General features: G+C 40.9%; 1 pseudogene; it reads left to right on the top strand.

Annotated features, from left to right (window-relative positions):
* The first annotated feature begins 28148 nt into the window (after positions 1–28148).
* Positions 28149–52293, top strand: LOC128664445 (sulfate transporter-like; annotated as a pseudogene).
* Positions 52294–72089: the final 19796 nt, after the last annotated feature.

The following is a 72089-nucleotide window of genomic DNA, read 5'->3' as shown; positions in this document are numbered from 1 at the left end:
CTTGGTCGGTCCTCCTACTTCAAATTTGAGGCACTGCGTGTGCAATCTACTGTGCCACCAGATATGAGTGGTGTGTGTTAAGTAGTACTATTCTGATCAGTTTAATCCCTGTTACGTCCCCTATCAGGGGACGTGTATATGGCATGGATATGTATATGGCAAGGCCAAAACACAAGTGGCTGTCAGATAACAGTCCGGCCACGAGATAGATAGATTTGATAGATAGATACATAGATTAGATAGATAGATCAATAGATGCAACAGATACATTTGATAGATACGATAGATAGATAGATTTGATAGATAAATAGATAGATTTGATAGATAGATAATTTCCCAGACAGAGAATTACAAGACGTGCGCTCTGTGACCCATGGTAAGGTTCCCAGAGGCAGTTACGGCGCCATGGGACGTGTATATGGCATGGATTTTAGGAACCGGGAGATGGAAAAAGATGCTTGGTCGGTCCTCCTGCTTCAAATTTGGGGCAATGCGCATGCAATCTACTGTGCCACTAGATATGAGTGGTGTGTTAAGTAGTACTATTCTGATTAGTTTAATCCCTGTTACGTCCCCTGTCAGGGGACGTGTATATGGCATGGATTTTAGGAAATGGGAGATGGAAAAAGATGCTTGGTCGGTCCTCCTACTTCAAATTTGAGGCACTGCGAGTGCAATCTACTGTGCCACCAGATATGAGTGGTGTGGTTTTTGAAGCCACAGTGCAGCACCAGAGGCCAGAAAAATTTGGCATGTACACATGCCTGAAAAATTAGGTATTGTTGCAGCCAGTGCTGTAGCAGCGGCCAGAAAAATTGATGTTTGTTTCCCAGGCAGAAAGTGCCCTAAAACATTGCGGCTTGAACCCTAGTTGGTGGAGGATAAGTCACGCAAATAATCCGGCATTCGAAGATAAAATACAGCAGCCTGTGGACCATTTTTAGCCCAAGGCAGCTCATGTCATCAGGCCTTTTTTACTTGAATGTATTGCCCAATGTCAGTCCCTTCGGGATCCATCCCTCATTCATCTTAATAAAAGTGAGGTAATCTAGACTTTTTGACCTAGGCGACTTCTCTTCTCAGTGACAATACCTCCTGCTGCACTGAAGGTCCTTTCTGACAGGACACTTGAAGCGGGGCAGGCAAGAAGTTCTATCACAAATTGGGATAGCTCAGGCCACAGGTCAAGCCTGCTCACCCAGTAGTCAAGGGGTTGATCGCTCCTCAGAGTGTCGAGATCTGCAGTTAAGGCGAGGTAGTCTGCTACCTGTCGGTCGAGTCGTTCTCTGAGGCTGGACCCCGAAGGGCTGTGGCGATGCATAGGACTTAAAAAGCTCTGCATGTCCTCCATCAACAACACGTCTGTAAAGTGTCCTGTTCTTGCTGGCGTGGTCGTAGGAGTCGGAGGATTACTTTCACCTCTTCCCCTGTTAGATTCCCATTGTGCTGTGACATCACCCTTATACGCTGTGTAAAGCATACTTTTTAATTTATTTTGGAACTGCTGCATCCTTTCCGACTTGCGGTAATTCGGTAACATTTCAGGCACTTTATGCTTATACTGGGGGTCTAGTAGCGTGGACACCCAGTACAGGTCGTTCTCCTTCAGTTTTTTTATACGAGGGTCCCTCAACAGGCACGACAGCATGAAAAACCCATTTGCACAAGGTTGGATGCCGAGCTACTCATGTCCCGTTCCTCGTCCTCAGTGATCTCACTGAAGGTATCTTCTTCCCCCTAGCCATGTACAACACCACGGGTACCAGATAGGTGACAACGAGCACCCTGGGATGCCTGTTGTGGTTGGTCTTCCTCCTCCTCTTCAAAGCCACATTCTTCCTCTGACTCCTCTTCCTCACAATCCTCTTCCAGAGTTGCCGCTGGTCCAGCAAGCGATGCTGATAAGGCTGTTTCTGGTGGTGATGGTGACCACAACTCTTCCTCTTCCTCTTCACGCTCATCTACGGCCTGATCCAGCACTCTTCGCAGGGCACGCTCCAGGAAGAAAACAAATGGTATGATGTCGCTGATGGTGCCTTCGGTGCGACTAACTAGGTTTGTCACCTCCTCAAAAGGACACATGAGCCTACAGGCATTGCGCATGAGCGTCCAGTATTGTGGCAAAAAAATTCCAAGCTCCGCAGAGGCTGTCCTAGCACCCCGGTCATACAAATACTTGTTAACGGCTTTTTATTGTTGGAGCAGGCGTTCGAACATGAGTGTTGAATTCCAACATGTCGGGCTGTTGCAAATCAAGCGCCTCACTGGCATGTTGTTTCGCCACTGGATATCTGAAAAGTGCGACATGGCCGCGTAGGAATGCCTGAAATGGCCACACACCTTCCTGGCCTGCTTCAGGACGTCCTGTAAGCCTGGGTACTTATGCACAAAGCGTTGTACGATCAGATTACACATATGTGCCATGCACGGCACATGTGTCAACTTGCCCAATTTCAATGCCGCCACCAAATTACTTCCGTTGTCAGAAACCACTTTGCCGATCTCCAGTTGGTGCGGAGTCAGCCACTGATCCACCTGTGCGTTAAGGGCGGACAGGAGTGCTGGTCCGGTGTGACTCTCTGCTTTCAGGCAAGTCAACCCCAAGATGGCGTGACACTGCTGTATCCGGGATGTGGAATAGTACCTGGGGAGCTGGGGGGGTGCCGTTGATGTGGAGCAAGATGCAGCAGCAGAAGAGGACTCAGGCGAGGAGGTTATGGAAGAGGATGGAGTAGGAGGAGTAGAGGAGGTGGCAGCAGGCCTGCCTGCAAGTCGTGGTGGTGTCACCAACTCCTCTGCATAGCCACACATTCCATGCTTGTCAGCCGTCAGCAGGTTTACCCAATGCACAGTGTAGGTGATATACCTGCCCGGACCATGCTTTGCAGACCAGCTATCAGTGGTCAGATGGACCCTTGCCCCAACACTGTGTGCCAGACATGCCATTACTTCCTTCCGCACAATCGAGTACAGGTTGGGGATTGCCTTTTGTGAATAGAAATTTCGTCCGGGCACCTTCCACTGCGGTGTCCCAATAGCTACAAAGTTTTGGAATGCCTCAGACTCCACCAGCTTGTATGGTAAAAGCTGGCGGGCTAAGAGTTCAGACAAGCCAGCTGTCAGACGCCGGGCAAGGGGATGACTTTGTGACATTGGCTTCTTATGCTCAGACATGTCCTTGACAGACACCTGACTGTGGGCAGATGAGCAGGAAATGCTCCTGAAGAGAGACAGAGTGGCGGATGGTTGAGAGGGGGCAAGGAGGACAGCAGTGGTTGACGTGGCTGAAGATGCTGGACCAGGAGGAGGATGGCGGCTTTGAGTTTGTGTGCTGCTTGTACTCATGTGTTGATCCCATAGGCGTTTGTGATGTGCAATCATGTGCCTTCGCAAAGCAGTTGTACCTAGGTGGGTGTTGGACTTCCCACGACTCAGTTTCTTTTGGCACAGGTTGCAAATGGCATCGCTATTGTCAGAGGCAGACACACAAAAAAATGCTACACTGCTGAGCTCTGCGATGACGGCATTCTGGTGGTGGCAACAGCATGCATTGATTGGTGTGCTGTCTGTCTGACCCCGGGTGCCGATGCATGCTGTCTGACTGTGCCACTAGCTCCTTGCGACCACCTCCCCCTGCTTCAAACTCGTCTCCTCCTCCTCCTCTCTGTCTCCCCATCTGAACTTTCCCCCTGTTCTTCTTCTCTTCTAGCGGGCACCCACGTGAAATCCACGGACGCATCGTCATCATCAACTGCTTCACTTGTATCTGACAAATCAATAAAGGAAGCAGCAGCGGGTACAACATCATCATCATCACACCGTACGTCCATGTCTGTAATGCTGCCTGACTGAGACATATCACTGTTATCTACATCCTCTGTCAATGATGCTTGCGCATCACTCATTTCTTCCAACTGATGTGTAAGTAACTCCTCTGACAGATCAAGTGAAGCGGCTGTGGTGCTAGTGTTGGTGGTGGCGGCAGGTGGGTGAGTGGTAACTTGAGAGGTGCTGCCCGAAGATAAGCTGGAGGAGGATGGTGCGTCAAGGTTCGGAGCGGAAGCTATAGAAGATTGGGTGTCCTGTGTTAAAAAGTCAACTATGTCCTCAGAACTTTTCGAGTTCATGGGACGTGGCCTCTGAATACTGGGCATTATTCTAGGGCCAAAGGGAATCACAGAACCACGACCACGACGGCACCTGCGGGGTGGCCTGCCTCTGCCTGTCATTTTTTTTAAATGTACACTTACACTACTATTAAACAAGATATGAGTGGTGCCACTGGACAAGTGGGCACAGTATACGCTGTGAGCCTGACACAAAAAAGAAGACTGATGTTTCACAGTCAAAAAAGTTTTTATTTTTTTAAATGTACACTTACACTAATATTAAACAAGATGTGAGTGGTGGCACTGGGCAAGTGGGCACAGTATACGCTGTGAGCCTGACACAAAAAAGCAGACTGATGTTTCACAGTCCTAAAAGTTTTTTTTTTTTAAATGTACACTTACACTACTATTAAACAAGATATGAGTGGTGGCACTGGGCAAGTGGGCACAGTATATGCTGTGAGCCTGACACAAAAAAGCAGACTGATGTTTCACAGTCCAAAAAGTTTTTTTTGTTTTAAATGTACACTTACACTACTATTAAACAAGATATGAGTGGTGGCACTGGGCAAGTGGGCACAGTATACGCTGTGAGCCTGACACAAAAAAGCAGACTGATGTTTCACAGTCAAAAAAGTTTTGTTTTTTTTAAATGTACACTTACACTACTATTAAACAAGATATGAGTGGTGGCACTGGGCAAGTGTGCACAGTATAAGCTGTAATCCGAACACAAAAAAGCAGACTGATGTTTCACAGTCCAAAAATTTTATTTTGTTTTAAATGTACACTTACACTACTATTAAACAAGATATGAGTGGTGGCACTGGGCAAGTGGGCACAGTATACGCTGTGAGACTGACACAAAAAAGCAGACTGATGTTTCACAGTCCAAAAAGTTTTTTTTTTTAAATGTACCCTTACACTACTATTAAACAAGATATGAGTGGTGGCACTAGGGCAAGTGGGCACAGCATTCGCTGTGAGCCTGGCACACACTCTGGCAGGCAGGCAACTTCAATTAGATTACACAAGCAGACTGATGTTTCACAGTCAAAAAGTTTGTTTTTTTCAAATTTACACTACTGTTACACCAGATATGAGTGGTGGCACTGGGCAACTGGGCACAGTATATGCTGTGAGCCTGGCACACATGCTGGTAGGCAGGCAACTGCAATTAGATTACACTAGCAGACTGATGTTTCACAGTGAAAAAAGTTTTTTTTAAAAAAATTACACTACTGTTACACCAGATATGAGTGGTGGCACTGGGCAAGTGGGCACAGTATACCCTGTGAGCCTGGAACACATGCTGGCAGGCAGGCAACTGCAATTAGATTACACAAGCAGACTGTTTCACAGTCAAAAAAGTTTTTTTTTTTTAAATTTACACTACTGTTACACCAGATATGAGTGGTGGCACTGGGCAAGTGGGCCTGGCACACACGCTGGCAGGCAGGCAACTGCAATTAGATTATACTAGCAGACTGATGTTTCACAGTCAAAAAAGTTTTTTTTTTTAATTTACACTACTGTTATACCAGATATAAGTGGTGACACTGGGTAAGTGGGCCTGGCACACATGCTGGCAGGCAGGCAACTGCAATTAGATTACACTAGCAGACTGATGTTTCACACTCAAAAAAGTTTTTTTTTTAAATTTACACTACTGTTACAACAGATATGAATGGTGGCACTGGGCAAGTGGGCCTGGCACACACGCTGGCAGGCAGGCAGGCAACTGCAATTAGATTACACAAGCAGACTGATGTTTCACAGTCAAAAAAGTTTTTTTTTTTAAATTTACACTACTGTTACACCAGATATGAGTGATGGCACTGGGCAAGTGGGCACAGTATACGCTGTGAGCCTGGCACACACGCTGGCAGGCAGGCAGGCAACTGCAATTAGATTACACTAGCAGACTGATGTTTCACACTCAAAAAAGTTTTTTTTTTTAAATTTATACTACTGTTACAACAGTTATGAATGGTGGCACTGGGCAAGTGGGCCTGGCACACACGCTGGCAGGCAGGCAACTGCAATTAGATTACACAAGCAGACTAATGTTTCACAGTCAACAAAGTTTTTTTTAAAAAAATTTACACTACTGTTACACCAGATATGAGTGGTGGCACTGGGCAAGTGGGCACTGTATACGCTGTGAGCCTGGCACACACGCTGGAAGGCAGGCAACTGCAATTAGATTACATTAGCAGACTGATGTTTCACAGTCAAAAAAGTTTTTTTTTTAATTTACACTACTGTTACAACAGATATGAGTGGTGGCACTGGGCAAGTGGGCCTGGCACACATGCTGGCAGGCAGGCAACTGCAATTAGATTACACTAGCAGATTGATGTTTCACAGCCAAAATTTTTTTTTTTTTAAATTTACACTACTGTTACACCAGATATGAGTGGTGGCACTGGGCAAGTGGGCACAGTATACGCTGTGAGTCTGGCACACACGCTGGCAGGCAACTGCAATTAGATTACACTAGCAGACTGATGTTTCACAGTCAAAAAAGTTTTTTTTTTTTAAATTACACTACTGTTACACCAGATATGAGTGGTGGCACTGGGCAAGTGGGCCTGGCACACACGCTGGCAGGCAGGCAGGCAACTGCAATTAGATTACACAAGCAGACTGATGTTTCACAGTCAAAAAAGTTTTTTTTTTTTAAATTTACACTACTGTTACACCAGATATGAGTGGTGGCACTGGGCAAGTGGGCCTGGCACACACGCTGGCAGGCAGGCAACTGCAATTAGATTATACTAGCAGACTGATGTTTCACAGTCAAAAAAGTTTTTTTTTTTAATTTACACTACTGTTATACCAGATATAAGTGGTGACACTGGGTAAGTGGGCCTGGCACACATGCTGGCAGGCAGGCAACTGCAATTAGATTACACTAGCAGACTGATGTTTCACACTCAAAAAAGTTTTTTTTTTAAATTTACACTACTGTTACAACAGATATGAATGGTGGCACTGGGCAAGTGGGCCTGGCACACACGCTGGCAGGCAGGCAGGCAACTGCAATTAGATTACACAAGCAGACTGATGTTTCACAGTCAAAAAAGTTTTTTTTTTTTAAATTACACTACTGTTACACCAGATATGAGTGGTGGCACTGGGCAAGTGGGCCTGGCACACACGCTGGCAGGCAGGCAGGCAACTGCAATTAGATTACACTAGCAGACTGATGTTTCACAGTCAAAAAAGTTTTTTTTTTTTTAATTTACACTACTGTTACACCAGATATGAGTGGTGGCACTGGGCAAGTGGGCCTGGCACACACGCTGGCAGGCAGGCAACTGCAATTACATTACACTAGCAGACTGATGTTTCACACTCAAAAAAGTTTTTTTTCTCTTGTAAGGTGTATCCAGTCCACGGATCATTTATTACTTGTGGGATATTCTCATTCCCAACAGGAAGTTGCAAGAGGAAACCCACAGCAGAGCTGCAATATAGCTCCTCCCCTAACTGTCATAGCCAGTCATTCTCTTGCAACTCTCAACAAGCAAGGAGGTCGTAAGAGAGAGTGGTTAAATATAGCTAGTTTATTTTCTTCAATCAAAAGTTTGTTATTTTTAAATAGTACCGGAGTTGTGCTATTTTATCTCAGGCAGTAAATAGAAGAAGAATCTGCCTGAGGTTTCTATGATCTTAGCAGGTTGTAACTAAGATCCATTGCTGTTCTCACATATGTCTGAGGGGATTACACAGATGAGGTAAAACTTCAGCAAGAGAATGGCGTGCAGTTTATTATGCTATCAGGTATGTGCAGTTATAATTTTTTCTAGAGATGGAAAACACTAGAAAATGCTGCTGATACCGGATTAATGTAAGTTAAGCCTGAATACAGTGATTTAATAACGACTGGTATCATGCTTACTCCCAGGGGTAATACCCTTATGATATTTACAATATAAAACGTTTGCTGGCATGTTTAATCGTTTTTATATATACTTTGGTGATAAAACTTTATTGGGGCCTAGTTTTTTCCACATGGCTGGCTTAAATTTTGCCTAGAAACAGTTTCCTGATGCTTTCCACTGTGTTACTATGAGTGGGAGGGGCCTATTTTAACGTTTTTTTGTGCAGTTAAAATTACAAACTAAGACATCCAGATTCCCTCAAAGGCCCTCTGAATGCTATAGGACATCTCTAAAGGGCCCAAAGGCTTTCCAAAGTCATTTATTGGGGAAGGTAGGGCTACAGCTTGCTGTGGCAGTTGGTTGTGACTGTTAAAAAACGTCTATTTCGTTTTTTTGATCCGTTTTTTTAACTAAGGGGTTAATCATCCATTTGCAAGTGGGTGCAATGCTCTGCTAGTCTATTACATACACTGTAAAAATTTCGTTTGATTTACTGCATTTTTTCACTGTTTTTCACTGTTTTTCAAATTCTGACAAAATTTGTTTCTCTAAAAGGCACAGTACCATTTTTTATATTTGCTTGTTAACTTGATTTAAAGTGTTTTCCAAGCTTGGTAGTCTCATTGCTAGTCTGTATAAACATGTCTGACATAGAAGAAACTCCTTGTTCATTATGTTTAAAATCCATGGTGGAACCCCCTCTTAGAATGTGTACCAAATGTACTGATTTCATTTTAGGCAATAAAGATCATTTTATGTCTTTTAAAAAATGTTATCACCAGAGGAATCTGACGAGGGGGAAGTTATGCCGACTAACTTTCCCCACGTGTCAGACCCTTTGACTCCCGCTTAAGGGACTCACGCTCAAATGGCGCCAAGTACATCTAGGGTGCCCATAGCGTTTACTTTACAAGACATGGCGGCAGTCATGGATAATACACTGTCAGCGGTATTAGCCAGACTACCTGAACTTAGAGGTAAGCGAGATAGCTCTGGGGTGAGACAAAATGCAGAGCATACTGACGCTTTAAGAACCATGTCTGATACTGCCTCACAATATGCAGAAGCTGAGGAAAGAGAGCTTCAGTCAGTGGGTGATGTTAATGACTCAGGAAGATACCTGATTCTAATTTTTCTATATTTAAATTTAAGCTTGTACACCTCCGCGTGTTGCTTAGGGAGGTTTTAGCTGCTCTGAATGACTGTGATTCCATTGCAGTGCCAGAGAAATTGTGTAGACTGGATAAATACTTGCAGTGCCGGTGTGTACTGATGTTTTTCCAATACCTAAAAGGTTTACAAAAATTATTAATAAGGAATGGGATAGACCAGGTGTGCCGTTCTCTTCCCCTCCTATTTTTAGAAAAATGTTTCCAATAGACGCCACCACACGGGACTTATGGCAGACAGTCCCTAAGGTGGAGGGAGCAGTTTCTACTCTAGCAAAGCATACTACTATCCCTGTTGAGGACAGTTGTGCTTTTATAGATCCAATGGATAAAAAATTAGAAGGTTACCTTAAGAAAATATTTATTCAACAAGGTTTTATCCTACAGCCCCTTGCATGCATTGCCCCTGTCACTGCTGCTGCGGCGTACTGGTTTGAGTCTCTGGAAGAGGCTTTACAGGTAGTGACTCCATTGGATGACATACTTGGCAAACTTAGAGCACTGATGCCATTGTTCATTTGACTAAACTAACGGCTAAGAATTCTGGTATTGCTATACAGGCGCGCAGAGCGCTATGGCTTAAATCATGGTCAGCTGACGTGACTTCAAAATCTAAGCTACTTAACACTCCCTTCAAGGGGCAGACCCTTTTCGGGCCTGGTTTGAAGGAGATTATTGCTGTTATCACTGGAGGAAAAGGTCATGCCCTTCCTCAGGACAGGTCCAAATCTAGGGCCAAACAGTCTAATTTTCAAGGCAGGTGTGGCATCAACTTCCTCTAATAATAAACAAGAGGGAACTTTTGCTCAATCTAAGACGGTCTGGAGAAAAAAAACCAGACCTGGAAAAAAGGTAAGCAGGTCAAAAAAATGCCTGCTGCTGCCTCTAAGACAGCATGAAGGAACGGCCCCCTATCGGGTAACGGATCTAGTAGGGGGCAGACTTTCACTCTTCGCCCAGGTGTGGGCAAGAGATGTTCAGGATCCCTGGGCGTTGGAAATTATATCCCAGGGATATCTTCTGGACTTCAAAGCTTCCCCCCCAAAAGGGAGATTTCACCTTTCCCAATTATCTGCACACCAGATAAAGAGGGAGGCATTCTTACACTGTGTACGAGACCTCCTAGTTATGGGAGTGAACAGGAACAGGGTTTTTACTCAAATCTGTTTGTGGTTCTCAAAAAAGAGGGAACCTTCAGACCAATTTTGGATCTAAAGATCTTAAACAAATTCCTCAAAGTTCCATCGTTCAAGATGGAAACTATTCGTACCATCCTACCACTGATCCAGGAGGGTCAATATATGACTACAGTGGATCTAAAGGATGCTTATCTTCACATTCCAATACACAAAGATCATCATCGGTTTCTCAGGTTTGCCTTTCAAGACAGGCATTACCAGTTGCAGCTCTTCCCTTTGGATTAGCTACAGCCCCAAAAATCTTTACAAAGGTTCTAGGGTCGCTTATGGCGGTCCAAAGGCCACGGAACATAGCAGTAGCTCCTTATTTAGATGACATCCTGATACAGGCGTCAAACTTCCAAATTGCCAAGTCTCATACGGACGTAGTACTGGCATTTATGAGGTCGCATGGGTGGAAAGTGAACGAGGAAAAGAGTTCTCTATCCCCACTCACAAGAGTTTCCTTTCTAGGGACTCTGATAGATTCTATAGAAATGAAAATTCACCTGACGGAGTCCAGTTTATCAAAGCTTCTAAATTCCTGCCGGGTTCTTCATTCCATTCCGCGCCCTTCGGTGGCTCAGTGTATGGAAGTAATCAGCTTAATGGTAGCGGCAATGGACATAGTGCCGTTTGCACGCTTACATCTCAGACCGCTGCAACTATGCATGCTCAGTCAGTGGAGCGGGGATTACACAGATTTGTCCCCTCAACTGAATCTGGACCAAGAGACCAGGGATTCTTTTCCCTGGTAGCTATCTCGGGTCCATCTGTCCAAAGGTATGACCTTTCGCAGGCCAGATTGGACAATTGTAACAACAAATGCCAGCCTTCTAGGTTGGGGTGCAGTCTGGAACTCCCTGAAGGCTCAGGGATCGTGGACTCAGGAGGAGTCTCTCCTTCCAATAAATATTCTGGAACTAAGAGCGATATTCAAGGCTCTTCAGGCTTGGCCTCAGTTAGCAACTCTGAGGTACATCAGATTTCAGTCGGACAACATCACGACTGTAGCTTACATCAACTATCAAGGGGGAACAAGAAGTTCCTTAGAGATGTTAGAAGTTCAAAAATAATTCGCTGGGCAGAGATTCACTCTTGCCACCTATCAGCTATCCATATCCCAGGTGTAGAGCACTGGGAGGCGGATTTTCTAAGTCGTCAGACTTTTCATCCGGGAGAGTGGGAACTCCATCCGGAGGTATTTGCACAACTGATTCATCGTTGGGGCAAACCAGAACTGGATCTCATGGCGTCTCGCCAGAACGCCAAGCTTCCATGTTACGGATCCAGGTCCAGGGATCCCAAGGCGACACTGATAGATGCTCTTGCAGCGCCCTGGTCTTTCAACCTGGCTTATGTGTTTCCACCGTTTCCTCTGCTCCCTCGACTGATTGCCAAGATCAAGCAGGAGAGAGCATTGGTGATTCTGATAGCACCTGCGTGGCCACGCAGGACCTGGTATGCAGATCTAGTGGACATGTCATCCTTTCCACCATGGTCTCTGCCTCTGAGACAGGACCTTCTACTTCAGGGTCCTTCCAACCATCCAAATCTAATTTCTCTGCGGCTGACTGCCTAGAGATTGAACGCTTGATTTTATCAAAGCGTGGCTTCTCCGAGTCAGTTATTGATACCTTAATACAGGCACGAAAGCCTGTCACCAGGAAAATTTACCATACGGTATGGCGTAGATATCTTTATTGGTGTGAATCCAAGAGTTACTCATGGAGTAAGGTCAGGATTCCTAGGATATTATCTTTTCTCCAAGAACGTTTGGAAAAAGGATTGTCAGCTAGTTAAGCATCTGGCAGATGTTCCAGACGTTCAGGCATTTTGTCAGGCTTTAGTTAGAATCAAGCCTGTGTTTAAACCGGTTGCTCCACCATGAAGCTTAAACTTGGTTCTTAAGGTTCTTCAAGAAGTTTTGTTTGAACCTCTTCATTCCATAGATATCAAACTTTTATCTTGGAAAGTCCTTTTTTTGGTAGCTATTTCCTCGGCTCGTAGAGTCTCCGAGTTATCTGCCTTACAATGTGATTCTCCTTATCTGATTTTTCATACGGATAAGGTAGTCCTGCATACCAAATCTGGGTTTTTACCTAAGGTGGTATCTAACAAGAATATCAATCAAGAGATTGTTGTTCCATCCTTGTGTTTCACAATCTGGACATGGTCCGTGCTTTAAAGTTTTTACTTACAAGCTACTAAAGATTTTCGTCAAACATCTGCTTGGTTTGTTGTCTTCTCTGGACAGAGGAGAGATCAAAAGGCTTCGGCAACCTCTCCTTTTTGGCTAAGAAGCTTAATCCGCTTAGCCTATGAGACTGCTGGACAGCAGCCTCCTGAAAGGATTACAGCTCAATCCACTAGAGCTGTGGCTTCCACTTGGGCCTTTAAAAATGAGGCTTCTTTTGAACAGATTTGCAAGGCGGCGACTTGGTCTTCGCTTCATACTTTTTCAAAATTTTGCAAATTTGATACTTTTGCTTCTTCGGAGGCTATATTTGGGAGAAAGGTTTTACAGGCAGTGTTTCCTTCCATTTAAGTTCCTGCCTTGTCCCTCCCTTCATCCATGTACTTTAGCTTTGGTATTGGTATCCCACAAGTAATGGATGATCTGTGGACTGGATACACCTTACAAGAGAAAACACAATTTATGCTTACCTGATAAATTTATTTCTCTTGTGGTGTATCCAGTCCACGGCCCGCCCTGTCATTTTAAGGCAGGTAATTTTTAAATTTAAACTACATTAACCACTGCACCCTATGGTTCCTCCTTTCTCGGCTTGTTTTCGGTCGAATGACTGGCTATGACAGTTAGGGGAGGAGCTATATTGCAGCTCTGCTGTGGGTTTCCTCTTGCAACTTCCTGTTGGGAATGAGAATATCCCACAAGTAATGGATGATCCGTGGACTGGACACACCACAAGAGAAATAAATTTATCAGGTAAGCATAAATTGTGTTTTTTAATTTACACTACTATTACACCAGATATGAGTGGTGGCACTGGGCAAGTGGGCAAAGTATATGCTGTGAGCCTGGCACACACACTGGCAGGCAGGCAACTGCAATTAGATTACACTAGCAGACTGATGTTTCACACTCAAAAAAGTATTTTTTTTTAAATTTACACTATTGTTACAACAGATATGAGTGGTGGCACTGGGCAAGTGGGCCTGGCACACACGCTGGCAGGCAGGCAACTGCAATTAGATTACACAAGCAGACTGATGTTTCACAGTCAAAAAAGTTTTTTTTTTTTTAAATTTACACTACTGTTACACCAGATATGAGTGGTGGCACTGGGCAAGTGGGCACAGTATACGCTGTGAGCTTGGCACACACGCTGTCAGGCAGGCAACTGCAATTAGATTACACTAGCAGACTGATGTTTCACAGTCAAAAAAGTTTTTTTATAAATTAACACTACTGTTACAACAGATATGAGTGGTGGCACTGGGCAAGTGAGCCTGGCACACACGCTGGCAGGCAGGCAACTGCAATTAGATTACACAAGCAGACTGATGTTTCACACTCAATTTTTTTTTTTTTAATTTACACTAATGTTACAACAGATATGAGTGGTGGCACTGGGCAAGTGGGCCTGGCACACACGCTGGCAGGCAGGCAACTGCAATTAGATTACACAAGCAGACTGATGTTTCAGAGTCAAAAAAGTTTTTTTTTTTAAATTTACACTACTGTTACACCAGATATGAGTGGTGGCACTGGGCAAGTGGGCACAGTATACACTGTGAGCCTGGTACACACACTGGCAGGCAGGCAACTGCAATTAGATTACACTAGCAGACTGATGTTTCACAGTCAAAAAAGTTTTTTTTTTAAATTTACACTACTGTTACAACAGATATGAGTGGTGGCACTGGGCAAGTGGGCCTGGCACACATGCTGGCAGGCAGGCAACTGCAATTAGATTACACTAGCAGACTGATGTTTCACAGTCAAAAAAGTTTTTTTAAAAATTTACACTACTGTTACACCAGATATGAGTGGTGGCACTGGGCAAGTGGGCCTGGCACACACGCTGGCAGGCAGGCAACTGCAATTAGATTACACTAGCAGACTGATGTTTCACAGTCAAAAAAGTTTTTTTTTTTTTTAAATTTACACTACTGTTACAACAGATATGAGTGGTGGCACTGGGCAAGTGGGCCTTACAGGCAGGCAACTGCAATTAGATTACACAGGAAAAAAAAAAACAGACTGATGTTCTAGCCCTAAAAAGGGCTTTTTGGGGTTCTGTCCTTACACCAGAGATCAGATGAGTCCTTCAGGACTGTAGTGAACACTGAATAAACTAGCCTAGCTATCAATTTCCCTATTAAATCAGCAGCAGCTACACTGTCCCTCCTCTCACTAAGAAATCAGCTTCCGAATGAATCTAAAATGGCTGCTGTCCAGGAGCTGGGAGGGTCTAGGAGGGAGGGTCTGCTGCTGATTGGCTGGAATGTGTCTGCAGACTGTGAGATACAGGGTCAAAGTTTACTCAATGATGACGAATAGGGGCGGATCGAACATCGCATATGTTCACCCGCCGTTGTGAACGCGAACAAGCTATGTTTGCCGGGAACTATTCGCCGGCGAACAATTCGAGACATCATTACTAGTAACCCCTAAACCTAACTTTAGATAAAAATTACAATTTCACTATCTTAAATTAAATTAAAACTTACTTGTCAAATTAAAAAAAACTAAGTTTAAACTAACAATTAAACTAATATAATTATTAAACTAAAATTAAACTAACTACCAATTAAATTAAACTAAACTACACATTAAAAAAATCCTAACACTACTCTAAAAATGACAAACTATCTAAATACAAAAAATAAAAAAGATTAAATTACAAAAAATAACAAACACTAAAGTACGAAAAATAACAAACGGAATTATCAAAAATAAAAAAAGAATTACACCTAATCTAATAGCTCTATCAAAATAAAAAAAACACCCAAAAATAAAAAAAACCTAGCCTACAATATACTACCAATAGCCCTTAAAATGGCCTTTTGTAGGGCATTGTCCTAAGTTTGTAAAAAAAAAATTACAAAGAACCCCCAACAGTAAAACCCACCACCCAACCAACCCTCCAAAATAAAAAAAACTAACTCTAACAAAGGGCATTTGGATTGGCATTGCCCTTAAAATGGCATTTAGCTTGTTTAGGAATAGCCCAAACCCTAATCTAAAATAAAAACCCACCCAAAAAAAAACCCTTAAAAAAACTAACACTAACCCCTGAAGATCCATTTACTGTTTTTGAAGTCCCGATTGAACAATCTTCATCCAGGCTGTGAGAAGTCTTCATCTAGGCGACCTCTTCAATCTTCAACCCGGCGGCGAAGTCCTCATCCAAGTGGCGAGAAGTCTCCATCCAGTCGGCCTCTTCAATCTTCATCCAGGTGGCATCTTCTATCTTGATCCCGGCGGTGCAGAGCGGGTCCATCCTGAAGACATCCGGAGTGGAGCATCCTCATCATATGGTTGCCGCCGTACACTGAATCTTCAATGCAAGGTACGCAATCAAAGATGGCATCCCTTGCATTCCTATTGGCCGAAAAATTTGAATCAGCCAATAGGAATTAGAGCTGCTAAAATCCTATTGGCTGTTCAAATCAGCCAATAGGATTTAAGCAGCTCTCATTCTATTGGATAACTTAGGGCAATGCCCTACAAAAGGCCCTTTTAAGGTCTCCCCAAAAGGCCCTTTTAAGAGCCCTTGGTAGTTTGGGGGGTGGGGGGTTGTATACTGTAAGAGTTGTTTGTTTTTTTTGTAGCAAAAGAGCTGTTTAACTTAGGGCAATGCCCTACAAAAGGCCATTTTAACGGCTCACAAAAGGCCATTTTAAGGTCCCTTGGTAGTTTATTCTAGATTAGGCTTTTTTATTTTGGGGTGTTTTTTTTTTTTACAAAGGGTACTAGAATAGGAATAATTTTTATTTTTTTGGATAATTTTTTTTGGAATGGTAGGTTTTTTATTTTTTGTTTTAGGTTTTATTTCACAGGTAATTTTGTATTTATTTTAACTAGGTAGTTATTAAATAGTTAATAACTATTTACTAACTAGTCTACCTAGTTAAAATAAATATAAACTTACCTGTGAAATAAAAATAAAACCTAAGCTAGCTACAATATAACTATTAGTTATATTGTAGCTAGCGTAGGTTTTATTTCACAGTTAAGTTTATTTTTAGTTTTAAATAGGAAATATTTAGTTAATAATTGTGAGTTTAATTTAGATCTATTTTAATTATGTTAAAGTTAGGGGGTGTTAGGGTTAGAGATACGTTAGGGTTAGGTTTAGGGTTAGGTTAAGGGGTAGGGGTTAAAAGTTTAATTTAGGTTGTTGCGATGTGGGCTGGTGTTTTAGGGGTTAATAGGTTTATTTAGTTGTAGTGATGTAGGAGGCCAGAGATTTAGGGGTTAATAACTTTATTTAGTTTGGGCAATGTCGGGGAGCGACGGAATAGGGGTTAAAAACTTTAATATAATGCCGGCGATGTTGGGGTGTGGCGGAATAGGGGTTAATAACTTTAGTATAGTGGCGGCGATATCGGTAGCGGCAGATTAGGGTTTTATACATTTATTTAGGTGGCGGCGATATCGGGAGCAGCGTATTAGGTTTTAATAACTGTAGGAAGGCGTCTGCGATGTCGTGGGGAGCAGATTAGGGGTTTTTAGACTTTGGGTTTATGTTAGGTTTAAACGTTAGGTTTTTTTCCCCATAGACATCAATGGAGCTGTGTTATGGAGCTTTTCTTTCCGCGATCGCAGGTGTTAGAGTTTTTTCTGACCTGCTCTCTCCATTGATGTCTATGGGGAAAGTGTGCACGAGGAAAAGGGCTATAATGTATATATACATATAAATGCGTATGTATGTATATACAGGTACAAATCAAAGAATGTGCCGTGGACAGGCAAAACAAATTATAGCTTTTGGTAAAGCCCATCATTCTACTGTTTTCAGAAAAAGAAATGAGGCTTTTAAAGAAAAGAATAAAGTCCCTACAGTCAAACATGGTGGAGATTCACTGATGTTTTGGGTTTGCTTTGCTGCTTCAGGCACTGGATGTCTTGACTGCGTGCATGGCATTATGAAATCTGAAGATTACCAAAGAATTCTGTGGTGCAATGTAGGGCCCAGTGTCAGAAAGTTGACCCGAAGCACACGTCAAAAAGCACCCAGAAATGGTTTAATACAAAGCGCTGCAGAGTACTGAACTGGCCAGCAATGAGTCCAGATCTCAATCCCATAGAGCACCTGTGGAGAGATCTTAAAAACAGAAGTTGGGAAAAGGAACCCTTCCAATCTGAGAGACCTGGAGCAGTTGGCAAAAGAAGAGTGGTCCACAATTCCAGTAGAGGGGTTTAAGAAGCTCATTTATGGTTACAGGAAGTGATTGATTTTAGTTATTTTTTCCAAGTGCTGTACTACCAAATATTAAATTGAGGGTAGCAATAATTTTTTTAAAGTGGAATGTGTCAGATTTGGCTTTTTTTCTCCACTTTTTTGTGTTATACCAATACAAATAAAAGATATAAACAAGAGAAAGCCTAAACATTTGTGATTGCAACAACTTTCTGGGTGAAGTGGTGCATTATCTGACAGGAATGCAGGGGTGCCAATATTTTTGGCTATGGGGCATATTTATCAAGCTCCGTATGGAGCTTGATGCCCCGTGTTTCACAAAGGCCGCTGCTCCATAACCTGTCCGCCTGCTCTGAGCAGGCGGACAGACATCGCCAGAAATCAACCCGATCGAGTACAATCGGGTTGATTGACACCCCCCTGCTGGCAGCCCATTGGCCGCGAGTCAGCAGGGGGCGGCGTTGCACCAGCAGCTCTTGTGAGCTACTGGTACAATGCTGAATATGGCGAGCGTATTGCTCGCCGTATTCAGCGAGGTCTGGCGGACCTGATCCGCAGTGTCGGATCAGGTCCACCAGACCTTGATAACTTGGGACCTATGACTGTATATAGATATACCGTATATATATATATATATATATATATATATATATATATATATATATATATATATATATATAAAATCTCAAAACACACTAACAGCACTAATTGAGTTGATACAAAATTATATATAAGTCAGTGCGACAAAAAAATTGTGTCTAAAATATTTTGTTTTTGTTATATTGTTGTGATCATACTATGCACAATAAAAAAACAGTGAAGTTTACAAAAACACTATAAAGTAGTATTAATTGTTGCAGTGAAAACAGACTAAAGCATAATCCACACCAAACAATATAGGTGTGTTTACAATCATGCAGCCTTTGAAGAGACAGAGTAAAAAACTAACTGGATAAGCTAAAAGTTAGATACCTACAAAATACCTACAAAACTAACGACATGTTTCTGGGTCACACCCCTTCTTCAGGTGTAGTGAATAAGGTGCGTGACCCAGAAACACGTTGTAAGTTTTGCGGGTATTGTCTGGCCTGACAAGTGAGCTGCGGCTTGCTACTATTTGTTTTTTATTTATTTTAAATTGTACTTTTTTTAGACACTTTTAGTTGGCATTTTTTGGATTCCAATGCTGCCTTATATACTATAACGCATGGGATAATGAAATATCTAACTTTTAGCTTATCCAGTTTGTTTTTCCCTCTGTCTATTCAAAGGCTGCATTATAAACTCACCTATATTATTTGTTGTGGATTATGCTTTAGTCTGTTTTCATTGCATCAATTGATACTGCTTTATAGTGTTTTTTGTAAATGTCACAGTTTTTATTGTGCATAGTATGACCACAACAATATAACAAAATAAAATATTATTTTAGACACACTGTTTTTGTTGCACTGATTTATATATAATTTTGTATCAACTCAATTAGCGCTGTTAGTGTGTTTTGAGATTTCATTTGTTTCTTGAATAACAGAAGCTTATTATCACATTTACAAAATTACATATCAAGAGTATACACTCGTATACAATCACGTGGCACGCTCATATTTTTGATCATATATATATATATATATATATATATATATATATATATATATATACAGTATATATATATATATGTGTTACGGGTAAAGTCAGTAATCCGGTTAATCCTTGGATTACCTGGGTAAATCTAACATTACCCAAGCGGCTTTGGGTATATATATCTATCTATGGGGAGAAGAAGTTATTACGGTCACGATATCCAAAGTTCTGAAGTTAGCGCAAGTTGAATTTCACATATGAGCAAACAATTTACTTAATTGCTTAATTGCTCACCACCTGTAATGTAGCCCACAGTATATAGTAGCAGAGAGGTACACAATAGATATGTGCAGAACAAAAAGAATCCTTACAGACAAATTGTTCATCACTAAAGTAAATTATATAAATTATTAAAATTATTAAATTACTTAATTTCCTCCAATAATTATTCATGAGGTACTTTGGGATTTGTTCCGAATGAAAACATATTCAGGGCAGTAGAGAAGCAGCTTTAAAGCAGCTTAATCTTAAATAAAGTTAAAGTAGAAGCTAGTTCTACTGCTACAAGCTAGCAGCTGGATAAAAAAGATTATTATTAATTTTTTTTTCAGTGGGGTCAGGATAATCAAAAACAAAAGTGAAGTTGATATACTTATTGACTGACACAAAATGCAATCAACTAACAAGGACATTACTTGGGTTGCTATTGAATAATGTAAATTTAAAGCCTTTTTCATCTGCAGAAAATATTTTCCCACCTGAAGAAAAGCCTTTCTCACCTATAGAGGAAAAGTTTTTACTGCATGAATGATTCAACTAAATGTTTTGTCTCATGTATACATTTGTTTGTTTTGTTGTTTTTTTTTTTTTTTCCATAAGCTTTATTGAACATAAAATCATTGCATACAAAGTAGAATTAAAACAGTTACATATGCAACAGTGTGGTAACAGTGATTCCATATACATGATACATTTTTTCGACATTTATGAGTTGTGGGTATATTTATCGTTCAATAGACAAATTTAGATTGCATAGGTAAGTTATTTAAACTAGATAAGAAAGAAATTAATGCAATTAAGTGAATGAGAAAATATAATGAACAATTCAAATGGATGTATAAAATATATATTCATACATACATGGTTCCTGCAGAAGCGTAAATTGTTGTCTCAGTGATTATCGGGCTCTGAAATTGACCTTCTGTTCAAGTTAAGGTAATAGAAGAAGACGTCCGGTCTGTCAGCTAAGGGTGGTCAGTGAATATGAGTTTAAGAAGTGGATGTTCGGGTGGTGGTTTTGAGTGTGGGGGGTGTCTGATTAAGGTATTCCTCCCACAAAAAGTATATCGAGTGATAGTCGGCTATTCGTTTGTTACGAGTGAAGCAATATTTTTCTAGTTGGAGAGACTGAGTGGTTGTTTCTCTCCAGACCTGGATAGATGGAAGTGTATTACTTTTCCAGTTTTTGGGAATTAGTCGTTTTGCTGAGTTTGTCATGATAGTCAGTAAAGCTAGTCGAAGTTTACAAGTTATTTTGGTAAATTTATTAAAGATGAAAAACCAGATGTCAAGTTTGAGACTTAGAGATAGAACTTTTTCGAATTCGACTCTGATAGCTTCCCAATATGTTTGGGCTGTTGGGCACGTCCACCAGATGTGTGTGGGGGTGCCAATGTTTTGGCAACCTCTCCAACACTCCGGCCAGTGTGTAGGGAAAATGGTGTGAAGCCGGTGGGGTGTGAAGTACCATCTATATAGTAACTTAACATTCATTTCCATTACATATATGGATGAGGAAGATTTTGTCATGCAGGAGAAGATTTTTTGCCATTCCTTAGGGGTTTGTGTAATGCCAATCTCTGTTTCCCATTTTTGTGTGTACGAGGGGAGGGACGTGCTGTTCGGCTGCATAAGTAATCGGTATGTAAAAGATAGAAAGCCCCTGTGTAGGGTATCATAAATGCAGCTGCTTTCGAAAGCCGTATGGGAGCGAAAAAGTAGTTGCTTATGCGGATGTTTGGTAAGGAAGTCTGTTAGTTGATGGTATTTAAGCCATTCTATATGTATTTTGTCCAGGATGGTGGCGAGTTCGGTTAAGGGTTTGATTTTCCCGTTTTGAGTGACTGTAAGGCAGGGAGAGGAGTTTATAATGTGAGGTGTTTGAGTTGTGTGGGTGGGGAACGGTATTGGAGAATCTGAGTTTTCACAAAGGGGTGTTAGTGGGGAGGGTATAGTTGAGATATGGTTATATTGTTTTATGGACGTGTCCCATAATTTTAATGTTTCTCTAGTGATTGTTGGTAGATAAGTAGGTAAGTTTCTTTTAGAGGGATGTAGCCAGCATTTGCTGCCCAGATGTGAAGTATGTGACAACGAGTGTTCTAGAAGAACCCATTCTTTGTGAACTGAATGTCTGCACCAGTGTATTATTCTGGTGTAGAATCTAGCTAGTCTATATTGGGTAAGATTTGGGATCCCGAGGCCGCCCAACTCTTTGGAGCGATAGAGAGTGGCAGTAGCTATCCGAGGTCTTTTGTGTTGCCATATATAGGAGATTAAGGATTTTTGAAGGTTGTGTATCACGGATTTGGGGATTGGGATCGGTAGTGTTTGGAAGAGGTATAGTAATTTGGGGAGAAGAATAATTTTGACCGAATTAATTCTGCCCAACCAGGAGATTGGTTTATTTTTCCAGGAGCGCAGTGTATTTTGGATTGAGTCGGTTATGGCTTTATAATTGGTGTCCAGTGTAACTTGTGTATGGTGGGAAATATATACACCAAGGTATTTTATAGCGCGCGGTTGTATGCGAAAGTGTGCGAGTGCTTGTATTGCAGTGATTTCCCCCGCCTGCAGTCCAAGTGGGAGCAGTTCTGATTTGGTAATATTTATTTTGAAGTTTGAAAATTTGCCGTATAGGTGTAGTGTTTGAATGAGGGGGGGGAGTGAGTTATGGGGTCGTGTCAATGTGAGAAAGAGGTCATCAGCGTATAAGGTAGCTTTATATTCCTGATGAGCAATTGTGAACCCCTGTATGTCTGTATTGTGTCGAATATATGATGCTAGGACTTCTATTGCAAGGATAAATAATATAGGGGAAAGGGGGCATCCCTGTCTCGTTCCGTTTGTGATTGAAAATGGTTGGGACAAGGTATCGTTCAGCTTTATTTTGGCTTGGGGGTTGTTATAAAGGGAGAATATTTTTCCAGTGAAGTTTGGGTCGAAGCCGAATTGTGTAAGTGTCTCCTTCAGAAATTGCCAGTTCAGCCTATCAAAGGCTTTCTCCGCGTCCATAGAAATGAACACAGAGGGGATGTGGTTGTGAACTGCGTGTTCCATTAATAATAGAATCTTGGTCATATTATCTTTAGCTTCTCTAAGAGGAGTGAAGCCGGCCTGATTAATATGTACAATTGTTGGGAGTATTAAGTTAATGCAGGTGGCCAATATTTTGGCATAAAGTTTGATGTCTATGTTAAGTAGGGAGATTGGGCGAAAGTTAGTGGGCGTTGTAGGGGGTTTACCTGGCTTTGGGATCACTACTACTTGTGCTTCTAGCATTGATTGGGGGAACGGGTTAGTGTCTGTTACCTCGTTGAATAATTGAGTGAGATAAGGGGAGAGGTGCGAAGAGAAGGTGTGATAGTACTTTCCAGTGAAACCATCCGGCCCTGGGCTTTTCCCGTTGTTGAGTGATTTTATGGCCGTGAGGAGTTCCGTTTGGGTAATGGGTTTGTTAAGGGTGTTAAGTTGATCAGTTGTGATAGTGGGCAGATGTGCATTGGAGATATAAGAAATCAGATCTGGGGTAGGGTCTTGAGAAGGTGCATTTCTATGAATATTATATAGGGTGGAATAGTAGTCATGGAAGGATTGTAGAATTTCTTTAGTAGTTTTTAGGGTGTGGGGACAATTTGGTGTTTGTATTTCGTTAATATAAGATTTCAATCTCTTTTTTTTCAAAGCTCTAGCTTATAACTTGCCCGATCTGTTGCTTTTGTAATAAAACATGCTGTTAGTTTTTGCGCGAAGCGTCTGGTATTCTATTTGTAGGAAACCGTCCAATGCTTGTTTAGCGTTTTGTAAGTCAGTCAGTATATCAGGGTTTGTAGGGGATTGTTTATGGGCCAAATCCAGTCTGGCAAAGGTGTCTAATAGCTCGTTATATTGTTGTCGGTGCATTTTTTGGAAATGAGCCTTTAATTTAATTAATTCGCCCCTGAGCACGCATTTATGTGCTTCCCATATTGTATATTTGTTGGCCGTTGAGGGGATATTCAATCTAAAATATTCTTCAATGGTGCTAGTGAGATTCTTAATTGTGTCTGGATTGTTAAGAAGGGAGTTATCTAATTTCCATGTATATGATGATAGTGGGGTATTTGTCCATGATATGTTTAGTTTTACTGCTGAATGGTCTGACCATGATGTGGGGGAAATAACGCATCTGTTGACTAAAGCTAGGGCTGGTTGATTTGTGAAGATGTAGTCTATACGACTATATGTTCTGTTAGGATGGGAGAAAAAGGTGTAGTCCCGGGTGTCCTGGTGGATAAAACGCCAGGTGTCATGAAGGTTAAGGTTTCTCAAACCTGTCCATAGTACATTAGTGACCTTTTTTGGTATCGTTATTGTGGGATTGGAGCTGTCCTTAGTGGGGTGAATGGGGACATTAAAATCTCCCGCTACAAAGATAGGTCCTTTTGCGATATCTACTATGCGGTTAAATATTTGTTTAAAGAAAGGGGCTTGCTTTGCATTTGGGGGGTAAATATTTATCAGGGTGATAGGTCTACCATAAAGTAGACCCACTAGGCCTATAAATCGGCCTTCAGTGTCTCTAGAGGTTTGGATATGTGTGAAGGGAAGAGACTTATGCAGTAAAATACTGACTCCACCTCTTTTTGAGGTGTTGGAGCTCTGATAGTGAGTGGTGAATGATTTCCCAAGATATTTGGGTTCCTTGCTTTTCTTAAAATGAGTCTCTTGTAGGAATAAGATGTCTACCTGTCTTTTTGAAAGGTCTAAAAGGGCTTTAGATCGTTTGTGGGGTGAGCTGAGTCCCTTAGCATTTTGTGTGAGAAGGGTCAGTTTACGAGTTTCATCGTTCTTAATTTTGGGCGACATGATATGTTTGCTGGGGTATGTTGTTTGGTTGTGTGTATGAGGTCATAAAGGGCCCATTACATATATGTATCTTACAAATGGGTGGGTACACCTCTGCAGGAGAAAGACATTCATTTGACAGGTAATAACGTAAACAGTATCTCATTACAAACATTATAACATTGTAAACCATGAAAAACATTAACATATTAACAAAAAACAAAAAGTCTCTCTGCCTATCATAGGTCATAACTGAGAGTAAATTGGGGGCAGTACCATAAAGTGCCCTATAAAGTTGACATATTTTAAATGATATTGAGTAGGAATCCTGAAATGGGGAAGATGAGGGAGGTAGGTAGGTTGGAGGGGTGGGTAGGGAGGAGAAAGAATGGGTGGGAAGGGGAAAGAGGATGAGTTAGGCATGGTAGGAGAGGGGTTATCTAAATCTGTCTTTGCTCAAATTCTGATAATTGCAGAAGGTTCTAAATTGCTGAGTTGCAAGAAGACACGACTAATTAATGACGACCTGTACTTGCCTGTCCCGAGGGGGCAACATTCACCAAAGTGGCAATCTATTTGTTCAGTATTACTGAGTTAGATGTAAAAGAGTTCACGGAGGTGAATTTTCAGAGGAGGTCAAGCTGGTAGTGGGTTGCCTTATTGTGGTGGTTTCTTTTGACTTGGCTTTCTTAGAAAGGGCTGTATGCCAGGACTCATTTGGATTGAATCGTCTCTTGGAGATTTGCGAGTTCTGTGGCTCAGGTAGAGTTTCCGTTGGTGGTTCAAGTCCAAGTGCTGTACAAAAGGTTTGAGTGTCCTCTGGAGTTTTGCAGGTCACACGGGTGTTATTGCTTATGGTCCAAAGATGTGTTGGAAAACCCCATCTGTAAGGGATTCTCTTATTTCTTAACATGGTAGTAAGTGGTGAAAATTCCTTTCTGCGTTGTAAGGTGCGGGTTGATAAGTCCTGGAAGAACTGTAAGACATTACCTCTAAATCTTACAGGCTGAAGTTTGCGGGATTGTCGTAAGAGCATTTCTTTTTCTTGAAAGTTCTTTAAACGGATCACAATATCCCGTGGAGGAGCTGAGTCAGGGGGTTTTGGTCTCAAAGTTCTATGGGCTCTGACCCATAGGATATCCTCAGTGTAGGAAGATTCTTTCAGATGTCGAAATAGATCCTGCAAATAAACCGGGAAATCCCTGGGTAAGACTGACTCTGGTACTCCTCTGATACGCATGTTTTTGCGCCTGCTTCGATTCTCGAGGTCGTCGAGCTTATCTTGGAGCGAAAGTATGATCTCTTGTTGAGAGATTACTTGGTCAGTTAGTTGCTGTACATCTTCTTTAATGGTTTCTTGGTTACTTTCAAGAGATTCAACTTGGAAACCTAAGGTGTGGATGTCCTGTTTTAATTCAGCCAGTTCATCTCTAATACAGGAACGGACTATGTCCGCAATGTCCTTTTTCGATGGTAAATTTTGTAAAAATGAAGGAGAGAGCTGGCTTTCAGCCGGTAAAGTTCTGTTTGGTTGAGATTCCTGTGACAGGGTTTGAGGAGTTTTGTCACCAGTTTTAAGGGAGGCAGGAGAGGTATTCGTTGTGTCTGAACTATGTAAAAAAGAGGACATAAGGCTTGATTTCCCTGTGATAGACTTTGACATTTTGTCGTGTTTGACATTGCGTTTAGTCGTCATGTTGGGCCAGGGATACACGTGACGTGACTCTTGGGTTTCTTGTGACAAAATTGTCTTATGGCGAGTAATACTTATGAGATATATAGAGGTGTAAGATCTAGCCCCCAGAACAGGCAAAAGAATCTTATAATCACTGGCAGTAAATAAAAGATGCACAGCGGTGGTATTTTACAGATGGAGGAGTTAAGGTCTGCACTTGAATCACAGCAACAAATTATGGAAAGAATGGTTGTATCTCCAGGCTGGGTTTAAAAGCCAAGCAGTGAATGTTACTGAGGATTTATGTTTCAAAAGAGCTGCAGTGTCAGTAGTTAAAGGCAGCAAAACTGTTATTTATTTCCTCTGATGGACATAAAGATATTTGAAGTATTAGAGCTGCAGATCCTGTTTCATTAATTAGGCATGGAAATTAGATTAGATAGTGCAGCTGGTCTGTATCTGGAGCTGTTCCTGTAGTAGGCCTAATCCCTGGGATCAAGTGTGGCAGAAGCTTGCACAGGCCATGCAGTTGCTGATTATTTGTTGTGGCCAGGTTACAGTTGGGGAGTGTACCTGTCTCTGTGTGGATGTGCTAGTATAGTAGGGTATATGAAAATGTTTCTCTAGTGATCCTGAAGAAAGTGGAGTTCCGGTGTAGGCCCAATCCCGTGGGTGTTATTTTTCAGTCCTTGGGCCCTTCATTTTAGATTCTGGGCCTTCCTGGGAGCTTAGTTGTGGCCCCTGATGACCAGCAAGGGGAAATAGTTGTGGCTTGATGGTAGATGCGGCCTGAATTCGGCCCGGAGTGCTGGGTATCTCTGGTTCAGGGGGAGATGAAAGGATTATCCCCCTAAGTTGTTGCGACAGGCTCTAAAGGTGCTGGGGAGTGTTGTAGGAGAGTTTAGGAGCAAGGATGATGAGGATTCCTAATGATATAAGGGCCTTTACAGCGGAGCTCCGGAGTTATGCTGCCATCTCTGCAGCTGCCGGCTCCGCCCCCGTTTGTTTTGTTGTTAAAGGACTATTTCTTTATTTTTTTATGGATGAATGACTATGGAAGATTCAGAGTTTTTTTGTACGCTTGTCTGAATCCAAATGCACAATTACCTAGATACATGTTTTTAACCAGCTAAAACAGAGGTGTCCAAATACAGAACCCAGGGATCACAGACAGGACAAATATGACAAAGGTTTTCTTATTTAACAAAAGTGAATAACTAGTTTGATTTGATTTGATTAGAACACATGTAGATAGATAATTATGTTTTGGCCCAAAAAATCTCCTAGATATTTTATTTAGTCTCCATGAATTATAGCAACTTAATTCATGTATGTTTGTATGGACAAAGAATTATTTTAAAATTAAAAATTCAAGTTGTTATTTTAAACCAACAGGGGATATTCTGGTCAAAATTTAAATGCACATAAATGAATAACATCTTTAAATAAAAACATATTTGCAATTTACATGTTTTGGCATAAATTCTTCTAGTAAAAGTTATCACTGTTTAAGTGTTAGCATTTTTATCTGCAAGTGCATGTGAAACATAGCTAGATATTCTCTTTGCACCAGTATTTTGAATACTGCAGCTGCTCAAAGTGCCAGTGGGGCTTGTATCATGTCAGAAATTAACAAAATTAGTCATTTCCAGATGGCTCTCTGAGCAAGTGTTGTGTTTAAAATGTTGGTGCATTGTGCATAGGTAAATACACCTTTGAACCAGCTATAAATCTTATAAGAAGCATTTTTTGTTAATATATGTATATTACAAAAATTAACAGTTAAATGCATCCATGTGGATTCCAATTTCCCTTTAAGGACCCAAGATGCAAACATTAGAGGCACTCCCTGCCTTAGTAACAGTGGATAATTGATGGTTAATGTAAAGACATACACTTTGACGTCGACTCTATAGTGACTGTGTAACGTCTCTTTAAATTGCATTTTAAAAGTGAATCTATTCAACAACATGAGATAAAATATTTATTTTAATACAAAAGCTTCCTCTATCTAGTGAAATTTAAAAAAATATATATTTATTTATTTTCCAGATCCTCATGGATGTGTTCCAGTTAGGATTTATTTCCATATATTTATCAGAACCTTTGCTTAGTGGCGTTGTTACTGGATCATCCCTGACAATTTTAACTTCTCAAATGAAATATCGACTAGGCTTAAAGATTCCTCATAATGATGGTATTGGGTCACTGTATAATGTATAAACATTCAAAGAGATTAATGATAGATTCAAAAGCAAAATTAAGATCCCCTTTCCAGTAAAGTTGGTCATTATTATAGTTGCTACATTGGTTTCATATTATTTTGATTTCAATGGAAAATATCAGTCCCCAATCTGCGGAGATATTCCCATTGGGTTCCTGCCCCCCCAAACACCAGACTGGAGCTTGATTCCAAGGTTAGCTACTGATGCTATTCCAATTGCAATTATTGGATTTGCAATGACTGTGTCCCTTGCAGAATTGTTTGCCAGAAAACATGGATATGAAGTCGGTGCCAATTAGGAGATGATAGCTATTGGCTTGTGCAACCTTATCCAATTTTTTTTTCATTCTTTTGCTAGTTGTGCTGCTTTGGCTAAATAACTTCTAAAAGAATCAACCGAGGCAGGTACTCAACTCAATGGCATAGTCAGTTCTATTGTCTTACTGCTTGTTCTAGTATCCATTGCATCTCTGTTTTATTCGCTGCAAAGTTGCATATTAGGAGTTATCACTATAACCAGCCTTTCGAGCACTCTTAAAAAATTTGCAGACACTCCAAGGATGTGGCGGGATAGCAATCTTGATACTATTATCTGGTGGGTAAGCATGCTGGCATCTTCCTTGATCACAACAGAAATTGGTCTTCTGGTAGCAGTTTGCTTTTCTATACTTTGCATTATCTTCCGCACACAGAGGCCAAGGGCAACTCTCCTAGGCAAAGTCAGTGGCACTGAAATATATGAAGACCAATTCACATATAAAGAGCTTAACATTATACCAAATGCAAATATATTTCGCTTTGACACTTTTCTCTATAATGCAAACAAACATTATTTTAAGAAAACTTAGTTTAATAAGACAGGCATTAACCCTTCATTAGTATTGGCATTACAGAAAAAGGCTAAGAAGAAGAAGGCTAAGGCTGGACAAACAAAGTGTAAGTTCCTTACCAATTTAAATTTGATGAAACCAGTAAACATTCATTTAGAAATCTCTGAACCACAGATTGGCATTCACTCACTTATCATTGATTATGGTGCAATGCAGTTCATAGATACAGTGGGCCTTGCTGTGCTTGAGGAGGTCGCCAATGACTACAGACAGATAGGAGTGCAAGTTTTCTTGGCCAATTGCAATCCATCTGTGCGCTGCATGCTCCAAAATGGAGGCTACTGCAAAACTAGTGATGATAATGAAGTAGTATTTCATAGTGTTCATGATGCAGTAAGATTTGCTATGAGAGAGTACCAAGAGAAACACATAGTAATGTAGCAGATTGAGCCTGGTTTATCCTTGGATCCTAGTCAAGCTCTTGAGAATGGAGAAGAAGTTAATTCAAAGGTAAACAGTGTTGATGATTTTCATAGTTGTGAATAATAGCAATTAGGTGTTTAAACAAAGCACAAGTGGCAAGCTTTTTTACTGAAAACATTTTACTTCCTGGTTATGCTTACTAAATCTCAATAGGCAGTAATCTCAATGTGCTTACTTTAGAATGTACTACTGTTGTGATTAGTATTTTTAACACTATCCTGACTTAACTGTACATTTAACTTATGATTATGAACAAATTATTAAAGGGACATTATAGTCAAAATTAAATTTTCATGATTCAGATTCAGAATTGTAATCAATTTTCCAATGTACTTGTATATATGTACACTTTAAGAGACACTAATTCCTAATGAGCATGTAGAAGAGATCATATGTATGCCTAATTTATATATGAGTCTTTAATTGGCTGATGACTGTCACATGATACAGTGGGCAGAGAAATGGAAACAATCTTTAAAATGTGTATTTTCATTGTGCAGTTACAGATTGAGCAATTCTATATTTTATTTAATGATTCAGATAGCATATAATTGTAAACAACTTTATAATGTCATTCTATTATCACATTTTCTTTGTCCTCTTGGTATATTTTGTTGAAAAGCAAGGATGTTGGCTCAGAGGCATGCATTTCTAGCTATGTAGTGCTCCAGAAATCTACCTAGGTATCTCTTCAACAAGGAATACCATGGGGATTAAGTAAATTTGATAATAGAAGTAGATTAAAAACTTTTTTTTAAATTGTATACTCTGTCTGAATCACAAAATAGTTTTTTGGGGTCTCATATCCCTTTAATGGACCTTTAAAATAGTTTTAGTTTTTTATAATTAAATGATCTCTGTCTTGTAATTATGTAACCAAACCTCTATCCTCTGCTTCCATCTTTACTGCATATCATACCCCTTTCCTACACTCCCACAAATCCGTATTAACAGGGAAATGGGCTAAGACATTTTTGCTAAAAAAAAATCCATGATGTGAAGACAAAATGGGAAATTTTATAAACTGTAGTTCAGGTTTATTTTTAAATTGTTAAATACAGATCCAACAACTGAAACCTTCAGTATATTCTGTTATTTATTCTGGGAAATAAACTAATATGCTACCAGTTACAATGTTTTAGGTCGTAGACAGAAATACCAAGGGGCTGAAGGATCATAATGCAGCTAAGAAAACAATAATAGATGTTCAAATATGGAGCACATCTCCTAAATACTATAGTATTGTTATAAAAGTTTGTCTTTTTCTGTTAGTCTCATCTTTTCCCACATTCCCTAAATCCTGTAGGGCTGTATAATTTATACTTACAGATATTTTGTTATATTTTGCATATGTAACAAAAATATAATTTTTTGAACAATATGGGTTGCAGAGTCCTTCTGTAAATAACAGCAGATGCTTTATATTTGTTACTCATTTGTTTTATTGTTGATGCTGTCATTAAATAAAAAAAAATAATAAAGTCACATATGGATATTTTAGTTTATTTATTTCTCTAAACAATACTTAGCATATTTCTTTAATATTAAAAATAAATCTTCACAGGAGTGATTTATTTATTTTGCTAATTATATTAATATTTTGATTTTTTTTTACTGCTAACAAATCATTGTACTTATGGGATAGTTTCTAGAAATTAAATTACTTTTGTGCTGTTTTTTTTATAACCCATATTTTAATTTGCATATAAGGGTTATGTTAAACAAAATGTTCTAAACAAAACAGGAATCTCAAAAATAATCAATCATAAGTGCATAATGTTTAGGAACTCACGGCTAGATTTAGAGTTTTGACGGTAACGAGCCGCGTAGCTAACGCTGTTTTTTTTCTGGCCGCACCTTTAAAATAACTCTGGTATTGAGAGTCCACAGAATGGCTGCGTTAGGCTCCAAAAAGGAGCGTACAGGCATATTTAACGCCACTGCAACTCTCGATACCAGAGTTGTTTACGGACGCGGCCAGCCTCAAAAACGTGCTCGTGCACGATTCCCCCATAGAAAACAATGGGGCTGTTTGAGCTGGAAAAAAAACCTAACACCTGCAAAAAAGCCGCGTTCAGCTCCTAACGCAGCCCCATTGTTGTCTATGGGGAAACACTTCCTACGTCTGCACCTAACACTCTAACATGTACCCCGAGTCTAAACACCCCTAACCTTACACTTATTAACCCCTATTCTGCCGCCCCCGCTATCGCTGACCCCTGCATATTATTTTTAACCCCTAATCTGCCGCTCCGTAAACCGCCGCTACTTACATTATCCTTATGTACCCCTAATCTGCTGCCCCTAACACCGCTGACCCCTATATTATATTTATTAACCCCTAATCTGCCCCCCACAACGTCGCCTCCACCTGCCTACACTTATTCACCCCTAATCTGCCGAGCGGACCGCACCGCTATTATAATAAAGTTATTAACCCCTAATCCGCCTCACTAACCCTATAATAAATAGTATTAACCCCTAATCTGCCCTCCCTAACATCGCCAACACCTAACTTCAAACATTAACCCCTAATCTGCCGACTGGAGCTCACCGCTATTCTAATAAATGTATTAACCCCTAAAGCTAAGTCTAACCCTAACACTAACACCCCCCTAAGTTAAATATAATTTAAATCTAACAAAATAAATTAACTCTAATTAAATAAATTATTCCTATTTAAAGCTAAATACTTACCTGTAAAATAAATCCTAATATAGCTACAATATAAATTATATTTATATTATAGCTATTTTAGGATTTATATTTATTTTACAGGTAACTTTGTATTTATTTTAACCAGGTACAATAGCTAAAATAGTTAAAATAATTACAAAATTACCTGTAAAATAAATCCTAACCTAAGTTACAATTAAACCTAACACTACACTATCAATAAATTAATTAAATAAAATACCTACAATTACCTACAATTAAACCTAACACTACACTATCAATAAATTAATTAAATACAATATCTACAAATAAATACAATGAAATAAACTAACTAAAGTACAAAAAATAAAAAAGAACTAAGTTACAAAAAATAAAAAAATATTTACAAACATCAGAAAAATATTACAACAATTTTAAACTAATTACACCTACTCTAAGCCCCCTAATAAAATAACAAAGCCCCCCAAAATAAAACAATGCCCTACCCTATTCTAAATTACTAAAGTTCAAAGCTCTTTTACCTTACCAGCCCTGAACAGGGCCCTTTGCGGGGCATGCCCCAAAGAATTCAGCTCTTTTGCCTGTAAAAAAAACACATACAATACCCCCCCCAACATTACAACCCACCACCCACATACCCCTAATCTAACCCAAACCCCCCTTAAATAAACCTAACACTAAGCCCCTGAAGATCTTCCTACCTTATCTTCACCATACCAGGTTCACTGATCGATCCAGAAGAGCTCCTCCAATGTCCTGATCCAAGCCCAAGCGGGGGGCTGAAGAGGTCCATGATCCGGCTGAAGTCATCATCCAAGCGGGAGCTGAAGAGGTCCATGATCCGGCTGAAGTCTTCATCCAAGCGGGAGCTGAAGAGCTCCATGATCCGGCTGAAGTCTTCTATCAACGGCATCTTCAATCTTCTTTCTTCGGGAGCCATCATCTTCCAGCCGACGCGGAACATCCTCTTCTCCCGACGCCTACTCGCCGAATGATGGTTCCTTTAAATGACGTCATCCAAGATGGCGTCCCTCGAATTCCGATTGGCTGATAGGATTCTATCAGCCAATCGGAATTAAGGTAGGAATATTCTGATTGGCTGATGGAATCAGCCAATCAGAATCAAGTTCAATCCGATTGGCTGATCCAATCAGCCAATCAGATTGAGCTTGCATTCTATTGGCTGTTCCGATCAGCCAATCAGAATATTCCTACCTTCAGCCGGATCATGGACCTTTTCAGCCTCCCGCTTGGGCTTGGATCAGGACATCGGAGGAGCTCTTCTGGCTCGATCGGTGAACCTGGTATGGTGAAAATAAGGTAGGAAGATCTTCAGGGGCTTAGTGTTAGGTTTATTTAAGGGGGGTTTGGGTTAGATTAGGGGTATGTGGGTGGTGGGTTGTAATGTTGGGGGGGGGTATTGTATGTGTTTTTTTTACAGGCAAAAGAGCTGAATTCTTTGGGGCATGCCCCGCAAAGGGCCCTGTTCAGGGCTGGTAAGGTAAAAGAGCTTTGAACTTTAGTAATTTAGAATAGGGTAGGGCATTGCTTTATTTTGGGGGTCTTTGTTATTTTATTAGGGGGCTTAGAGTAGGTATAATTAGTTTAAAATTGTTGTAATATTTTTCTGATGTTTGTAAATATTTTTTTATTTTTTGTACTTTAGTTAGTTTATTTCATTGTATTTATTTGTAGATATTCTATTTAATTAATTTATTGATAGTGTAGTGTTAGGTTTAATTGTAGGTAATTGTAGGTATTTTATTTAATTAATTTATTGATAGTGTAGTGTTAGGTTTAATTGTAACTTAGGTTAGGATTTATTTTACAGGTAATTTTGTAATTATTTTAACTATTTTAGCTATTGTACCTGGTTAAAAAAATACAAAGTTACCTGTAAAATAAATATAAATCCTAAAATAGCTATAATATAAATATAATTTATATTGTAGTTATATTAGGATTTATTTTACAGGTAAGTATTTAGCTTTAAATAGAAATAATTTATTTAATAAGAGTTAATTTATTTTGTTAGATTTAAATTATATTTAACTTAGGGGGGTGTTAGTGTTAGACTTAGCTTTAGGGGTTAATACATTTATTAGAATAGCGGTGAGCTCCAGTCGGCAGATTAGGGGTTAATGTTTGAAGTTAGGTGTCGGCGATGTTAGGGAGGGCAGATTAGGGGTTAATACTATTTATTATAGGGTTAGTGAGGCGGATTAGGGGTTAATAACTTTATTATAATAGCGGTGCGGTCCGCTCGGCAGATTAGGGGTTAATAAGTGTAGGCAGGTGGAGGCGACGTTGTGGGGGGCAGATTTGGGGTTAATAAATATAATATAGGGGTCGGCGGTGTTAGGGGCAGCAGATTAGGGGTACATAAGGATAACGTAAGTAGCGGCGCTTTGCTGTCGGCAGATTAGGGGTTAATTATTTAGGTAGCTGGCGGCGACGTTGGGGGGGCAGGTTAGGGGTTAATAAATATAATATAGGGGTCGGCGGTGTTAGGGGCAGCAGATTAGGGGTACATAAGTATAACGTAGGTGGCGGTCGGCAGATTAGGGGTTAAAAAAATTTAATCGAGTGGCGGCGATGTGGGGGGACCTCGGTTTAGGGGTACATAGGTAGTTTATGGGTGTTAGTGTACTTTAGAGCACAGTAGTTAAGAGCTTTATAAACCGGCGTTAGCCCAGAAAGCTCTTAACTACTGACTTTTTTCTGCGGCTGGAGTTTTGTCGTTAGAATTCTAACGCTCACTTCAGCCACGACTCTAAATACCGGAGTTAGGATGATCCCATTGAAAAGATAGGATACGCAATTTACGTAAGGGGATCTGCGGTATGGAAAAGTCGCGGCTGAAAAGTGAGCTTTAGACCCTTTCCTGACTGACTCCAAATACCGGCGGTAGCCTAAAACCAGCGTTAGGAGCCTCCGCCAAACTCCAAACCTCAGAGTGCTGTAATATATATCCCTTTCTTAGTTCTATAAGTACATAGCAATAGTTATTGCTCTACTCCATTGGCAGAGTGAGTCACATGTTAACAATGTCATTGGAACATTGGAAGTGCTGGAGAGCACATCATATTGGAACTGTGTCTATATAAATGTATATACAGTGTATATATACACTCACACATATACACACACCCACACCTAGGAATCCCCAAATCTGGAATTCCGAAACCCAAACTTTTTCAAAATAAAATTATTACAAATCATCTTTTTTGTCAGTACAATTAAGTCGCAATCTTCTCTCCCTGTGTCTTTTGTTTGTATTTTGTGTTCTAAAAGGCAAATCCTATTTAAAACAATTATTACTTTTATAATTACAGTACTGCACTATATTTCTGATGGTCTCATGAATAAAAAAAAAGTGTTTAAAATGATATATAAGCTGTACTATATAATTTCAATATTGTCTAAATGATATAAGATGTAAACGTGTACACTAAACCATGATTTTAATTGGAGCAATATGTTGAGATAGCCAGCAATGGTAGTCACTTTATAAGGACTGGACCACTAGAATATATATTTAATTCAACTCTAAGATTTTTTACAAGTAATTAAAAAGTCCATATACAACAGGTATAGTATGAAAATATTTCTTGTAAATTATACATTTTATTGTATGATCTTTGAGGTTGATCTGATAATAATTTGAGTCAAATCTGTAGTGAGATACAACTGATATATTTCATTCAAACTCCTTGATTGGAATATAGAAATATGGCTTTGGTGAACAGCATATACATCCTAAATATTTGCTTGCAAATAACATGTGATCATTTTCTGGATAAAAGGAGAAATATATTGCAGGTTTACTATAACATTATTGGGATGCTTAAAAAGTGTTTCATGCAAACCAGAAGACCCATTTGGAGTACTTGAATTCATGATTGAAACAGATATTTCTCGCAAAATCAGGGATATAGCATGGTTGCCAAAGGATAATATCAGCAAATTAGCTATATATATTTATGGTTTTGTTTTTTATTTGTTATGAATATGTAAATATATCAAATGACTATTTTTAACTGCTCAGTCACATAATTATTTTTATGTCATTAATTATTTAGAATGTCAATACATTCTGGAACGATAAACAGTATTCAATGTTATAAAAAATAAATTATAAAACATTCAGCTGAATGAAACCAGTAAAACAGGTTATTTACAGATACCAGGTCAGGGTGACATGAATACATTTTTATCTAAGCAGTGGTGAATTTAGTTGTTGCACTGCCATGGGCACTAGTAATTAAATGCCCCTCAAACCCAAAGTTTTAGCTCAAATTTCAACTGGAAACCATGGACACCTGGAAGGGTCTTGCATCCCCACTAGACAACCAGGGACAACTGGAAACCATGGACACCTGGAAGGGTCTTGCACCCCCACTAGACAATTTGGGATAACTGGAAACCATGGACACCTGGAAGGGGCTTGCTCCCCCACTAGACAACCAGGGACAACTGGAAACCATGAACACCTAGAAGGGGCTTAGACCCCCACTAGACAACCAGGGACAACTGTAAACCATAGACTCCTGGAAGGGGCTTGCACCCCCACTAGACAACCAGGTAGTGTTAATTAGTGATGTCGCAAACTTAAAATTTTCCATTTGCGAACGGCGGACTCGAACTTCCGCAACTGTTCGCGAACGGGTGAACCAGGCGAACCGCCATTGACTTCAATAGGCAGGCGAATTTAAAACCCACAGGGACTCTTTATGGCCACAATAGTGATGGAAAAGTTGTTTCAAGGGGACTAACACCTGGACTGTGGCATGCCAGAGGGGGATCCATGGCAAAACTCCCACGGAAAATTACATAGTTGATGCAGAGTCTGGTTTTAATCCATAAAGGGCATAAATCACATAACATTCCTAAATTGTTTGGAACAACGTGCTTTAAAACATCAGGTATGATGTTGTATTGATCAGGTAGTGTAAGGGTTACGCCTGATTTACAGTGACAGACCAAACTCCCCGTTTAACGCACCGCAAACAACCACAAACAGTCCATTTGCACAACCATGAGATCTATATATTTGATAGATAGATACATAGATTACATAGATCAATAGATGCAATATACATTTGATAGATACCAATTACATAGATCAAAAGATGCAATATACATTTTATAGATACGAATTACATAGATCAAAAGATGCAATTTACATTTGATAGATACGAATTACATAGATCAAAAGATGCAATATACATTTGATAGATACGAATTACATGGATCAAAAGATGCAATATACATTTGATAGATACGAATTACATCAATAGATGCAATATACATTTGATAGATACGAATTACATGTATCAAAAGATGCAATATACATTTGATAGATATGAATTACATAGATCAATAGTTGCAATATACATTTGATAGATACGAATTCCATAGATCAATACATGCAATATACATTTGATAGATACAAATTGCATAGATCAATAGATGCAATATACATTTGATAGATACGAATTCCATAGATCAATAGATGCAATATACATTTGATAGATACGAATTGCATAGACTATCAATATATGCAATAAACATTTGATAGATACGATTGATAGTTAGATAGATTTGATAGATAAATAGCTAATTTGAAAGATATATAATTTCCCAGACAGAGAATTACAAAGACGTGCGTTTGGGACCCATAGTAAGGTTACTTCCTTTAGCACAATCAAGTATACCAGTTGCAGAGGTTCTGACCCTGCATTCTGGCTGCACCTCTCCCTGCAAGAGAGATCTGTTACAGAGTCTGCGGGCCTCTATGCAAAGAGCTGGCCAGCCTGAAAGGAGCAGCAAGGCAGATCAAAAGATGCAATATACATTTGATCGATACGAATTACAGAGATCAATAGATGCAATATATATTTGATTGATAGTTATATAATTTCCCAGACAGAGTATAACAATAAAACATGCTGTCTGGGACCCATGGTGTGTTAAGCACTAAGTAGTACTATTCTTAGCAGTTTAATACCTGTTACTCCCCCTATCGAGGAAGGTCTATATGGCCTTGATTTTCGGAACAGGGAGATGGAAGAAGATGCTTGGTCTGTCCTCCTACTTAAAATTTGGCCGAAACGCAAGTTGCTGTCACAAAACAGTCCGGCCACGAGATCGATAGATTTGATAGATAGATCCATAGATTACATAGATCAATAGATGCAATATAGATTTGATAGTTACGAATAACATAGATCAAAAGATGCAATATACATTTGATCGATACGAATTACAGGGATCAAAAGATGTAATATACATTTGATAGGTACGAATTACATAGATCAAAAGATGCAATATACATTTGATAGGTACGAATTACATCAATAGATGCAATATACATTTGATAGATACAAATTACATAGATCTAAAGATGCAATATACATTTTAAAGATACGAATTACAGAGATCAATAGATGCAATATATATTTGATTGATACGATTGATAGTTATATAATTTCCCAGGCAGAGTATAACAATAAAACATGCAGTCTGGGACCCATGGTAAGGTTACTTCCTTTTGCACAATTGAGTACAGGTTGGGGTCCAGGATTGCCTTTTTGTGCTGTCTGATTCTTTCAGGTATACCAGTTTTGAGGTTCTGACCCTGCATTCTGTTACAGAGTCTGTGGGCCTGTATGCAAAGAGCTGGCCTGCCTGAAAGGAGCAGCAAGGCAGAGGGATCGATTCCTGCCTATAAGAAACCAGAGGGCACGCTACCTGCTGGAAGTGTGCAGTGAGGCAGAGGGATCTATTCCTGCCTAGAAGCAGACAGGCAGAGGGGACGCTACCTGCCTGGGAGCCCACTGAGACCAGCCCAGCTGGGGAAGATACAGCCGCTGGCTTGACCCTGGTCTCAGCCACGATAGCCCTGGTCCCACTATTTGTAGGCATAGGGAGCTATTCCTGCCAAGAAGCAGCCTGGCAGGGGGATTTATTCCTGCCTAGAAGCAGACAGGCAGAGGGGACGATACCTGCCAATAAAGAGCTGCAGGGCAGAGAGGACGCTACCTGACTGGGAGTCTACTGAGACCAGCCCAGCTGGGGGAGATACACCCGCTGGCTTGACCCCGGTCTCAGCAACTATATCTCTGGTCCCACTATCCGGTGGCCACCCCTGGGTTTGGACAGAGGAAGGGAGACCCCCTAGTGGAGTACTGCTACATCCGGGAGATGGAAAAAGATGTTTGGACACCCAGTACAGGTCGTTCTCCTTCAGCCTTTTTATACTTGGGTCCCCAACCCTCAACAGGCACAACAGTATGAAATACCACATATGCCATCTTTTGCACAATAGAGTACAGGTATGGCATCGATTTTAGGAACCCGGAGATAATTTTTAGGAACCGGGAGATGGAAAAAGATGCTTGGACACCCAGTACAGGTCGTTCTCAATCAGCCTTTTTATACTTGGGTCCCCGACCCTCAACAGGCACAACAGCATGAAATACCACATATGCCATCCTTTTGCACAATAGAGTACAGGTATGGCATTGATTTTAGGAACCCGGAGATAATTTTTAGGAACCGGGAGATGGAAAAAGATGCTTGGACACCCAGTACAGGTCGTTCTCCTTCAGCCTTTTTATACAAGGGTCCTCGACCCTCAACAGAAACAACAGCATGAAACACCACATATGCCATCCTTTTGCACAATCGAGTGCAGGTATGGCATCGATTTTAGGAACCTGGAGATAATTTTTAGGAACAAGGAGATGGAAAAAGATGCTTGGACACCCAGTACAGGTCGATCTCCTTCAGCCTTTTTATACGAGGGTCGCCGACCCTCAACAAGCACAACAGCATGAAATACCACATATGCCATCCTTTTGCACAATAGAGTACAGGTATGGCATCGATTTTAGGAACCCGGAGATAATTTTTAGGAACTGGGAGATGGAAAAAGATGCTTGGACACCCAGTACAAGTCATTCTCCTTCAGCCTTTTTATACGAGGGTCCCCGTCCCTCAACAGAAACAGCATGAAACACCACATATGCCATCATTTTGCACAATCGAGTACAGGTATGGCATCGATTTTAGGAACCTGGAGATAATTTTTAGGAACCGGGAGATGGAAAAAGATGCTTGGACACCCAGTACAGGTCGTTCTCCTTCAGCCTTTTTATACGAGGGTTGCCGACCCTCAACAGAAACAGCATGAAACACCAGATATGCCATCCTTTTGCACAATCGAGTACAGGTATGGCATCGATTTTAGGAACCCGGAGATAATTTTTAGGAACCGGGAGATGGAAAAAGATGCTTGGACACCCAGTACAGGTCATTCTCCTTCAGCCTTTTTATACTTGGGTCTCCGACCCTCAACAGGCACAACAGCATGAAATACCACATATGCCATCCTTTTGAACAATCCAGTACAGGTATGGCATCGATTTTAGGAACCCAGAGATAATTTTTAGGAACCGGGAGATAGAAAAAAATGCTTGGACACCCAGTACAGGTCGTTCTCCTTCAGCCTTTTTATACGAGGGTCCCCGACCCTCAACAGGCACAACAGCATGAAATACCACATATGCCATCCTTTTGCACAATAGAGTACAGGTATGGCATCGATTTTAGGAACCCGGAGATAATTTTTAGGACCCGGGAGATGGAAAAAGATGCTTGGACACCCAGTACAGATCGTTCTCCTTCAGCCTTTTTATACTTGGGTCCCCGACCCTCAACAGGCACAACAGCATGAAATACCACATATGCCATCCTTTTGAACAATCCAGTACAGGTATGGCATCGATTTTAGGAACCCGTAGATAATTTTTAGGAACCGGGAGATGGAAAAAGAGGCTTGGACACCCAGTACAGGTCGTTCTCCTTCAGCCTTTTTATACGAGGGTCCCCGACCCTCAACAGAAACAACAGCATGAAACACCACATATGCCATCCTTTTGAACAATCCAGTACAGGTATGGCTTCGATTTTAGGAACCCGGAGAAAATTTTTAGGAACCGGGAGATAGAAAAAAATGCTTGGACACCCAGTACAGGTCGTTCTCCTTCAACCTTTTTATGCGAGGGTCCCCGACCCTCAACAGGCACAACAGCATGAAATACCACATATGCCATCCTTTTGCACAATAGAGTACAGGTATGGCATCGATTTTAGGAACCAGGAGATATTTTTTAGGAACCGGGAGATGGAAAAAGATGCTTGGACACCCAGTACAGGTCGTTCTCCTTCAGCCTTTTTATACGAGGGTCCCCAACCCTCAACAGAAACAACAGCATGAAACACCACATATGCCATCCTTTTGAACAATCCAGTACAGGTATGACATCGATTTTAGGAACCCGGAGATAATTTTTAGGACCCGGGAGATGGAAAAAGATGCTTGGACACCCAGTACAGTTCGTTCTCCTTCAGCCTTTTTATACGAGGGTTGCCGACCCTCAGCAGAAACAGCATGAAACACCAGATATGCCATCCTTTTGCACAATCGAGTACAGGTATGGCATCGATTTTAGGAACCCGGAGATAATTTTTAGGAACCGGGAGATGAAAAAAGATGCTTGGACACCCAGTACAGGTCATTCTCCTTCAGCCTTTTTATACTTGGGTCCCCGACCCTCAACAGGCACAACAGCATGAAATACCACATATGCCATCCTTTTGAACAATCCAGTACAGGTATGGCTTGGATTTTAGGAACCCGGAGAAAATTTTTAGGAACCGGGAGATAGAAAAAAATGCTTGGACACCCAGTACAGGTCGTTCTCCTTCAACCTTTTTATGCGAGGGTCCCCGACCCTCAACAGGCACAACAGCATGAAATACCACATATGCCATCCTTTTGCACAATAGAGTACAGGTATGGCATCGATTTTAGGAACCCGGAGATAATTTTTAGGAACCGGGAGATGGAAAAAGATGCTTGGACACCCAGTACAGGTCATTCTCCTTCAGCCTTTTTATACGAGGGTCCCCGACCCTCAACAGAAACAGCATGAAACACCACATATGCCATCCTTTTGCACAATCGAGTACAGGTATGGCATCGATTTTAGGAACCCAGAGATAATTTTTAGGAACCGGGAGATGGAAGAAGATGCTTGGACACCCAGTACAGGTCGTTCTCATTCAGCCTTTTTATACTTGGGTCCCCGACCCTCAACAGGCACAACAGCATGAAATACCACATATGCCATCCTTTTGAACAATCCAGTACAGGTATGGCATCGATTTTAGGAACCCGTAGATAATTTTTAGGAACCGGGAGATGGAAAAAGAGGCTTGGACACCCAGTACAGGTCGTTCTCCTTCAGCCTTTTTATACGAGGGTCCCCGACCCTCAACAGAAACAACAGCATGAAACACCACATATGCCATCCTTTTGCACAATCGAGTACAGGTATGGCATCGATTTTAGGAACCAGGAGATAATTTTTAGGAACCGGGAGATGGAAAAAGATGCTTGGACACCCAGTACAGGTTGTTCTCCTTCAGCCTTTTTATACGAGGGTCCCCAACCCTCAACAGAAACAACAGCATGAAACACCACATATGCCATCCTTTTGAACAATCCAATACAGGTATGACATTGATTTTAGGAACCCGGAGATAATTTTTAGGACCCGGGAGATGGAAAAAGATGCTTGGACACCCAGTACAGTTCGTTCTCCTTCAGCCTTTTTATACGAGGGTCCCCGCCCCTCAACAGGCGCAACAGCATGAAACACCACATATGACATCCTTTTGCACAATAGAGTACAGGTATGACATCGATTTTAGGAACCTGGAGATAATTTTTAGGAACCGGGAGATGGAAAAAGATGCTTGGTCGGTCATCCTACTTCAAATGTGGGGCACTGCGCGTGCAATGTACTGTGCCACCATATATGAGTGGTATGTGAATTAGTACTATTCTTAACAGTTTAATCACTGTTATGTGCCTTTTTTTTGTTTGGGTTTTGTAGCCACAGTGCAGCAGCAGAGGCCAGAAAAATTAGGCATGTAAAACTTCCTGAAAAATTAGGTATTGCTGCAGCCGCTGCTGTAGCAGCAGCCAGAAAAATTGATGTTTGTTTGACAGTTAGAAAAAGTGCCCTAAAACATTGCGGCTTGAACCCTAGTTGTTGGCGGGTAAGTCACACAAGTCATCCGCCATTCGAAGATAAAATACAGCAGCATGTGTACCATTTGTAGCCCAAGGCAGCTCATCTCATCAGGCCTTTTTTACTCTAATGTATCGAACAATGTCAGTCCCTTCGGGATCCATCCCTCATTCATTTTAATAAAGGTGAGATAATCAAGACTTTTTTGACCTAGGCGACTTCTCTTCTCAGTGACAATACCTCCTGCTGCACTGAAGGTCCTTTCTGACAGGACACTTGAAGCGGGGCAGGCCAGAAGTTTGATTGCAAATTGGGATAGCTCAGGCCACAGGTCAAGCCTGCATACCCAGTAGTCAAGGGGTCCATGAAGGTCCTTTCTGACAGGACACTTGAAGCAGGGCAGGCCAGAAGTTCGATTGCAAATTGGGATAGCTCAGGCCACAGGTCAAACCTGCATACCCAGTAGTCAAGGGGTCCATCGCTCCTCAGAGTGTCAAGATCCGACAGTTAATGCGAGGTAGTCTGCTACCTGTCGGTTGAGTCTTTCTTTGAGACTGGATCCCGAAGGGCTGTGACGATGCATAGGAGTTAAAAAGGTCCGCATGTCCTCCATCAACCCCATTTGCACAAGGTTGGATGCCGAGCTAATCATGTCCCGTTCCTCGTCCTCACTGATCTCACTGAAGGTATCTTCTTCCCCCCACCCACGTACAACACCACGGGTACCAGATAGGTGACAAAAACGAGCACCCTGGGATGCCTGTTGTGCTTGGTCTTCCTCCTCCTCCTCCTCCTCCTCCTCAAAGCCTCATTCCTCCTCTGACTCCTCTTCCTCACAATCCTCTTCTTGCGTTGCTGCTGGTCCAGCAAGCGATGCTGATAAGGCAGTTTCTGGTGGTGATGGAGACCACAACTCTTCCTCTTCCTCTTCATGCTCATCTACGGCCTGATCCAGCACTCTTCGCAGGGCACGCTCCAGGAAAACAAATGGAATGATGTCGCTGATGGTGCCTTCGGTGCGACTGACTAGGTTTGTCACCTCCTCAAAAGGACGCATAAGCCTACAGGCAATGTGCATGAGCGTCCAGTAACGTGACAAAAAAATCCCCAGCTCCCCAGAGGCTGTCCTAGCACCCCGGTCATACAAATACTCGTTAACAGCTTTTTCTTGTTGTAGCAGGCGGTCGAACATTAGGAGTGTTGAATTCCACCGTGTCGGGCTGTTGCAAATCAAGCGCCTTACTGGCAGGTTGTTTCGCCACTGGATATCGGACAAGTGCGCCATGGCCGTGTAGGAACGCCTGAAATGGCCACACACCTTCCTGGCCTGCTTCAGGACATCCTGTAAGCCTGGGTACTTATGCACAAAGCGTTGTACAATCAGATTACACACATGTGCCATGCACGGCACATGTGTCAACTTGCCCAATTTCAATGCCGCCACCAAATTACTTCCATTGTCAGAAGCAACTTTGCCAATCTCCAGTTGGTGCAGAGTCAGCCACTGATCCACCTGTGCGTTCAGGGCAGACAGGAGTGCTGGTGCGGTGTGACTCTCGGCTTTCAGGCAAGTCAACCCCAAGACGGTGTGACACTGCCATATCCGGGATGTTGAATAGTATCTGGGGAGCTGGGGGGTTGCCGTTGATGTGGAGCAAGATGCAGCAGCAGAAGAGGACTCAGCCGAGGAAGAAGTTATGGAAGAGGATGGAGTAGGAGGAGTAGAGGAGGTAGCAGCAGGCCTGCCTGCAAGTCATGGCGGTGTCACCAACTCCTCTGCAGAGCCACGCATCCCATGCTTGTCAGCCATCAGCAGGTTTACCCAATGCGCAGTGTAGGTGATCTACCTGCCCTGACCATGCTTTGCAGACCAGCTATCAGTGGTCAGATGGACCCTTGCCCCAACGCTGTGTGCCAGACATGCCATTACTTCCTTTCGCACAATCGAGTACAGGTTGGGGATTGCCTTTTGTGAAAAGAAATTTCGGCCGGGTACCTTCCACTGTGGTGTCCCAATAGACACAAATTTTTTGAACGCCTCAGACTCCACCAGCTTGTATGGTAAAAGCTGGCGGGCTAAGAGTTCAGACAAGCCAGCTGTCAGACGCCGGGCAAGGGGGTGACTTTGGGAAATTGGCTTCTTACACTCAAACATGTCCTTGACAGACACCTGACTGTGGGCAGATGACCAGGAACTGCTACGTAAGAGAGACTGAGTGGCGGATGGTTGAGAGGGGGCAAGGAGGACAGCAGTGGTTGATGTGGCTGAAGATGCTGGACCAGGAGGAGGATGGCGGCTTTGAGTTTGTGTGCTGCTTCTACTCATGTGTTCATCCCATCAGCGTTTGTGATGTGAGACCATGTGCCTTCGCAAAGCAGTTGTACCTAGGTGGGTGTTTTACTTCCCACGACTCAGTTTCTTTTGGCACAGGTTGCAAATGGCATCACTGTTGTCAGAGGCAGACACAAAAAAAAATCCACTCTGCTGAGCTCTGCGATGATGGCATTCTGGTGGTGGCAACAGCATGCGTTGATTGGCGTGCTGTCTGGCTGACCCCGGGTGCCGATGCATGCTGTCTGACTGTGCCACTAGCTCCTTGCGATGACCTCCCCCTGCTTCCAACTTGTCTCCTCCTCCTCCTCCTCTCTGTCTCCCCATCTGAACTTTCCCCCCCTCTTCTTCTTCTCTTCTAGCAGGCACCCACGTGACATCCACGGACGCATCATCATCAACCGCTTCACTTGTATCTCACAAATCAACAAAGGAAGCAGCAGCGGGTACAACATCACCATCATCATCACACCGTACGTCCATGTCTGTAACGCTGCCTGACTGAGACATATCACTGTTATATAAATCCTCTGTCAATGATGGTTGCGCATCACTCATTTCTTCCAACTGATGTGTCAATAACTCCTGTGACAGATCAAGTGAAGCGGCTGTGGTGCTAGTGTTGTTGGTGGCGGCAGGCGGGCGAGTGGCACTGGTCACTTCAGAGGTGCCCGCAGCTAAGCTGGAGGTGGATGGTGCGTCAAGGTTAGGAGCGGAAGCTGTAGAAGATTGGGTGTCCTGTGTTAGCCATTCAACTAGGTCCTCCTCAGAACTTTTCGCGTTCATGGCACGTGGCCTCTGAACACTGTGCATAGTTGTAGGGTCTAAGGGAATCACAGCACCACGACCACAACGGCACCTGCGGGGTGGCCTGCCTTACACTACTATTAAACAAAATATGAGTGGTGCCACTGGGCAAGTGGGCAAAGTATACGCTGTGAGCCTGACACAAAAAAGCAGACTGATGTTTCACAATCCAAAAAGTTATTTTTTTTTAAATGTACACTTACACTAATATTAAACAAGATATGAGTGGTGGCACTGGGCAAGTGGGCACAGTATACGCTATGAGCCGGGCACAAAAAAGCAGACTGATGTTTCACAGTCAAAAATGTTTATTTTTTAAATATTTAAACTACTGTTACAACAAATATGAGTGGTGACACTAACTTGGCAAGTGGGCCTGGCACACACGCTGGCAGGCAGGCAAATGCAATAAGATTACAATAGCAGACTGATGTTTCACAGTCCAAAATTTTTTTAATTTAAATATTTACACTACTGTTACAACAAATCTGATTGGTGGCACTAGTTGGCAAGTGGGCCTGGCACACACACTGGCAGGCAGGCAACTGCAATTAGATTACACTAGCTAACTGATGTTTCACAGTCAAAAAAGTTTTTTTAAAAAATATTTACACTACTGTTACAACAAATATGAGTGGTGCCACTAACTTGGCAAGTGGGCCTGGCACACATGCTGGCAGGCAGTCAACTTCAATTAGATTACAATAGCAGACTGATGTTTCACAGTCAAAAAAGTTTTTTTATTAAATATTTACACTACTGTAGATTAGGGGTTAATAAATATAATATAGGGGTCGGCGGTGTTAGGGGCAGCAGATTAGGGGTACATAAGGATAATGTAAGTAGCGGCGGTTTACGGAGCGGCAGATTAGGGGTTAAAAATAATATGCAGGGGTCAGCGATAGCGGGGGCGGCAGATTAGGGGTTAATAAGTGTAAGGCTAGGGGTGTTTAGACTCGGGGTACATGTTAGAGTGTTAGGTGCAGACGTAGGAAGTGTTTCCCCATAGCAAACAATGGGGCTGCGTTAGGAGCTGAACGCGGCTTTTTTACAGGTGTTAGGTTTTTTTTCAGCTCAAACAGCCCCATTGTTTCCTATGGGGGAATCGTGCACGAGCACGTTTTTGAGGCTGGCCGCTTGCGTAAGCAACTCTGGTATCGAGAGTTGAAGCTGCGTTAAAAATGCTCTACGCTCCTTTTTTGGAGCCTAACGCAGCCTTTTTTGTGGACTCTCAATACCAGAGTTATTTTTATGGTGCGGCCAGAAAAAAGCCGGCGTTAGCTACGCGGGTCGTTACCGACAAAACTCTAAATCTAGGCCAAAATGACAAAAAAAAAAAAAAAATGACTGAAGTTATAACCCTAAAAAGGGCTTTTTGGGCTGAAGTTCTATCCCTAAAAAGGGCTTTTTGGGGTGCTGTCCTTACAGCAGAGATTAGATGAGTCCTTCAGGACTGTAGTGGACACTGAATACACTAGCCTAGCTATCTATTTCCCTATAAAATCACCAGCAGCAGCACTAAACCTCCTCTCACTAAGAATGCAGGATCGTAATTGTAAGGAAAGTGGTTGCAGTAATTGCTCATATGACACTTGCTTCAACTTGTGTGACTTTGCCTTTAAATGGTTAGAACAGGTGAGGGGAGCTATTGTATGTCTAAAGATATGTAGAATATGTATAAACTACTGAATTTGTAGATTAAGACTGAGTAACTATGTAAAGTGTATAATAAATACTTGTGCTTAATGCAAAACTATGCTATAGGGTAAGTTGTGAGTTGAAGAAACAATGAGAGAATATAACCCAGAACAATGCAAAAAATAAGTACGTTTTTAATATAATATTGAGAATAACAAGAATTAATATTTGAAACTTAAAACATATAAAATGACAACATTGTTTAAGATTTGATACAATAGTAAATCATATGAGCTCAAATGGAGATTAATTAGAATTAAAAAGATCTATCTTTTTTTATAAAAGGTTACTTTGTTATAAAATATCTCTGATGCGTTAAAATTAGTGTATCACACTGCAGTGGATTTATTGCTAAAAGTCTGTGATAGCAAGATTTAAAGATCGGCTTTTATAATAGTAGTGTCACTTATTAGCCGTCTTATTTGGTAAATTTAGAGACCACTTAGCTTATATGGGTAGATGGTATCCTAAGTAAAAACAATGAATAAAAAGTACCTTTGAGTGTTGTGTCATACACTTCGGCTTTTTAGCGAGTAACAAACCGTGTTAAGAATGGACAGAATTTTGTATCTGCCCTCCTGTTTTTTTGCGTATTGGGATAAGCTAAAGTTAAAGCTGATAAACCAATGGTGGTGTTGAAGCGGTTAAGCCTCTCCACTTGTTGTTTGTAGTAATCCTTATGGAATGAAGGGATGATCCAGAGGGGTATATACAATACCAAACGATGTTGGAGTTCTATTAGTAATAGCTGTAGATCTGAAGTGATGATGTTATCCGTTCGTAGTGTTCCTTTTGAAGCTATAAAGTGAAGGAATGATCCGGAGGGGTATCTGCAATACCAATGATGTAGGGGTGCTATTAGTAATAGCTGTGGATCTGATAATAGGATGTTATCTGTTCAACCTTCATAAGGTGATGAGATCCCAGTGATGTAGTTCAGTGTAGAATACGTTCTTTTCCAGGTCTGTTGTTTTACAGTTCCAAAGTTGGGGTAATCTGTGTGAACTTGTGTGCAACTGAAAGCCGTTGCAAAATTTATAGCTGAAAGCTGTTACGAAAGTCTGTAGCTGAATGCCGTAGCATAAACGGGGTAATCTGTGTGTCTTAGTTTAAATCATAGACACCGTTTGTAACTGTTAGCCGTTGCTGTCTTTATTACCAGCTTGCAAAACTGGTAATGTTGCTATTGGCATACAAATGTTCTGGTAGGACTTTCTTAAAAACTGTTTGTACTGGCTCAGGTAATTAATACTGTGTAATCCAAACACAGTATAGAGTTAGAGTGTGGGCAGCTCATTATAGTTATATAGTTATAGCCCTAAAAAGGGCTTTTTGGGGTGCTGTCCTTACAGAAAAGATTAGATGAGTCCTTCAGGACTGTAGTGGACACTGAATACACTAGCCTAGCTATCTATTTCCCTATAAAATCACCAGCAGTAGCACTAAACCTGCTCTCACTAAGAATGCAGGATCGTAATTGTAAGGAAAGTGGTTGCAGTAATTGCTCATATGACACTTGCTTCAACTTTTGTGACTTTGCCTTTAAGAGAGTGTGCCTTTAACAGAGTAAAATACATTAATTAATTTCAAGTAGATGACACTGAATTTCACTAAGTCATGCTACAAGTGGTAAACAACCGATGGATACTAATGATAAGAAGTCAAAACTCAGACAGAACGAGGGTGTGGCTTTGGCGGGGGTCACTTACTGACACAAAAAGAACATGTTGATAACACATTAGTATAGGGGTTAATGCTTAGCTATTATTGTTAAAGGATTAATTATTATTAATTGCAAAAGGCTAAGTAATAAAGCCATTATGGTGTTCAGCTATTAATTATATCTATTGAAAGATTGTTAAAACTATTATTGATGTATTTGACAGAAGTGACTGCATAAGACCACGTAATCAGATGTATAATGTTAGGCAGAAAAACATGAAAGATGATGACATTTGAGTTTAGGAACACATCAGAGATAGTACCTGGGCATGCCCTGATAAGCTTGGGTGAGGCTAAGGCAGACTGGCCAGATGCCTTGGGTCACAGCCAACCTCAGAGGGAGCGGCCTTAGGGTCTGTGGATTTGCGCCAGAACTGTTACGTAAGTGAACAGTATAAAGAAGGGTACCTGTGGGCAATCTGATCAGTGAGTGTGTGTGGTTCTATTTTTGAGACCTGTGACCTGTAGATGGATGCATCTTCAGTGTTGTTTTCCCGTTGATCACCTTTCTCCTGATCCAAAATTGCCCAGATGTCCCCTCCCATTGCGCCCCAGCGGCATGGATAGGATGATGCAACCCAAGATCATAGTGATGTATTATTTGTTTGTTTGAAACTAGCTAGAATTGTTTTAGTGGTAATATAACATAAGATTGTTATCAGTTGTTGCGCAGGCAACTAAACTGTAACTGAAGGCTACATAGATAAGTGTATAAGTGTTGTAATTGCATAAAGTGTTATAAGCATGAACAGTGGGTTGTGGTATTTCGTTTCTATAATTATATTGCAGAATAAAACCATTATTGTTATCATGAGATTGCAAAAAACCTGTGTGATGTGTCAGTTGTTTCCTTGTTGAAAAGTGATATATGATAAGATCATATCCTGACAAAAGAACCTCATAACATTATTGGCGTAGTCGGTGGCAGGATACATAGTTGTTTATCACTTGAGCAAAGAAAACTGACAATTTCTCAATTTCTGACTGAATGTTTTATGTGTATGAGCGGAGCTGATAGACGCAGCTCCGGAGCAAAAGTGAAACCCCTTTGTAGATAAAATAATAAGCCTGAAAAATATATAGTTGTATCTTGCACGGTCAGGAGTATAAATATATATATATTTCTGGATTAGTTAGAATTGAATTGTTAATTCCTCAAATGAGCCATGAAAGCTGTGTAAATAAACAGATATTTCATGGACATAATCACAATTGTCACCTTGGAATGAAATTAATTGGTATTGCACAGGTATATACATATTAACATATATTGTTATTGTTACTGTGAATTTATTGATTGATGTCAGCAATAATTGAAGGTATTAGGAAAATGTTTAGGAAGAAAGCACAAACGGTTTTCCCCTCATGGCCACAAAACATTGTGGCTTAAGATGGGACCCCGTATCAAGAGTTAGCAGGGGAAGTCTTGTCTGGGACTGACCTCCCAGATAACGCTGAATTTTTTGACAAAATAGAAACTTGTGAAGTGTTGAATAAATTGCAGAATGTAAAGGTTAAAACAAATTCAGACACAGAAAGGTTACATAAGAAATTATGGGTGCTATTACAGGCATACATAAAGACACACGAGCAGTTAGAGGAAGCTGTAGAGCAGACGGTGTGCCTGCAGAGTCTGAATAAATTGCTATTGAAAAAGTGCGCATGTTATGAAGATGCAGCTCAGAAGGAAGATGTAGTTAATATAGCTGAGGCTGAGATTAAAACTAAAGATACGTGGAAGTTATGTCAACAGCATGTGGGCAAAAAAGTGAATGTACAGAAGATGAAACCCTCTGATCCGGTAATCGGTGCCAGAGTGACTGTTTCTGCCCCCATGCTAGTTGATATACAAAGGCAGAAAGCAAATGAAAAGAAAGATGCTAAAGATATCCTGCAGCTAATCTGTAATCAGCTGGAGAGCATTCAAGAGAACAGTAAGTTGACCATTAAAAAGAAGTTACATTCAGTGTTACAGAGCAGGGCCAGATGGGACCCTGGGGAGTGGGATGAAACTTTGCAGAAATGGAAGGTCCATTTGGGAAAAGCAGTAAATGTACTGAATGACAGATCTATCACTGACAGTGAAATCTCACTGTCCAGAATGATAGGCATACAGGAGTACATTGAGCATCATGCTCAACATGCTGTGGTAACGTGTTGGGAAACTAGCCCTGAGGAGAAAATGTCCCTAGTTGATTTCCAAACGAAGTCCACTGGAAAAGGATACCAATACCTGGATGGGACAAAAAGGGCCAGTGCCCCTGAAGCCCCAGGGCCAGAGTTTGACTTGCTTTCGTTGGAGGACCTGGAGTAATATTTCCAGGGCCCATACGAAACAGGCCAAGCTCCCAGTATCAGTATGGTCTATTTTAAGCGGGCTTTGATTGATACGGGAGTGGAGGCCACACTGATACAGGGAAATCCACGGGCATTCAAGGGGGAAAAGACAATAATTACCGGGCTGGGAGGGAAAACTATAGAGACAACAAAAGCATGGGTAGATTTAAAAATAGGGCATCTTCCTAAACGGCGATGTTCTGTTTTAATTGTGCCCATCCCAGAGTACATAATTGGCATTGATGTACTAAAGGGAGATGACAATGTGGTAATTGTGGTAAAGCAAGGGAGCAATGATTGGCTGCATGTGCCTGTGGGCAAGTGCTATTTATGGAATTAATTTGAAGTATGTTTCCTTCCTAGATTCTTGTTGGCATGGCTGTTATTGTAACCGGTGCTCTGTTGGGACTCCTTTTGGTCGCATGCGTAAGCCAAGCACTGATGAGCCAGAGGATGAAACGTGAGGTGTCCAGTGCCAGCTATCACACCTTCTATGAGGGAAGCATGACCGTTCCGAATTGCACAACATGGGCATCCTGCTCCATCCCTTTTACCTTTGATGACGACGTAACCTGTTTGACCAAAAATGAATATGGAAGCTGGATGTTCCTTACCAAGCGGGAAAGGGTGGTATTTGAACTATCAGAAGAAGAGACAATTACCTGTGACATCCCTTCCTCCACTGTACATTGTGTAACTAAAGATTTTTGTTCTGCCACAGTGACCAGGGAAGACTGTAAGGACTCTAAGGAGGATGAGAGCTGGACAATTGTTTTACAAGATGAGAACTTAATATTTGAATTACAAGAAGGGGTTGGGTTAATTTGTGAAAATCCCAGTACGCCTTGTACTTCCCCAAAACTAACAGTGGGGATTCAGGAACGCATTTTAGGTTGTAAAACATCCACTGATACACAGGTTCGTGCTGTAATGTTAAACATATCATACACTGATGGGGAACCAGAGGGACTGACATATGTGTGTAAATATACAGGAAAAGAGTCATCTGAACCTCTTTTAATGTATATCAGGAGACCTGTAATGAATGGGAAATTATTAAACAACCGACACAAGGGAAAAAGGGACCATGCACAGCGCCACTTAGGCTCCCTGCATGCCTCCTCATGGGAACTTGATAATACCTTTGTAAAAACTGCCAAAGATGTGTTTAATGTGACAAATTTTCAGGGACCATGTTGGGTATGTGGGTTTGTGCCTCACGGTCAAACTAGGGGTTACCCTTATTTAGGTGTCGCTTTAACCATGAGTATGCTTGCCGACATGATTGGGAATAAGACTGTGTGGAATTTTACAGGTCTTAACACACCAGGTAGGGATGACTTGCTGAGTAAGTTGCATCTTGCTAATAATGTGACTACAGGTGCTATTATGTTTCAAAATCTGGATGGAGATATATATAGTACTAACAACCTAACCCAGCTACCTGACATGATAATGTTAATGTATAACATAGGACGACTAGTTAAAAATAGGACAGGTGTATTCAACATTAAACTGAAATTTTATGACTTCTCATACCTGACATATGCTCATGAGAAATGGAAGACTAAGTTTGGTGAGCCCAGAGACCTTATTAAAGACTGGTACCAGCTTAATAGGGAAACACTAGCAGGTAACACACGGACTAAGGATGGGAGGAAGCGACTGAATATGATATGTCCTCCTTTTGTTAAACTGCCAGTGGGATATTATTGGTTGTGTGGGAGGTGGGCAGTAAAGATAATACCTTGCACCCATTATGGCCCATGCTTTTTAGGATATATATTCCCTGCTTTTAACATAACCACCACGCTTCCACCACCTATATTGCATAGAACACGAAGATACCTTGAGTTGGACAAAATACACACTGGAGTTAAAATTAGTGAAGGTATGCGCCTGCTTGCAACATTTGTCCCTCATTATGGGGCTGCTACAGCCCTCACTAGATTAAACACGCTAGCCGATTTAGTAGATGAAGCTTTTAATGTAACTGGAGATGCAATAAAGCTTTTAGCATTAGAGCAGGAACAAATTAGGATGGTGGCATTACAGAATAGAATGGCTCTAGACTACCTCCTAGCTGCAGAAGGAGGAGTTTGCCAGAGAATTCACCAGCAATGCTGTGTGTACATAGAAGACAATGCAGGTAAAATCAAACATGACCTACACAGACTAGAAGAAGTGCAAAAGCACATACGTGAGGTACATGATGATTCATTTAGCAAATGGCTTAAAGACTTTGACTGGACTTTTGGAATGGGGGGATGGCTTGGAAGCTTAGGCAAAACTATTGTTAAATGGCTATTAATAAGTCTTGCTTGCTTGTGTGGGATATTAATTATAGTAAAAAATGTTTGGATGTTTCTGTAATACATTAGGTAGGATGTGTTTTAAACCAAAAGACAATATTACTTGAGTGAATAAGTTTTCATTATTAAGGTATGCGTTTAGAAACAAGCAAGGTATCACATGACCAAAGGGTGGAATGTAAGGAAAGTGGTTGCAGTAATTGCTCATATGACACTTGCTTCAACTTGTGTGACTTTGCCTTTAAGAGAGTGTGCCTTTAACAGAGTAAAAGACATTAATTAATTTCAAGTAGATGACACTGAATTTCACTAAGTCATGCTACAAGTGGTAAACAACCGATGGATACTAATGATAAGAAGTCAAAACCCAGACAGAACGAGGGTGTGTATTATTGATGTATTTGACAGAAGTAACTGCATAAGACCACATAATCAGATGTATAATGTTAGGCAGAAAAACATGAAAGATGACGGCATTTGAGTTTAGGAACACATCAGAGATAGTACCTGGGCATGCCACGATAAGCTTGGGTGAGGCTAAGGCAGACTGGCCAGATGCCTTGGGTCACAGCCAACCTCAGAGGGAGTGGCCTTAGGGTCTGTGGATTTGCGCCAGAACTGTTACGTAAGTGAACAGTATAAAGAAGGGTACCTGTGGGCAATCTGATCAGTGAGTGTGTGTGGTTCTATTTTTGAGACCTGTGACCTGTAGATGGACGCATCTTCAGTGTTGTTTTCCCGTTGATCACCTTTCTCCTGATCCAAGATTGCCCAGATGTCCCCTCCCATTGCGCCCCAGCGGCATGGATAGGATGATGCAACCCAAGATCACGGTGATGTATTATTTATTTGTTTGAAACTAGCTAGAATTGTTTTAGTGGTAATATAACATAAGATTGTTATCAGTCGTTGCGCAGGCAACTAAACTGTAACTGAAGGCTGCATAGATAAGTGTATAAGTATTGTAACTTGTGGGTTGTGGTATTTCGTTTCTATAATTATATTGCAGAATAAAACCATTATTGTTATCATGAGATTGCAAAAAACCTGTGTGATGTGTCAGTTGTTTCCTTGTTGAAAAGTGATATATGATAAGATCATATCCTGACAAAAGAACCTCATAACAGTAATGAATCTAAAATGGCTGCTGCCCAGGAGCTGGGGGGGTCTGGGAGGGAGTGTCTGCTGCTGATTGGCTCAAATGTGTCTGCAGGCTGTGAGATACAGGGTCAAAGTTTCCTCAATGATCACGAATAGGGGGCGGATCGAACATCGCATATGTTCGCCCGCCGCGGCGAACGCGAACAAGCTAAGATCGCCGGGAACTGTTCTCCAGGGAACAGTTCGCGACATCACTAGTGTTAATTATTAAGATAATTAATAAATAAAACATTTGGAGAGCTTAAGAGTGAGAATGCATCATGCCATACAACTAATCATCAACATTTGCTGCCTTTCTAAATCCTAAAGCCAAGGCCAATGCACATCCCTGGATTTAGGGAAATGAACATACATGAAACACAGAGGTGAAGGTTGAATAGGTTGTGACTTCTGAGCACACATTTTTTCCCAATTTCTTTATTTTATCAAGCTTGCTTCATTATATTATTATCCTTTGGGAAAGCATAAGCCTAGGTAAGTTCATAGGAACTAAGCAGTCTTTAGCATTCTATGACAGCAGTATTTGCAACAATGTTTCTATCAGCATTATACATTATTGTAAACACTGCTGCCATAGAATGACAAAGACATGTACATGCTCCTGAACTCCTATGAGCCTACCTAGGTGCACTTTTAAACAAAGGATGCCAAGAGAACAAAGCACATTTGATAAAAGAAGTAAACTAAAAAGTGGATCAAATTTACAGTATATGCTCTGTTTGACAAATGAAAGCTTCATTTTGACTTTACTTTCCCTTTAAGCATTATTCAAATTTAAAGCCGTATTGTTCTATACAGTACATTGATTAAATGTAATTTTCAACACATTGTAAAAGTATTTTAGCTCAGCAAGATTTGAGTCACTTTAATTTTCAACACTTAATTCAATATTAAGTTGAATCATTTTTCCTGTAATTTAATTTCCAATTCCTGTTAAAACTAAAAGTGCAGACTCCATATTATATTTCCACACAGTCATTGGTTGCACACACTAGCAACCCATCTATAACTGTTCCTTATTGGCCTCAGCAATGAAAGAAATTTAATTTACAACGATATGCAACGAACAGTATCCCTCCGATATTCAATTGTGTGGGTTAACTGTAAACACAGGGCAATAGTACACTCTCTTATAGTAAATAACTCACAATTTTATGTCAAGACAGGAGGATTCATATTTTTTGCATAATTCTTTACTGAAACCAAAACAGCAGCAAAGAAAAACTGAAAGGAAGAAAATAATAACATGGCAACAGTGTATAACCAATCAGGATACAGCATAGCAATAAAGAGTCCAGAACAATCTAAGTCCTTCCTCTTTTCTTTGCTGCTACCAAGACAGCAGGTCGGTCACGTATTTCTTTTGAAGTATTATTATTATTCAATATAAACTGTTTTAAACTGTTTTAGCATTAATTTCTAAGTATTTATTTAACTATTTTATTCTATTTAGTTTATTCTATTTATTGTATTATCTTTTGTATAGTTATCTTTGTATTTTCATTTTTAGCAAGTGTTTTTACAGTATTGGGTATTATGGCTTATTAATTATTGCCTTCTAACTTACTACGGAGCAGCCGCTTTCAGTGTGACTGCTCCGTTTTTTATTCTTTGGCAAATCAGATTTTCCAACCGTAGCAAAAAAGTGCCTTCTACCTTTCTACGGAGCAGCCGCTTGACAGACTGACTGCTTCGTTTTCCAGTCACCGGACCGCATATCGGTCCCTCGTGACTCTTCTATCAAACTGCCCTCCTCTCTCTGGTAAACCGGTGCCACTGCGGATCTCGCGGACACACATCTGACCAGTGGCTATTAATAGCTTAGCTGGTCGGGTGTGTGAGCCGTGGCCTGTATTGGCTCCGGTTCAGGGGTGTGGCGGTTGAATTATTTTAATTAAAAATATTAAGTTTATATTGGGCTAATTTATAAAACATTTCTTGCTAAAGATATATTTATATATATTTTAGAAACGGCTCAATTTTTTACTTTTACTTTTGGTAAACTGTTTTTCCCGCCAATTTTATTTTCTAAAAGGTAAGTTATATAGAAAATGTTTTGCTTTATATTTAAACTTTAATAGCACATTGCTTAGCTTGTTTACCTTTCATGCAGAAGGTTTGGGGTTCGAATCTAGCTTCTTCTTGTATGTACAAGCTACAGAATTACATAAAATTTTCTGTCAGTAGCGTTTTTTATTAAAAAAAAAAAAAAAAGTTATTACATTTATATGTCTGCTTTTATTGAACTTTCTCTTTAGCTTTGTGGGCTAACACTGTATTCTTGCAGATTGTAGGTTCAGGGTTCAAATCCTGCCTCTTTTTATTAAACATACATTTAAAATTTTATTTTTTTTATTACTAAAAATGTTTCTTAGGGGTTTGATTTTTATTTCAATATTTTATTTTTTCATTTAGATCAAAACTCATTTTTACATCAATCAAAGAAATGGAGTCTGCCGACCCTGTCATTGACCCCGCCCCTTCTTCCTCTCAATCCAAAGAGGATCTTTTAGCCTATATTAATTCGGCCATAGCTTCTGCCCTAAAACATAATGTACCCCCTCCTGAGAAAGTTTCGGAACAACCCCAGTCCCTTCATTTTGAGGAATCCTCATCCTCTGATTCAGACCCTCCAATATCGCACAAGCATCATTGGAAGACTCATTCTCGCTCTGCTCCACATAAAGGCAAGGCTCTGAAAATCTAAAGCCCCTCCCCCAGGCGTTTCACATAGGGGTGTCAGAACCTCCTCCCCAGAGGCTAAACGGGGTAAACGAACCCTTTCCCCCCTGGGTGTACAAAGGGGGATTCAGAGCTCAGACTCTGAGAATTTTGATATGGAGGACTATATGGAGTCCTTTCCAGGGTTAGATTGGGAGGAGGATCCTCAGTCTGACCTAGAGCTTGATCCAAATCCAGCTCCTCAGGCTGGGGCTCCTCGCTCTCGGTCTTCCCATATTGAACTTGAGGACGAAATGGTTGACCCGGCTGGGAATCCCATCTTTAGCCCTAAACACATTAAACATCCCAGGTCATCGGACTGGGCATTAGCTCCTCATCTCTCTCGTTTTTTGCAGAGATCTCTCAGAAAGCCTCTCGATCGTGAAGATCATAATAAGTTATGTGCGGAATGCCGTAGACCTTCCCTCCCTTGTAGGGAATCCGTAACACCTGAGTTTGATGCTGAACTCGCTACCTTTCTAACTAGAAGGGGAAGGGATCCCAGAAAGGGTTTAGACAAGACTCTCAGAGGAGTTCAGGATAAACTCCTGGACACTTTGGGTCCTTTGGCCCAGATTTTACATCTTTTGGATGAAGCCCTTTTGTCTGGCTCTCCTTTAGATCCTTTTGCCATTCGAGAATGGGCCTTTCGAGCTTTTTGCTTCCTTGGCAACGCCAACGTAGCCATTTCTACTGAACGCAGAAGATCTGCCCTTTTGAGAATTAATCCTAGATTGGCTGTTCTCGCTGTCGAGGAAGCAGGCTCTTCAGCCAAGGGTCTTCTCTTTGGAGAACCCTTTTTGGATATCATGAGGCATTATGTTTCCACCTTTACCTCTATTGATAGGATTGTTTCCCTTAGAAGAGTTTTCAATCCCTCCAATCAGGTTTTTGGCAGGGCCGGCAGATTCAGGGGTCTTCTGCCCGGCCGTCAACAGTTCATGGTTCAGCAACGCCAAGCAGTCGCTTTCCAACAGTACCCCTCCTATCCTCAGAGAACTCTTCCCACCAAGATCTCGAGCTGTCAGGACTAGATCAGCCCTTCCTAGACCCACCTTACCTCCAGGCCCTCCCGCTACCCAGAGTGAGTACTCCTCCTTTGTTCCTGACTTCTTTCCCCATATCTCCCTTTGCAGGACGACTGTCCCTTTTTTCCCATACGTGGGATTTAATTTCTCAGGATAATTGGATTGCTCAAACAGTGAGAGGCTTCAAGCTGGAATTCATATGCCCTCCCTTCCAGAGTGGTCACCCAAAACCCCTGAATCTTTCAAAATCAAATATAGACCTTATTGGTTCAGAAGTTCAATCTCTCCGTCTCAAAGGCGCAATAGAAGAGGTTTCGAACCCAGAGGAGGGGTTTCTAAGCAACCTCTTTCTAGTAAAGAAAAAGACAGGTGGTTTTCATCCTGTCATCAACCTTCGGGACTTAAATTTCTTTGCGGTATACCGCCATTTCAAGATGGAGGGTATCCACATGCTCAGGGACCTACTCCGTCTTGGGGACTGGTTCGTCCGCCTAGGCTTGACAGATGCCTTATGGTCCCAGTGTTCCCAGACCATCGGAAATTCCTCAGGTTCCTCTGGGACGACAGGATATGGCAATTTACTTGCCTGCCTTTCGGCCTCAGTTCAGCCCCTTGGTGTTTCACCAAACTTCTAAAGCCCGTCATTGCAACCCTCAGAGGCAAAGGTATTCGCCTTATCATTTACCTGGACAACATTCTCCTCATGGCAGAGGATCGTTTTTCCCTCCTTTGTCACTTACACACAACCTCCTCCCTTTGTTATCAATTCGGAGAAGTCTTTGGATCCTCGACAGACTTTGTACTCTCCTCAGATACCAGTCTTCTGGGTTGGGGGGCGTCTTTCGAGACCTCTGCGACGGGGGGGATCTTGGTCCCCTCTGGAACAGTCATTACACATCAATTGTCTAGAGCTTTTGGCGGGCTCTTTTGCCATTCGCTCTTTCTCCAAACAATTTACAAATTGCTGCATCCTCCTCCGTATGGACAACATATCTGCGGTTCAATACATCAATCGCTTAGGAGGTACGAAATCCAAGATGTTATCAGATCTTGCCTCAGAACTGTTCAGGTTCTGTGCCTCCCACAACATTTCCCTCCGGGTTCAGTATATTCCTGGAGTTTCCAATACTGTCGCGGACTGGTTTTCTCATTTTTGGAGAGACTCCAGCGATTGGCGGCTTCTTTGCCCCGTTTTTCTGAAATTCAGAGAATATTCTGTCCCTTTTCTGTGGACCTTTTCGCTTCCAGGATTAATCATCAGTTGCCTCGTTATTTCAGCTGGCTTCCAGATCCGGGGAGCGAGGCCTCAGATGCTTTTCTGCAGAGCTGGCCTCAATCCGGAGCTTAAGCTTTCCCTCCCTTCTCGCTCATCATGAGAACCCTCTGGACGGTCAGGAGATTCAAATGTTCCCTGACAATAATTACCCCCTTTTGGCCAATGCAGCCCTGGTTCCCACTTCTTCTAGAGATGGCTGTTTCTCCACCTCTTCTTCAGCTCAACATACTTTCAGACCCACAAGGAGAACCTCATCCCCTGATTCTCCAGGATGGCCTTTCCCTGCTAGCTTGGAAGATTTCAGGGGATCCTGGTCTTCTGAAGGCCTTTCAAGAGACGCTCAACTTCTCCTTCGAGAATCTTGGGCCCCTGGCACCAGGAAATGTTAAGCTTCAGCCTGGGTATCATGGGTTAGTTGGTGTTCTCGCAGGCAGGTTGATCCCTTTTCAGCCCCTGTAGTTTTTATTGTAAATTTTCTTTCTGAACTTTTTTCCCAAGGGAAAGCTTACCGCTCCATTAATGTCGTCCGTTCTGCAATTTCAGCAGGTCATTTTCCGGTTGATGGTAATCCGGTTGGAAGACATCCTCTAGTTTGCCGGATTTTAAAAGCCATTCGATTAAAGGTTCCCCCTCCTGCTCGATACTCTCACCTTTAGGATGTTTCCATCATGCTGTCCTTTCTTAGGAATTGGCCTCCCAATGCAGAACTTTCCCTTAAACAGTTGTCGGCCAAATTGGCTATGTTACTCTGCTTGGTTTCCTTCCGCAGGATTTCAGATATTCATGCGCTGGACGTAGAAGGCATTTCCTTTTCCCCTGAGGGTGTTACCTTTTCTATCTCTAAATGCACAAAATCCATGTCATCTTCCATCTTCTACCCATATTTCCCTGACAATCCTCAACTCTGTGTGGGTCTCTGTTTGAAATCTTATCTTTTTAGGACGATTTCTTCCCGCCCTTCTTCTGGGGGTCAATTACTAATCTCCTTTGTTCCCCCCCTTTCGCACGTCTCTTCCCCCACTTTAGCCAGATGGGTGCGTTGGCTCATGTCCTCTGCAGGCATTGATCTTTCGTTTGGAGCTCATTCCGTTCGGGGTGCAGCTGCATCCAAAGCTCTTTAAGCGGGCAGTAATCTTCAAGCTATCCTTAAAGCTGCAGATTGGTCTTCTTCAACCACCTTTTCTCGTTTCTATTTTAAACCCATTCTTCACGCTTATTGCGTTAAAATTGCATAAATATGATGCCTCCTGTCTTGACATAAAATTCAGATTATTATAACCTTGGTGACTAAATAATCTTGATTTTATTAAAGACAGGAGGCGAATATTTTCCCACCCTTGTTCTTCTTGCCTCTCCCGGTGTAGGATTAAAAAACAAAAAACAAAAAAACAGTTTTCGAATAAAGATATTGAAATGTTATGTATGTTCATGGTTATGTTTTATTCTATAGTTCTGTACCTAAGAGAACAATTATTATTGTCATTTTTATTTCTTTTTACAGTTTAATTCTGTGGACAAGATTTTTCCTTGCATCTTTCAAGGCTCGGCTAGGATCTTCCACAAAGCTTCAAATTCCTTTCTTCACAGGATGTTATTGATGTTCGTTCTTCTGTAGTCTTTCAAGAGATTCACCAAAGAAAAGAGGAAGGACTTAGATTGTTCTGGACTCTTTATTGCTATGATGTATCCTGATTGGTTATACACTGTTGCTTTGTTATTATTTTCTTCCTTTCAGTTTTTCTTTGCTGCTGTTTTGGTTTCAGTAAAGAATTATGCAAAAAATATTTGCCTCCTGTCTTTAATAAAATCAAGATTATTTAGTCACCAAGGTTATAATAATCTGAATTATGCAGAACCGGACATAAACATTAATGCCTAGATTACAACTGTAGGGGACCACAATAAGATTAGTATTTCAAGTCCATGTTAAAACAGAACAGCTAGAGAATGTTTAGCTCATAGTACAAGTTGTGTGTTATGTGTTGTGCAACTACAAACCTAAGGTAAAGGGTTAGGCTAGTATATATATAAATATATATATAAATATATAAAATAGGAACCGAGAGTGCTGTAAGTTCTATAAGTACATAGCAATAGTTATTGTTTTATTCCATTGGCAGAGTGAGTCACATGTTAATTATGTCATTGGAAGTGCTGGAGAGCACATCATATTGGAACTGTGTCTATATAAATGTATATACAGTGTATATATACACTCACGCATATATACACACACACCCACGCTTACAGTTCCTACAGGTATGAATCCCCAAATCTGGAATTCCGAAACCCAAACTTTTTCATTAACTTTTCTAAAATAAAATGATTGCAAATCATCTTTTTGTCAATACAAGTAAGTCGCAATCTTCTCTCCCTGTGTCTTTTGTTTGTATTTTGTGTTCTAAAAGGCAAATGCTATTTAAAACAATTATTACTTTTATAATTATAGTACTGTACTATATTTCTGGAAGGGTCTTGCACCCCCACTAGACAACCAGGGATAACTGGAAACCATGGACACCTGGAAGGGGCTTGCTCCCCCACTAGACAACCAGGGACAACTGGAAACCATGGACACTTGGAAGGGGCTTAGAACCTACACTAGACAACCAGGTAGCATTAATTATTAAGATACTTAATAAATAAAACATCTGGAGAGCTTAAGAGTGAGAATGCATCATGTCATAGAACTAATCATCAAAATTTGCTGCCTTTCTAAATCCTTAAGCCAAGGCCAATGCACATCCCTGGATTTAGGGAAAGGAACATACAAGAAACACAGAGATAAAGGTTAAATAGGTTGTTAAAGGGATTTTTGAGCACACATTTTTTTCCCCAATTTCTTTATTTTATCAAGCTTGTTTCATTATATTATTATCCTTTGGGAAAGCATAAGCCTAGGTAAGTTCATAGGAACTGAGCAGCATACATGTGTCTTTAGCATTCTATGACAGCAGTATTTGCAACAATGTTTCTATCAGCATTATACATTATTGTAAACACTGCTGCCATAGAATGACAAAGACATGTACATGCTCCTGAACTCCTATGAGCCTACCTAGGTGTACTTTTAAACAAAGGATGCCAAGAGAACAAAGCACATTTGATAAAAGAAGTAAACTAAAAAGTGGATCAAATTTACAGTATATGCTCTGTTTGACTAATGAAAGCTTCATTTTGACTTTACTTTCCCTTTAAGCATTATTCAAATGTAAAGCAATATTGATCTATACATTAATTAAATGTTTTCAACACATGTAAAAGTATTTTAGCTCAGCAAGATTTGAGTCACTTTCATTTTCAACACTTAATTCAATATTAAGTTGAATCATTTTTTCCTGTAGTTTAATTTCCAATTCCGCTTAAAACTAAAAGTGCAGACTCCATATTATATTTCCACACAGTCATTGGTTGCACACACTAGCAACCCATCTATAACTGTTCCTTATTGGCCTCAGCAATGAAAGAAATTTAATTTACAACAATATGCAATAAACAGTATCCCTCCGATATTCAATTGTGTGGGTTAACTGTAAACACAGGGCAATAGTACACTCTCTTATAGTAAATAACTCACAATTATGCAGAACCGGACTTAAACATTAATGCCTAGATTACAACTGTAGGGGACCACAATAAGATTAGTATTTCAAGTCCATGGTAAAACAGAACATCTAGGGAATGTTTAGCTCATAGTACAAGTTGTGTGTTATGTTTTGTGCAACTACAAACCTGAAGTAAAGGGTTAGGCTAGAATACACACACATATATATATATATGTTTCAAGAATGGGGATAGTTTAAATAGCATTGTTCACTCTGAAGAAAATTTTATTTTTATTTAAAGAAAATGAAAGAAAAAAACACACACATAGCCATGAAATCAACATGTACAAACATTGGTAGCACAATAATATGTTGTACTGAAGAGCTCAGTGACTTTAAATGTGGCACTGTCACAGGATGCCACCTTTGTCACAAGTCAGTTTGTGAAGTTTCTGCCCTACTAGATCTGCCCCGGTCAGTTGTAAGTGCAATTATTGTGAAGTAGAATAGTCTAGGAGCAATAGCCCAGCCACAAAGTTACAGGCCACACAAACTCACATAGCAGGACTGCCATACACAGCAGCATGTAGCTGCTTCTGGAAGAAACATCAGGACTGTGTGTTGGGAACTTCATGGAATGGTTTTCCATAGCCAAACAGCTGTACACAAGCATCAAGGGTCGGCTGGAGTGGTGTAAAGTATGCCCCTATTGGACTCTAGAGCCGGAGAAACATTTTCTGCAGGGATGAATCATGCTTTACTATCTAGCAGTCAGATAGAAAAATCTAGGTAAGGGGAAAGTCTGGAGAGTGCTACCTAGTGGAAATCACAGTGTCTACTGTAAAGTTTCCGGTCAATCTATCTGTCATTATACAGAGCAGTATGTATAATATTACTATTGCTTACTACTGAAATACCTTTGGGGGCCCAAAAACTAATTTTGCACCAGGGCCCGTCTGTTGAGTAGGTCCCCTACTGTAAAGCAGCAAGTAGTTTATTCTGCTGACATAATTGTTCAACTTAAAGGAGTATTTCATTTAAACATTTTATTTTATGTATATCAAAAAGCATATGCAAGGGAAGCAAAGAAATTGGTTTTGATTGGTGCTTAGGAACTGAAATTATCTTTAGACATTAAAAGCTTACTGATTGATAATATCAGTCCTACAACTCTTTTGATGCACTGGGACACAGCACCATAAAAGCAAAACAACAATTACTTAAAGGGACAGTCAACACCAGAATTTTTGTTGTTTAAAAAGATAGATAATCCCTTTATTACCAATTCCCCAGTTTTGCATAACCTACACAGTTATAATAATACACATTTTACCTCTGTATTTACCTTGTATCTAAGCCTCTGCCAACTGCCCCCTTATTTTAGTTCTTTTGACAGACTTGCATTTTAGCCAATCAGTGCTAACTCCTAGGTAACTTCACGTGTGTGAGCTCAATGTTATATATAGGAAACACATGAACTAACTCCCTCTAGTGGTCAAAATGCATAGAGCTGGCCTTCAAGGTCTAAGAAATTAGCATGTGTGCTTTACTCGGTTTAGCTATCAACTAAGAATACCAAAAGAACAAAGCAAAAATGGTGAGGAAAGTAAATTGGAAAGTTGTTTAAAATTACATGCTCTATTTGAATCATGAAAGTTTATTTTGGACTTGCCTGTCCCTTTAACTGGAACATGAAAACCAGTTTTTTTATAAATTCCCCCAAAAAACTGTACTATATTTCAAAATAAACTCTTTTCAATCTGTACTATATTTTAAAATAAACTCTTTTAAATGCAGTAAAAAAAGAGAAAGAAGTGTAATGCCCAGCCTATACCTTTCCCTAAAGGTGACAAATCTAATTAAGATGGACTTGTGGGCTTATAATTAATTATTTAATAACTAAGAGATGACGACATAATGTTCTAGTTCAGAGAATGGAAGCTGACCACTAGAGGGCGTAGTAACTCTACAGGAATGGATAGGTGCTGCAGCGTAAAGTACCAATAACAAAAAGATAACTGTGCATCTATATTATTATTTTTTGAACCATAGAAATACTTCTGAAATACATGTGGCACCCCTGAGATATTTAAAATGCCTGTGACACTTGATTAATGCAATAATATAAAAATACAGGAAACTACAATGGAAATATTACATAAAGTGTTTAATTTAAAATGCATTTCACTAAACTTGACAATACTGTGAGCAAATTTGTAACTTTTTGTTCTTAGATTCAAATTTGTTTGACACTTCCAGCTAAGAGCTATGACAACCCATGATTTCCTTTGAAATTGGTTGAAAATTACTGATTAGATGGTTGAAATGAGTTTCAATACATCTTTCTGATTTTCTAGATAAAGGGACATTGTGGAGTAAATATAAAGGCCAAGATTACAAGTGGAATGCTAATTAACGCTCACGCTCATCTTTTTGCTCTCGTCCGGTTGCGCTTGTTTAATGAGTTGAAAGTAAACTGTTTTCACTCGTGCACTAAACCGACGAGCGCAAAAAGCCGGACTTATGTGCTCGTTCCCGTATACCCCCATAGAAGTCATTGAAGCAAAAAAGTGGAAAAAAAATCTAACCTAATCGCATATTCTCATGTGTGTGCTAACCGGACATGAAAATATTCATATTTCATATTCCAATGTTCTTGACATTGCAGAATATGTATTCTTAAATATATATATATATATATATATATATATATATATATATATATATATATATATATATATATATTATTTATTTATAAAATATTTTACCAGGAAAGATACATTGAGATTTCTCTTGTTTTCAAGTATGTCCTGGGTACACAAAACATTGCATTGATACAATGGGTACAATAAAATACAAAACAATAATAATACATGATATATGCACAAAAATGTAACATAGAACAGGTAGGAAATATATAATCAACAATGACAGGTGCATTCTGTTTTGAGATATGTAGAGAGGGATCTCTTAAAGGATATTAGGCATGGGGAAGGTTTGAAAGTGTGCGGGAGGTCGTTCCATAATTGTGGTGCTCTGTAGGAAAAGGAGGATCGAGCTGCTTTCTTTTTGTATTGAGGCACGCTAAATAATGTGCTGGTACTGGATCGGAGGTTATAAGAGGTGGGAATAACCGGTGAGAGCATACTGCTCAGGTAGGGTGGGAGCTTCCCAGAAAAGCTTTTAAACACAAGGCAGGAAAGATGGAGGTGCGTCTGGATTCCAGCGACAGTCAGTTTAGTTCTTTTAGCATGTCACAATGGTGGGTCCTGTAGTTACATTGTAACACAAAGCGGCAGAACGAGTTATACAATGTATTAAGTTTATTAAGGTGAGTTTGCGGTGCTGGTGCATATACTACATCCCCATAATCCACGAATGGCATCAGCATTTGCTGTACAATCTTTTCCTTTACAGTATGGCTGAGGCAGGATTTGTTTCTGTACAGGGCACCTATTTTTGGATAAAGTTTAGATGCCAGTTTTTCTATATGGAGGCCAAAAGATAGATTGTGGTCTAACAACATACCCAAGTATTTAAAAGAGTGGACTGCGGTCAGTGTGCAATTTGATTTTGTTTTGATGCATAGATGGGAATTTTGTAGTTTGTGTAGTTTAGGTTCTGTTCCAAAGATCATTGTGACAGTTTTGTCAGTGTTTAGGAAGAGTTTGTTTTTTGAGATCCACTTTTCTACCTCTGTGAACTGGTCTTGGAGTACTGCTTCAAGCTGAGGTAGATCGGAATTGTTTGCATAGATTACTGTGTCATCTACATACATGTGTACAGTTGAGGATTTGCATACATTAGGCAGATCATTTATAAACAATGTGAATAGCAGGGGGCCGAGAATGGAACCTTGGGGAACACCACACGTGACTGGGAGAGGGAGGGAGTCGCTGTCAGAAATTGAGATATATTGTGATCGATCCGATACATATGATCGAAACCAGGTTTGCGGACGATCACCAATACCTGAGTTTTTTAGTTTGAGCAGTAGTATGTCGTGGTCTACTGTGTCAAAGGCCTTTGCAAAATCAAGGAAAATAGCTCCAGTTAGGTCTCCTTGTTCCATTCCAGTTTGGATATCGTTGCAAACTTTTAGGAGGGCAGTTGTAGTGGAGTGATTTGGACGAAAACCTGATTGATCAGGGGTCAGATAGTTAGATTGTTGGTAATATTCTGTCAGCCGCTTTGGAATCAGTCCGGGATGCAACCCAACTGCTAGCGTGAATAGAAAGCACACGCTAGCACACTGAGAAATATCCAGGACGTGACCCACTCAGGAAACAGATGAGAAAGATTACAAAAAATAATAGTTGCTCAGGATGCAGGGAAACCACAAAGGAAAAAACGTCCCTTTAAGCAGGTCAAAGAATATAAAGGAAATGCTCTTATTTGCAGCTTAGAAAAAAGGTCCTCATTAGCAGGCTTGTAACAAAGTTCCCTTTTGCAGCTTTGAAAAAGTAAATGTCCCTTTAAGCAGGCTTATAACAAAACAGAAAGTCAAAGTTCTCCTTTGCAGCTTGTAAAAGAAAATGTCCCTTTAAGCAGGTTTATAACAAAACAGAAAGTCAAAGTTCTCCTTTGCAGTTTGTAAAAGAAAATGTCCCTTTAAGCAGGTTTATACCAAAACAGAAAGTCAAAGTTCTCCTTTGCAGTTTGTAAAAGAAAATGTCCCTTTAAGCAGGTTTTATTAATCAAAGAAAGGATTGTGGAATAAGGCAAAAGCAAGGTCAGGCAGGCAGAAGTCGGCATCCAAACATAAGCAAAAAAGGGTTAAGGCATAAGGCTTGGTCAGACAGGCAGAAGTCGGTATCCAAATATCAGCAAAAGGGTTAAGGCAAAAGGCTTGGTCAAACAGGCAGAAGTCGGAATCCAAATAACAGCAAAAGGGTTAAGGCAACAGGCTTGGTCAGGCAGGCAGAAGTCGGTATCAAGAAAACAGATTTTGATAAGGTACTCACAAACTCCAAGGGGAACAAACAAACGGGCCCCGATTCAGATCTCCCGCCGTGGTTTAAAGGCAGGAGCGGCAACGTCATCAGAGGGGTGTGTCGAGAAAGCGTCACGTTGCTAAGCAACGTGACGTCAGTCACACAGAGAAGATCCGGGAGCCGCGGCGACACGGCAATGAACGGTACGGAATCATGACAGCACCCCCTCCTCAAGGACCCCTCCGGGGGACAGGACCAGGCCTATCAGGATGAGTCTTGTGGAAGGTCTTGATCAAAGTAGGAGCATTTACTTGATGAGCCGGTTCCCAAGAACGTTCCGTGACTGGATAACCTTTCCAATGAATGAGATAATACAATTTCTTGCCACGCAACTTGGAATCTAGAATATGGCTGAACTCAAACTCAGGGTGTCCATGCACAAATAACGGTGGAGGTTTAGAAAAAGGCTTAGAATACCTGTTAGTCATCACAGGTTTTAAAAGAGAAACATGGAATACCGGATGGACTTTGAGAGTCTTGGGTAAAGCCACCCGATAAGCAGTGGAACACACCTGACCCAGTATTCGGAAAGGACCCACGTATCGTGGTCCCAATTTGTTAGAAGGTTGTTTCAGGCGAAGAAATCGAGAGGAAATCCAAACTTTATCACCAGGGCGATATTTGGGAGCTTTCTTCCGTCGAAGGTCTGAAAAGAACTTGTAACGTCTAGAAGTTACAGAAAGAATTCGATGTATTTTCTGCCAATGTCGAGTTAATCTTCGGGCTGTAAGATCAGAAGCAGGATTCACTGTGGAGGAAGTACGCAAAGGGAATGTTCTGGGTTGATATCCGTAAGCTGCATGAAAAGGAGAAGTCTGAAGGGAGGAATTGTACCGGGCATTATGAGCCAATTCAGCCAAAGGAAGGTAAGAAGTCCAGTTAGAGTGATAATGATCCACATAATGTCTAAGATATGTTTCAAGACACTGGTTTACTCTTTCAGTCTGGCCATTCGATTGTGGGTGGTGAGAAGTAGAGAGAGATATAGTAGTTCCAAAATGTTTACAAAGTGACCTCCAAAATCGAGAAACAAACTGTACCCCTCTATCTGAAACAATATCTAGAGGAAATCCATGGATTCTTACAATATGTGAAATAAAAAGTTCAGAGAGTCTTTTGGCAGATGGTAATCCTGGTAATGGTACAAAATGGGCAGTCTTAGTGAACCTGTCGACCACCACCCAGATAGTATTGTTTCCAGCGGACAAGGGAAGGTCGGTAATGAAGTCCATGGATACATGAGTCCAAGGCTGGTGAGGTATAGGCAATGGTTGGAGCAATCCTGAAGGAAGTTGGCGTGGAGTTTTGTTCATGGCACATTGTGTGCATACTGAGACGTAATCCTTCACATCTTGAGAGAGAGTAGGCCACCAGACATGTTGTTTGAGGTTTCGAGTGGTAATACTGATGCCAGGATGTCCAGAAAGGGGACTATCATGAGCCCAAAATAAAATCTTGGAACGAAGACGTTCAGGAACAAAGAGTAAACCATCGGGAGGTTTACAGGACAAAGGAAGATTCTCTTGAGCAGACTGTAATTCTTGTAACCAGGAAGTTGTTAACTGGGCTATGACTTCATGAGGTTGGAGAATGGTACCAGACTCAGGAACTGGGGTATCTTGAAATTGTCTGGAAAGGGCGTCTGCTTTAATATTTTTTGAACCAGGTATGTAAGACAAATTATAGTGAAACCGGGAGAAGAATAATGACCAGCGTGCTTGCCTGGAATTCAATCGTTTGGCTGTTTGGAGATACAGAAGGTTCTTATGATCAGTGAGGATAGTAAATGGCAAAGAAGTACCTTCCAGCCAATGTCTCCATTCATCCAATGCCATTTTGATGGCAAGCAACTCTTTATTCCCTACGTCATAGTTAAATTCAGAAGGATTGAATTTTTTAGAGAAGAAAGCAACAGGATGAATCTTTCCAGTCTCTGGTATTCGTTGAGACAGAACAGCTCCAGCAGCAACAGAGGAAGCATCAACTTCCAGGATAAATTGAAACTCAGGATTTGGATGACGGAGAATAGGTGCTGAGGAAAAAGCTTCTTTGAGAGACTCAAAAGCTTCTATAGCCTCAGGAGGCCATTTTTTTACAGTTTTGTCCTTTTCTGGTGAGAGAAGTAAGAGGAGAAGTAATAGTAGCAAAATTCTTGATGAACTTCCTGTAGTAGTTGGCGAAGCCTAGAAAACGTTGTAAAGCCTTCAAAGAATCAGGTCTAGGCCAATCCAAAATGGCAGAAAGTTTAGTAGGGTCCATTTCAAATCCAGATGCCGATATTACATAACCCAGAAAGGGTATGGATTTTTGATGGAAAGAACATTTCTCCAGTTTAGCAAACAGATGGAATTCTCTTAAACGTTGAAGTACTTTCTTGACGTGGTGCACATGATCTTGGTGGTTCTGAGAAAAAATTAAGATGTCGTCAAGGTATATGATGACAAAGATATTCAAAAAATCACGAAAGATCTCGTTTACAAAATGTTGAAAAACCGCCGGAGCATTGCATAGCCCGAAGGGCATGACCAAATATTCATAATGCCCAAATCGAGTGTTAAAGGCAGTCTTCCACTCATCTCCTTTGCGTATACGGATCAGATTGTATGCACCACGTAGGTCGAGTTTGGTGAATATGATGGCTCCCTGAAGATAAGTAAAAAGTTCAGGAATAAGGGGTAGAGGATAACTGTTCTTGATGGTAATCTGATTTAATCCTCGATAATCAATACAGGGTCT

The sequence above is a fragment of the Bombina bombina genome, chromosome 6, assembly GCF_027579735.1.
Source record: "Bombina bombina isolate aBomBom1 chromosome 6, aBomBom1.pri, whole genome shotgun sequence".
NCBI classification, from domain to species: domain Eukaryota; kingdom Metazoa; phylum Chordata; class Amphibia; order Anura; family Bombinatoridae; genus Bombina; species Bombina bombina.
This window is presented reverse-complemented; position numbering and strand designations above follow the sequence as displayed.